At 38.9% G+C, this 60,948-nt stretch overlaps 1 protein-coding gene across 2 annotated transcripts; it reads right to left on the bottom strand.

The window, feature by feature from the left end:
* Positions 1-7,674: 7,674 nt before the first annotated feature.
* On the bottom strand, positions 7,675-24,663 carry EMB2001 (P-loop containing nucleoside triphosphate hydrolases superfamily protein). 2 transcript variants are annotated; one of them, XM_088971727.1, is made up of 4 exons: positions 24,008-24,663; positions 23,809-23,878; positions 8,246-8,408; positions 7,675-8,130 (listed from the first exon to the last, which is right to left on the bottom strand). In XM_088971727.1, exons 1-4 carry the CDS (start codon positions 24,480-24,482, stop codon positions 8,050-8,052), a joined length of 789 nt encoding a protein of 262 aa, XP_088827853.1. In that variant the 5' UTR covers positions 24,483-24,663; the 3' UTR covers positions 7,675-8,049. The 2 variants fall into 2 exon arrangements, with proteins under 2 accessions (XP_088827853.1, XP_088827852.1); XM_088971726.1 differs by having other exon boundaries at positions 7,675-8,041; positions 24,008-24,639.
* Positions 24,664-60,948: the final 36,285 nt, after the last annotated feature.

Genomic DNA, 60,948 nt, shown 5'->3' with positions numbered 1-60,948 from the left:
TTCTGAAATCTTATGCCACTTTTCCTTTTCCTTCTGGAATACAAACAATTTGTCTCCTTCCAATTCCAATCTTTTGATGAGCATAATATACGAGCCTTTATCATTTTCCTTAATTCCTGCTATGAAAACTTCTTCATCTCTCCTTCTCACCCCTGTTCAGTTAAGGCTAGAATCATACCATCCATGAACCCTTTGAACCAGTCAATAACCTCTTTGATCAATATAACAATCAATTTTTTGCCTTCTCGAATCTTCAATGTTGAACTTCCACCATATTCCTCGAACAACAATATTTTCTTCTCTATTGTAACCTCCTTCCTCCATTTTGCTGCTGATGTGAAAATTCTTTTGTGAAGAGCCATTCTTACCACCTCTTCCTCCTTAACTCCTCTATCCTATTACAACCTTGGTAAAGTAAAAGATACAAAGGATATACCCTATACAATAAAAGATAAGAAAAAATGCCATTGGTTTATCACCAATAAGGCTAATGACTTTTGAGCCAATGTTAGACCCTAAAGCTTGAAAACATAACCAGATCATCCTAAGACTTGTCAAACCCAAATTTCCTTCTTCTGGCATAGATCACACATCAATCATCCACCAATAAACTCAACATCTGATTTACAAGAGCACTACATAGGATTTAGTACCTTGATCAAACACAACCCCTAGGCTTAGGAGACTAAAACTTAGTTACACATTGAATTTTGTGACTAAAATCCAAAGATTCATCATTCATCACACCAACCTCCTTTTTAAGAGTCCAAATCTATGCAATGTTAGAACCTTGACTCCATGAAATCAAACCCGATACATCCACTGCCTTAAGGATATTAAGGTACAATCAACTTTCAAATCTTACCTCAAATTTGCGGCAATCAATGGTTATCCTAAAAAATGCCATGATTATATTTTAATAACCTTAAATGAATAGAAGTAGACAACCAAGATCAACAAATTATTTCTCTAGTTTGAACCTTACATCCAACTCCTCATCTTAATCCACACACATTCACACGCCAAATATCAACTCAGAATTTCCTTATTTAACAATCTGGTCAACAAATATTCGAATTTGATCATTATGATTAAAACATACAAGAAGTCATAGCCCAAGAAACCAAGCACTTCTCATTGAGTCCAAAATCCTCAAAATAATCTACCCATCTAGTTTCAACTTACATTCCTCCATTTCCATCCAAAGCAAATAAATTCCCATTTTGAGCCTTCTCATTGATTAACGAATCATAAGTTAAAACATTAATCTAAACCAAATCTTTTAATCCACATCTATGATCATAGATACATCTCTTCCATCATATTTAGGACATCCAAAAATGCCTACCATCCAAATTTCATCACAAAATTCCCTTGTTTGACCAACCATCATGTCAAGATTCTATTTTAGTAAATATTATTAATCAGAGCTTATTACCTATAAATATCCATAATCCAAGCTTTATTTGACAATTAGGCCTCACCACCATCTTTAGAGACCCCAAAAAAAAACCCCCAATACATCAAATTTCATGACTTAATTCCTTTATATGATTGTTAAACAAACAAGATTCTATTTTGAGTCTTCTTATTGATTGATGAATCATAAGCTAAAACCTTAACTAGAACCAAATCTTTCAATCTAAATCTCTTATCACATATTAATCTCTTTCATCAGATTCAAGACGTCTAAAAATGCTTACCCACCAAATTTTATTCCAAGGTTCCCTTATTTGACCCATTATTTAAGCCAAGATTATTTTTTAGCAAATTCCATTGATTAAATCATACCAGCCATAGATCTCCACCATCTAAACCTTAATTGACCAATTATGCCTCACCACCATGCTCAGAGACCCAAAATCCATTATAAGTCAAATTTTATGATTTAATTCACTTGTTTGACTGTTAAATTAAAAAGATTTTATTTCTATGCAATAGATGAAATCATCTATTCATCTGTCCCAACCTGAGACTTCAAGTGGGTAGGGGCTGATGGCAGTCCTATACTTGGTTTATTAAAACACTTGGACCAACAAAATTAAACCTAGTAGACAAAAGACCTAAAGATACCCACACTTATAAATAAGAAAAGATAAAATAATATTTATTAGTGAGTCGAATTTACATTTTATGCCATTAAGAGTCCCAAACACGAGACTATAATGAGAAACATGTCTAAGACTCTCATTGGATGCACAAAAATCATTGAAATCCATCCCAAATTAAGGAGAAATGTTGCACCAAGAAGGAAAGGTTGGTAGAAAACCTTTATCCTTTGAAAACCCTTGGCCTTTTCATGAAAAAACTCATAAAGCCCAAGCTTTGTGATTGAGAAAGTTGCAAACTTGGTTTCTCTTCATTTCTATATAAATAAGACCTAACTCAAGCATATAAAGGGGAGAAAGCCTAGAAGTATTCCCAACCCTTATAGAGGGCCCATTTGCAAGAAATCTCCAAGCCTTTGAGCCTTAAAATTCAAATCTGTTCTATTGTGTTTTAGGTTTCAAATTTTCAAGAAATCTCCAAATCTATGATAGTCCTGGATTTCCCTTGACATTAGAAGGTTGACTAGAAGCACTCCACTAGTTCAAGAGTTCGTTTAAACACCATTTCAACTTGGTTCAACTACTAGAAAATCCTTGCCAAGGTTACATATGAGAGGTAAACCTCCCACTTATTCTTTTTATTAGTTAAGTTTGCAATTCCCAAGTTTATTTTGGTTGTGGGTTGCTTGAAGTGCCAAAAACTTAGTGAATTTGCATTTTTAGCTTTTTCTAGACTAGGATAAAGAGGTAGAGAGGTGATGGTCTTAGGGAAATTAGTAACTGAGGCCCGATAACATCTCCTCAAACTAGTTTTAGGAGAAATTAGAAGAATTTTCATAAGATTTTAGGAAATCTTAGCAATCTTTTTATGGGTTTTTGCTCAGATTTAAGCCCAAAGAGCTCTTGTATTGGGATACTACAACAGCTTAGAGAGAAGAATTCCTAACACCTTCCCTCTCCTAATCCATTTGAATCTCAAAATCTCTTAATAGAATGCCTTTCCCATGGAAAATGGAGTCATTATTTTGAAGACAAATCAAATTTTCAAAGCTGAAATGAAGGTCCATTTCCTGTAAAAATGGGTGATGGCTTTTATCTTTGAGCCAACCATGAGCTTCTCAAAGCTCACAAGTAAGAAGATTTATATCTATGGGAGTAGTATTGGACCATACTAGGTTTCTTTGGTGATGATTTCACCCATTTTTCTTGCCTACTTCTTTGAAAGTACCTTTAGGATGCTTTAAAAATCTCTCTATTTTGGTAGTTTGAATTAGACACTTCCTTAGTTTCTGGATTACATGTCATCTTGTCCTCTTCTGATTTTAGAGATAATGATTGGTCTTCTCTTGAGAATTTCACCTTTTGGACATAATCCTTTTTCATCAATAAGGAATTGTTGTTAGCCAAAGAAGCTTCATCATAGCATTTTTTTGAGTTGATACACCTTAGTTTTGAAATGAATTTCAAGACAAGTGGAGTCTAAGTCCCTACTTTGGGTTTCTAAGGTTGAGCCCTTACAATCATCATGTGATTATGTAATAGGCTCTTCCTCACATCCTTTGTCGTTGCCCATGTGTATAAGGTTTTCTCTATTTTGATAATTTTCATTCCATATAGACTTAGCAACATCAATGAGTTTAGCTCCTTCATGCATAGAGTATAGTACTTGCCAAATTTCATGAGTGGATGTGCATAAAGAGACTTCACCAACTTCTTCTTGGCTCACCTCTCTTTAAGAGATTTTTGGCTTTCTCATTTTCCTTGTCTCTAATAAATAGACCTTTCTCTATTACTTCTCAATGGTTGTAGTCCATGGAAATGAGGTAGATTCTCATCCTAGCCTTCAAATAGGTAAAATTAGTACGATAAAAAATAGGTGGCAGGTATATTGAATATTCCTCGGCAATGGAACACTATCTTGAGTAGACATTTGTTCACTAAGTTGTTAAGCTTATAAATAGGTGAACTTGCTTTAATAACACTTGTCTCGACTAATGCCCTAACTTAAGAGGGAGTGACTTGGGTAGAACTTTTAAAAAGTTCTTTGAATTCAAATTTGATTCTTTGATAGTTAATCAGTCAAGCTCAAAACCCTTCCTCTAAAATTGAAGCCAAGCCTTCTTGAAAATGAAAATCAAGATGCAGCAAAATGAAGGCTTTGTTTAGTTTAATATTTAATCAAAAAGTTACTCCCTGATTAGCACAACTACCGAACAACAAATCTATAACTACAAAAATAATCAAGCAATATAATAGTTGGAGTTATAGGGGTTAGCAATCAACAAGTATAAACAATAATAACAAAGATCAATACTAACAGAATGATAGCAATTGAAAATAAATTAAGTAATAAGAATCTGCAACCTACTATCTAGTTAGTGGTTCTATAGTTAAACAAGTAAATATAAACTCAGAATACAACATAATAAATCTTTCCAAAGCTTGGATTGTTTGGGAGGCCCATAATCTTGTGCTCAATTTTAGGAACCATCCAATTGTCATTAAAGGAGATTCCAAGCTGGTTATTGACTACTTAAGGAAGAAGGTGGACCTCCCATGGACGAGTGATTGTGCATTGGTGCACTTCTGGACAAAGGTGTTTTAACGCACTTCTGGATTGGTGCATTGGCACACTTCTAGATACTGTTTGACTCGAATAAGGATTAGCTGAACACTTTAGCTGTTCAGCGGGCTGTGGAACCAGTGATGAGGTTCCACGCCATAATAAATTCATGGGCCCCACTGTAAAAGATGAGGACCCTATGTATTTAATACTGGTGTGGAACCTTATCATTGGTTCCACAGCTCGCTGTACAGATAAAGCATTCAGCTAAACCTTGTTCGGTTGACTCATGCGACTCTATTGGGTTCATTGTTTTCAGTGATGGGGTTGCCTTGCGATGCTTGCTACCCGTCGCCTTGTGTAGCACAATTCTTGTTCTACCAAAAAAATACATCAGTAGGAGCATTTGCCTTCACCATCATATTATTGCTGTGACCACAAAATTTTGCAAACCCAGCAATGAACCAATTACCATGGTAGCTGATCAAGCCCCCTCCACCAGTAAGGCCCAGATTTTCTCTATAGGCACCGTCAAAATTGAAAGACTGCAACATCTAGTTACGGAAGTTCTCTTCTGTTTCATCAACCATTTCAATGTGTATACCAATTCATTACCAACATGCATGGAAATTTGTTCATAAGGTATTGACTATCAATGAATGTGTATCAGTCCATATCAGTCTATCAAAATATACGAATCGTATTGATGGATATTGATCGAATATGCATTGATAGAGTTCACATCTGTGCCCCATAATGTCCCACAGCGCATCCCCAGCTCCCCACTGTGTATTGGGAACATCTCCCAATGATAATACCAGACCCAATGCGTTGTAGGATGTTGTGGGGCGCAGATCTGAATTCGCATTGATAATGAGAACGGTGGAATCCCTTTATATCGTATGCAACCAACACAGCCCAAAACACAATACTTGTTGATCCTTTCCACCTCAGGCAAGTCCGGGAAGTATCCTGCGACGAGCTTGAATTTTCTACCCACATGACATCACATCCCCACATAGGGAACATCTCCTGTGCTTGTATGTTATTATGCATGGAGAGATGTTCTTAATTCAAGAGTGTAGTGTTTTGTGGGTAGAGTAGAGTTATGAGATCCGTTAGTGGACTTCGCATAAAATGTCACTTGTGCTGACTCTCTAGTTCTTTACCCAAAATAAAGTCTTGATTCTCTAGTTTAACGGGATTCCTGCCAAGGTTCAAATTATCGAAATAATAGAGGGTGTATCCGGCATATGTATCAGTTTTCAGGGCCATCAAAATGCAACCCTATGAAGTGCAATAGCCTTTCTACTGATATCCTAAATTAATTTCAAAACTGTATTTTCTTTTGCAAGTGTGGCACCCCTCTGAAACATAGGCAAGAACCTGGCATATCGAATGAACCTTCATTCCTACTATGTTGGTAGTAGGTTATGCAACCATAAGACAAAAGTGGGTTTGCCATTTCAGGCCATCTTTGGTTTAATTCTCATTATTTCTCTTTCCTATCTGAAATTCTAAGATGACAAAGAATTAGTATTTAGTAAAAATGGACAGAATGAGAAAATATTACTATGAATCAAATATTTTTTTCTTAAAAAATGAATTCTTTTTTGTAGCAAGAATGAGAACAAATTTTGACCCGTTTGATTACATTCGACAATTTTAACCTACCATACTCATTTTGTAGGTAAATACTCTCATTTCTCTGAAGAACTTTAGAGCAAAAATGTAATCCTCTTTCTGAACAAACCCAGAAATTATCGCAGTCCAATAAACTACATGAAAATTCATTCACAACTTCATCAATATCACCACACTTGGCATAAAGATCATAGCAATTCCCACAAAGGCATTTGCACCACATTTGACCACCCACCCATGAACCCGTTGCCAATCCTTAGTTCTCCAAGTGCATTACAAGTTGTCAAAATGCTTGAAAATGTAGCTGTTTGGCATCGAGAACCCACCTAACATTTGGTAAAAAATATTTAAAGCAAGGCATTCCAGCGTTTATGGCATTCCTGCATACACATTCTCACATAAAACATCTTGAAATACAGTCAAGGAATGTTTGAAACTCCTACATTTTGAAGACAAGTCTACCATTCCAGTCCAAGCATATCCATCAGTAAAATACCCATTCTTATCACGTGAGAACAGATCTGGTGACCAGAAAAAATAACCCAGAGGCAGTACAGGCTGAAAGCATAGTCCCATAAGTGAACTGATTGGGAACAGACTAAGAAGAAGGCATTCTATAGAAGATTCTTCAGGAATCCTCATGTTTCAGGCTTTGGCTCCTGAAATGATAGCATTTGGACAAAGGGATTTCATCAAACAATCAGATGGAATCGTCCATTGCTGCACATTTATAATAGTATTCAATATTAACAGAGTTGGCAACTAAGACATCAGACTAAATAAGGGACATTTTGATGAAGTGTGAATGAATTGATTTGACCTATCCCAATGTGGGATTTTGCGTTCTGATTGGGTCACTAAGGTAGTCAACTGGGTTAAAAGATATGCTGATGGGAGTTCAAGGAGGGAGAGGGAAGATATACATCTAATAGAGAAAATTGGAAATTTTTCCGAGAGAGTTTGGCCATTGAGGATACTCATTTGATTCATGTCAGATTGTCAAGAGGATATCGAGAGAGTTCAAAGGTTGAAGGGATCACCAACAGCAGCAGAGAATCACTGGAGAGTGAGAGAGCGCAAAATGAGAATGGACAGCCTGCGACACAATTATGTATGGTGCTGCAGGTTGCAAGGCCCACTTTTCATTCTAAAAAAATGAGGCCCATGGCAAGAATTTTGTTAGCAAACACCATAGTGTAATTTATTCTTGCCCATTCTTATTCAAAATAAGTAAGAATTGAACAAAATGAGGCCCATGGCAGCAAACCAAAAATGGCCTAAACCACTATAACATTAATCTAGAGATTACTGGAACCTCTTAAATATGGGCTAGAAGAAATGTACAAGGTGCTCAAAGAAAGCATTGCACCCTTTTGCCATATGCACAAATATGATACACCATACCAAAAAGGCAAAAACTGCTAAAGACATCGAAGTATGAGCATATTATAAGCTTTTATGCACATGAGATGTCCTCTGCAATATCAAAAACTGTGAAGATATATACTGCAATGTCAATCCCCAGCTTATGGAATAAATTTACATGATACGTTACATCTCAGAAATGAATCTATCACTAATTATCCCAGTAATTTCTTAGCTGGGACATATGAAGCAGCAGTTCGTTCCTGCCCAAGCCAGTCACGCTGCTCGTCATGATCCATGGAGGAGGTTCCTGATAGTTTTTTCTGATAAGTTCTTGAAAATCCTTAATGTTCTCATCAGGCCGCTTTCTTTTACTTTTCTTCACTTTGTCACACTTGGTGAAGACAAATGTCAATGGGATCTAAAATATTACACGAAAGGCAAACCATAAGAGAGGGAGAAGAGGAATACAACTTGTGCCCCAACGTTTGAGTTATAAGAATTCCCACACTGCAAATTAAAAGGGAAACATAAAAGAGAGAGAGAGAGAGAGAGAGAGAGAGAGAGAGACGGAAAAGGCAGAAAAAAAGAGAAGTTTTAATTTAAGTTACAAGGGAGGACATACATTGTTGCGGCCAAGCCAATTAGCACAATCCAGGTCAATCTTCTGAGGAGGAATACTAGCATCAATCAGTAGTAAGACAGAAACCAAAGTATCTCTGTTAAGAAAATAACCCTTGGTGAATGATGACCAATCCATTCGAGCAGATTCTGGAGCATTAGCAAACCTGCAAGCAATGTCTCATCAATGAAATTATAAACGGACACCCTTCAATCTAACCAGAAATTATGCACAGATTCCTAGAGTGATACAATATGTTTAGATTCCAAGTGATCTATCGGCAGAACTTTGTCATCATGACTCACTTATACACAGGCAAACAAAACCCAATAGAGGTCAGGTACCTCTGAAACAGGAAGATTTCATTATTTTTAGCAACATCTCCAAGTTTATAAGGGAAGAAAATGAACCAAGGAGAAAGCTGTTATACTGGACTGCCATCCCAGAGTTGTGTATCTTGTTGGCTGAGATCTTTGTTTCTTCCTGCTTAACCCCTATATGGAGCATAGGTGGCTTCAAGGATTGAAGTATCGGTATTGTTTACACTAAATTTAAGGCTAAAATATCCATAAATAAAGCATAAGTACATATGAAATATCTATTTTAATGATATATATATAAAAATATATATTACAATTAATATACGGGATGCATTGATATTATATAATTTTATTGATCCATCAATTTGTAAATTATATAGATATTTACAAATTAGTACATGTAGAAAGCCATTTTTATGTTATTTTCTATTAAATCCAAGACATAAGACATAAGCAACTATAATAGTTTAATTATTATATCAACTATTTTTATTTACTATTTATTTTTAGCATTAACAAAAAAAATCAACTAAATATTAACTTCTCAAATGCGTGATAAACAATATTTTTATTTTTGTAAATAATAAATGTTGTTATTCAGTGTGAATTAAAATATTAATAACAATTTATAAAAATATGTAAAAGTTATAAGATGCATATCATGTGTAAATTCATAAATTTTCATTAAAAAAATAATTATTCTATTATTAGATTTTTATTTCTATAACTTTTTGAGATTAAAAATCATTCTTTTAAAAATTGTGGATTTGATAAATCATTTATTCTAATAATGTCTATAATGGGTTTGACCATGATATCAAAAAAAAAAAAAAAAAAAAAAAAACTTACAACTAATCAACCAATATCATACAAGAGGTGACTAATTAGGTGGTATTCATAAAAATTCATGGGGCTGCTTTGATTGATTATTGGTCAAAGCTCTTCCATTACCATGTTTTTCCAGTAGCATAGATTTTTCCCTTTTATAAAAGGCTGATTTTGAACATTGTATGTATTAAAAATAAATTTTATTATATTTCACTTTTTAACAAACCAATGGAAGATAGTTAATGGCTTGAGATTGAGGCTTGAAAGGTGTATTCAATGTTCGAGCGACGGGTGACTTGCGTTTGAGTCACACTGCCTACAATTTTTTGGTAGAGGAATTAAAGACATGTCGGTGCCCTATACATATCATGCTGTATTGTTGCGTATCAGTGGACACAGCGTGATACAGTACGATACAACCAATACTACACCACCAGCACAATACAAATGGCTGCTAATGTATCCATTCGTAGCACGCCCTATGCCATTCCCATTGGACACCAATACGATACGCTCAATATGGGTCGTATTGTATCGATATTTTGAACGCTGCTGGGTAGCCTGGCTCCATGCTTTCCATTGTAGGGAACTAATAATCATGGCTATTGATTGGAAAAAAGGTGGTTAGGTGGAGTTGGGAAGTATTTAACCTGAATAAATAAAATTATCAATTGGCTCTAGGCACACCAGTTGTATTTAGGAGTTAATGACCATATCAGTTCTGAATAGCCAGAAAAGAAAAACAGGGGCTCCGACCTCTTATTGTTTGTCTTCTTTCTGATACAAAACAAGGGCCACTCTCATTCTTTTCCAATTTTTATTTGCCACTAAATAGGGGTTCCACCTTATCTTTATCACCTACTTTTGTAATGTGAAACAAGAGCTTTGCTCCATTGTGTTTTCAGCTGTTTTAACATAAAAACAGAAGCTCCGCCCTGCTTTTTTTTCACTCCTTTTCTTATGCTAAACAGGGTCTGCTCCTCATTTTCTCCCATTTTTTTAACACAAACAGGGGCTCTGCCCTATTGTTTTTTCATCCTCTTTTTTATGCAAAATACTCCATGGTTTTTAAGTCTTTTTTGACATGAAAACAGGGGCTCTGCCCCACGTTGTTTTGGTAAGGTATTTGTGTTTGAATTCTGAAAGACTGAAACTCTGAAGATTTCTTTGTTAGCTCCAGTGTGGTAGTGTGCGTCTTCTTTATGCTAGTTTGATGGACATGGTTTGGCTTATAATTTGTTAACTCCTCACGTATGTCTTTATAATGGTGTTATTTTGTTGAATTATCATGTTCTTGGATGTGTATTAGGCCGAGCAAGCATCTCTCTCTCTCTTATTTTAGTATTTCTCATGAATTGCATGCTTGACTTAAATTATTGAAACTTGAAGTTGAAACTATAGGGGATTAGGGATTAGATAACATTATAATTCTTTTCCCTTAAAAACTTGGAGATAAGATCACAGGATAACTAAACATTCAATAGTAGATTAGTAGTATTGTAGATTTGTAAGATCATAGGGTCATTATTACCAACTACTTATATCATATCTATAGTTAGAAAATTAGTACCATATCATTTTTTCTATTCTTTTGAGAGGCTTAGGTATTTTTTATAGTTTTTTGACAACTTTTAGAATAATCAGAAAAAACCTTCTGGTTTACCATACAAAATTGATTCAAACCTCTTTACAATTTATGATATGATTACGGTTTTCAGAGCATTGGTCAAAATCACAGCTTTGTAACTCTAAAACCTCCCACAACCCATCCCTGAAGTCCTCTTTCTCGACTTGAGCGAATTCTGGATGCACTAACACCCAATCTATAGAGACTTTGCCAATGAAGGCCACTAACTTCCTCAAGCTCCAACTTTTGTTTTCAAAACACCTATTCCTTTTTCCTTCTAGATGCACCAACAAACAACAAACAGGATGCAACACCAGAGCAATCTAGCCTTCTTGATCCCTCTGATTCTTAGCCAGGCAGAAAATATTCGTAAGGAGAACTAGATTGACTGTATCTCACCACAAATAAGGCTGAAAATAATTTCCAGATGAAACCAGCCACATTCCACCAAATAAATAAATGGCTGACACACTCCTCTTGCTCCTTGCACAAGTAACAAATGCTAGCCATGCTGAAACCTCTGCCCTTGAGATGATCAATTGTTGTTGAGACACAAATAAAGGGAATACAAGTGTACAAGAAAAAGCCACATCAGCCTTTAAAGAATGTAACTAACAGCCAACCACTAGAACAAACTAACTAACAAACTGGACAAGTGGAGAGGCGGGTATAACAGAATTGTAACAGCAGTATATAAATAAGGAAAGGAAGCTAGGAGGAGATTATCGATTTGGGAATACAATCTCTCTCTCTCTCTCTCTCTCTCTCTCTCTCTCTTTCTCTCTCTCTCTCTCTCATTTAGGAGGCAGGCTCCCTCGAAAGAGTCCCCGAGTTGGGCAGTCCCTAACAAGTTGGTATCAGAGCCAAGATGCCAAGCACAAGGTCATCCGCAATGGAGAACAGAGTCGACAACATGGAAGGAGAAATGCAAAGAATATCGGCTGATGTCAAAAAAATCAAAGAAAGCTTCGCATCCTTGCTTGAACGACTGGCACAGGCACCACCTGCGCCGAATCAGGAAGAACACGGTGACACAAGTCATGAAGCGGATCAAGAACAACAAGAATCGAGTTTCCCATCTTCGCAGGGGGAAATCCCACATCCTAGCTTCTACGAACAGAAAGATACTTCGATTACCACGACACACAGGGACCTGATCGTGTCCCATTAGCTTCTACACACTTGGAAGAAGAGGCGATCGTTTGGTACCAGTGGTACCGGCGACGGCACCCAAGAGCCACATGGGCAGACTTCACCAACGCCTTAACCATGCGATTTGGAGTCTCGGCCTTTGAGACCTATGATGAAAGACTCGCTAAGCTACGACAGACCAGCTCCGTCCAAGATTATCAAATGGCGTTCAAAAGATTAGCTGTGCGCGTGCAAGGCTGGCTAGAAAACGTGCTTGTTGGCAGTTTTGTTGGTGGACTCAGGGAAGAATTGTGGCTGGAGGTAAAAGCCATGCAGCCCACCACCGTTCTTGAAGCAGCAACATTAGCTCGACTACATGAAGACAAACTAAACCAGGCAAGAAGGATTAATCAACCTCTGGGAGCTGCGACCATACCAGGTATACCGAACCCAGAACCAAGTATCTTGGGTAAACCGGAGCCCAGATCAGGAGTAGGAATCACAGGCAAGGACGCCAACTCTAGTTCAGGCCCCAGCTCAGCCAAGAGGTTAACCTAGGCTAAGATGCAAGCCCGACGGGAAAAGGGCCTTTGTTATGCATGTGGAGACAAATTCGGGCCGGGCCATCACTGTATGATCCCTCAAGTTTTCTTCCTTCAACCTGAAACCGAATATGTTGAGCAATCAACAGACATTGAAGAGCAATGGACAACCAAGAATGGGGGCAATGGACAAAGGAATACCCGAAAGTATCCTTGCAAGCCTTGACTGGTCTTGCTTCTTCTCAAACTATGAGAGTAACCGGATTGGTACAAGGGCGCCACGTGTCGGTTCTGATAGACAGTGGCAGCACCCTCAATTTCATTACCCAAACATTGGTTAGACAACTAGGGATTCCGGTCCAACCATGTACAGCCTTCCGGGTGCACATAGCTAATGGGAGCAACCTGGTGTGCGACAGTACGTGCACAAAATTAAAGATGAAGATACAAGGACATGAGTTCGAGGTAGATCTGCACCCCCTGGAAATCAGTGGAGCAGATGTAGCTCTCGGAGTCCAATGGTTAAGGCAACTAGGGCCAGTGATATTTGATTGGGCCCGCCTCACCATGGATTTTCAAGTGGGCAGCTCACAGGTGCATATTCAAGGGCAGCTATCCAAGGGTCCAGGACCCATTAGTCTCGCCTCCCTAGGGAAACAGGCAATAGACCTAGCCCACATCATATTAATGCAGATAGACTCCCACGAGAACGGCCCCATTCTAGCCCAAGGAAGCAGATCCGAAGAAGGCCGCACACAACTACATCAGCTACTTCAGAAGTTTTCAATGATCTTCCAAGAACCTAAGGAACAGATTTCAGGTGGATACGCAAAGGGAATCACATCAAACCAGAGGCATTGGTGGTATGGTCAAGTCTCCCAATTGAGGATGCAACTTGGGAACCTTACTTGGATTTACATAATAGATTTCCACATATTGACCTTGAGGGCAAGGTCACTATCAAGGGAGGAGGGACTGTTGAGACACAAATAAAGGGAATACAAGTGTACAAGAAAATGCCACGTCAGCCTTTAAAGAATGTAACTAACAGCCAACCACTAGAACAAACTAACTAACTGGACAAGTGGAGAGGCGGGTATAACAGAATTGTAACAGCAGTATATAAATAAGGAAAGGAAGCTAGGAGGGGATTATCAATTTGGGAATACAATCTCTCTCTCTCTCTCTCTCTCTCTCTCTCTCTCTCTCTCTCATTCAGGAGGCGGGCTCCCTCGAAAGAGTCCCTGAGTTAGGCAGTCCCTAACAATTGTCAAAACACTTTCCATAACAATAAGACAGGCCAATGCCGCTACTCTCGGGGGGACAGGATTGCCCCAAGCTCTACCAATCTGATAAAATTCCATTTGAATTCCAATATATAGCTGCATAAAATGACTTAACAGAAAATTTACCATTAGAGCATTCTTTCCACTACAGCTCATCTCTTGACTGATCTGAAATCCAACTTTTTCCAACTTCTCCAGCTTCATCAAACTCCACCTCAAGCAACCGTCTCCTAAATTTTGAGCACCAAATCAGCTGCTCCCCAAGTCTCTCATACCACCGGCTTATGGATATTTCATGATCAGACAATCTCTACAGTCTTGGACATAACTCATTCAACTTCCCAACCCCAGACCACCCATCTTCCTAAAACCTTATCCTAACACCATCCCCCATAAGGAACCTGATGCAATAGAACTGGAACAAACTATCACAAGACAGAGAGATGAAAAGAGAGAGAAAAGAGAGAGAAATCCCAAGGAATCACTCCAAAGGTCCTAGAATCACTTGAGGGTTTGTAGGAATCACTCCATACAGCAAACTTGCAAGAAGAAAGAGGAAGAAAGAAGGAAGAAAGAGAGAGAGAAAGGAGGAGAAAAGGAGAAAAGAAAAGTCAGGTTCGAATTAGGTAAAAGTTACTCTCCCTCGGCCAGACATGTTTTTATATTATTAATATAATGAAAAAGACACATGTGCCCTTATTTAAGTGAGGGACACTAGTTCTAATATAATATTACAGATCAGCAACCTCAACATAAGTATAAAGACAGAAATATCCCTACACTAACACACCATAATAACAAAAAAGCTACTCCTTGTTTTGTGCATCAAGAAAGATAATAACTTCCTACCTACTAATGCAAATAAACTGAAAATTGAAAGAGAAGCACTACTAAGCTAGAGGAACAAAATGCTATAGCCCAAGTTTTCTGAAGCAGTACCACATCTGGCCTGAATTTTCTCATATTGCACACCACTGCCCTCCTCTCCTCCATTAAACCCCTGGCATTCCAACTCAGCAGCTTCATCCTTGTTTCACCCCCTTCCCCTAAAGCTCTCTTCTTTTCACTTTCCTCACTTCTTACCCTTTCAAAATGTTCAAATGCTCTCCAACCACCCCTTCCCCTCCCAGAAAAAAGAGACCAAGGGATTTTCCAACCTCCACATGCCTTCCAACTATGTTCTCAATATCCACTTTTCTGTTCACCACATTCAACACCCTGCTGCTTCTTCTCCCTCCTTATCCACTTGCACTTCGATATCTCCCCTAACTCCCTAACCAATCTCCCCTACTTCAACCACTTTTATTGATGAACGAACAAAAATTTATTAACCAAAAGGATAAAGAGCTACAAGAAACCCAAGGAGCGAGATGCGACCTCTCCTTTAAGAGACTGATCACAGTTTCTCAAGCTCAACTATAGCATGAATTACAAAGTATCCCAGAATAAAGAATCCTGAGAAGCCCCTTGTTTAACAAGTGAATCAGCCATCACATTTTCTAATCTACCCACCCATTGAACTCGCTATCATGTTCCTTGTTAACCATTTAACTTTTTTCAGGAGGTCTCTATAGCCTCAAATTACATAATCCAGGTTCAGCTGAGAGTCACCTTCAATTAGCAAATGCTCTACCCCTATCTGATTTGCAAACTGGATTCCCTGTACAGCAGTTAGTATCCCAGCCCTTGTAGAGTCTCCTATTCCCACCAGGCCTGAAATAAGGATATGATTCTGTTGTCCTTATTTCTCAGAAACCCTCCTATGCCCAAAGGTCCTGATTTACCCCAACTACTCCCATCAAAGTTCAGCTTCATAACATCCTCCTAAGGCAGCATCCGCTCTACAATAATTCTGTTCTTCCTGGTGGAAGTATCAGCCACTGCTAACCAACTCCACCAAAGATCATCAAACAAATAATTGTCAAAAAAGTTTTAAGGTTCTCAACCACTGAATTGCCCCTGTCAAAATACAATCCTTAACTTTAGAAACGCTTCTGTCCTTTGCTAAGAAGATTTTGGCATTCCTCTCTTCCCAAACAATCCACAAGAGAGATGCTCTGATGTACTTCCACATAAATCTCCTTCTCTTGGTGTGCCACCCAAAAAAAGATGGATTAAACAACATGATAATATCAGATTTCGAGTTCCACCTACATCCAAACAATACAAAGATCCAATTCCATAAATCTGAAGCTAGGGGTGAGCATTGTTGGGTTAAAACCAAAAAACCGAACTGAAAATTTCAGTTTTGATTTTTTTGGTTTGATTATTTCAGTTCGGTTAATTCGGATTTACAGAAGTTCAGTTACAGTTTCGGTTTTCAGGTTTGGAAATCCAGCTAACTGAAAAAACTGAATAAACTTTATTATTTATACATAATATATAATATGTATGTACTAATATATAATACATAAGTAATCTCTATCATAAAATACATTATATTATGTATTAAAATATATACATATCATAAAATACATTAGGGGATAAACACCAAAAAGGTCTCTTCTTTTGCAAGTTTTCCAAAGAATTAATCTTACCATAGTAAACTTCCTGGAAAAAAACAACTTTGGGGGGGAATAGGTCTAGTCCAAGCTTCTTTAAATGGGAAAACCCATGGAGCAGAGATAGAGCAGAGGGATTTGAAGAAAGAGGAACAACTAAGGTACCTTTAGGAACAATTAAGGTCTACTTGACATCCCTCAACTCTTCTCTCCACCATTCCTCAACCTTATGCACAAAATCCAGGTGTGTTAACTGCATATTTTTAAATCTAAAGGGCTTGAATCCAAATCCAAGAGTTTCCTAGCCCAACTCTATAGGATAGAGGTCAGAGGTAACTCTAGTCTAGGCAAAGCTTTAGCAACCAATCCCCTCCAATAGGCCTCCTATTCTTCATTAAAGAGAAGCTATGAGCAAGTTAGGTTTTCTTAGAAATTAGACCATGTAAAGTTGGCTTATGCAAAGGGATATCCTCAAGTTAACAAGTGTTGATGAGGTCATTGAACTTCCTCATACTGGTTGTAATGGTCTGTTGGGGATAATTTGACTCATTTGTAAATCGTATTACATTAAAATCTCCACCCAAACACCAAGAGCCTTCCCATAACCCTTGGATTCCATAAAGTTCCTCACACAACTCATTCCTCTCTCTATAATTATCCGGCCCATACACATTGATTAACACCCAAGTAAAACCATCCTCCGCCATCCTTAACTTTAGGGATGCAACAAAGCTACATACTAGTCCCTCTAATGGTTCTACCACTGTTAGACAGTGTATGCCCTTAGCTCCAATCAGAATGATGTACATTATGACATTTAATGTAAATGAATAAAGTACATATTTGATTCATGTAATTATGGTGTTTCTATTTAATACCCTTAAACTGGACACATATGAGACTCGTGTTAGTTTAGAATCTTCATAGCTATTGGATAAATCTGGGGAGATTTATCCTGCCAAGGCTGACACTGATGTGCCACCAGGATGAGACCTGAGGTACATGTAGTGTAGGTTTTCTTGAAACCCTGAACCAAACCAGAATTCCAGTATTGCCCTGGACCTTGGAGATAGATGGGCAAAACTGAAATGTTACACCTAACCCCTAGACTCGATTATGATACTGCACTAGGTATCGGATTGGACTGTCTTTGATATGCCAATCAGTGAGATCCTTAGAGGGGGTCAAATCCTGGGTATGTTGGGACAATCTGAGAATTCATCTGAGTGGGTGATCATAGTGACAGGATCAACCCCTTTGTCGGACAAAGTGAATGATCGGGGATGCACTCTCTCTAATGGAAACCAAAATTGTCGGCAATTGATTTCAACTGTTGAAATTTCTTTTGCAAAATATATTTATATAGAGATATACATATATATTATGGTTTCGAAATGTTTGCAAAAGGTTTTAATTCCCGGGATCCATGTGAGTAGAGAATGCAGCACTGTACCTTGCAGCCGGGAGAGAGGTCCTCTCTTGTCGGGCAGTGTTTGATCATTATGGGTTGAGAGGTTAAGTGTAAGACCATTGAGGGTAATACCTGATGGGCTAATCTTGCATTTGCCCACAATCCTTGGGTTTTTATAGGGTGGTTTGACCCAAGGACCATTTAGTGTAAATGTTGGGCCCATTAAGAGCCAATGGTGATGGACTCAGTGGTTCACTATCTCCTATAGTAAATTCAGCCAGGCCTTGTAACAAAGGCTGGGCTGAACCCATGTGGCTGATGTATAGATCAATGTTTGGGTCCCACACCATACAAGGATAACCAACTAGGCAACAGTTTGGAGGGTAAGTGAGCAGATGGACTTAAAGAGCCTAAAGCCCAATCCGAACTGGCTTAATGAGATTAATTAAAAAGGGGCGGTTCTAGGATTTAGATTAGCAAATAGGATAAGGGATTACCCCTATCCACTCAGAGAGAGTCCAGATCCAAATAAAGATTTGGATCAAGAAACTCCTAATTAGATTAGGAGGGTTTATCTTTATCTGCAGATAAGATAAGGGATTATCCTTATCTCTTAAAGAGAGTCTAGATCCAAATACAAGATTTGGATTAGGAAACTCCTAATGAGATTAGGAAACTCCTAATGAGATTAGGAAAACCTCTCTTTAAGGCTATAAATAGGAGAGCAGGGCGAACCCTCAAAATACAACAAAAATCATCTAAGTGACTGCTGATTTCCGGAGAAAGACAACACAGTTTGACTGCACTGTCTCTTTCTCTCCTGCTCTTGCCGCCATACCAGTTCGATCTCCACCTGTGGGGGCGATCAGTATTGATCTTGAACTGTTACTGATTTAAGTTGGGTGGTTAATCTCTGTTTCTTCCTTCCTTTAGCTTCATTTCGAGCTCTATTAACCTGTTTTGGACTGTGGTTGTGATTCGGAATGTCTGAGAAGGCTGATATCATTCCTGTAAAGTTTGATGGAACTAACTACAACATATGGAAGTTCCATTTTGACTTCTTTGTTTCAGGGAAAGACCTAGAGGGATATTTGAATGGGAAGGTTACTAAGCCAGATGAAACAGATGAAGGGTTGAGAGAGCCATCACATGGACGCCCAAAGATTGCGGAATAAGGGGCGAATTTAAAAAAAATTTCTCTCCCTTCAACTGGGAATCACATTCCCTATTTAGAAAATCATATTTTCAAGGATAAATCTTGAACCTTAAACTGAACCAGATCTGAACCAAAAGGAATGGGAGAGAATGATACCTAATACGGAGAAGCAATATCTCCCAATGAAGGTGTTCACGCCCAAGGAAGGATCCAAAGACTGCTCCCACTGAAAATGGTGCAGTGCAGGATGGAGCAGAATCAGTAGTGTTCTTCCCCAAGAACTCTGTCCTTCGCAAGAAACAGCAGGATGGAACGTGAGCACAGCTTCCTTTTCAATCATTTCTCAAAGAATTGATGTCAAGATCCAATCTTGACTTCTCCCACAGCTGGAGATCGAACTGGCAAACAGGGCGGCAAGAGCAGGGAGGCGGCAAGAGAGTATTCGCAGGGTGCAGAATTCTCTCTTCTTGATTTCAGCACTAAAGAGGATCTGATGTGTTTCTTGGTCTCCCTCAAGGCTGCCGCCCCCTCCTTCCTTTTGTTAACTTGAAAAGATCAGCTCCTAATCCCATTAGGAGGTGCTTATCCAAATCATATTTGGATCAGCTTTCTCTTCTAATGATAAGGATAAACCCTTATCTTATCTGCAGATTAGATTAGCTTTATCCTAATCTTATTAGGAGGTTTCTAGATCTGAATCACATTCAGATCTGGACTCTCTGAGTGGATAGGATTAAGACCCTATCCTAACTGCTAATCCATCTCAGAATTCGCCCCTTTAATTAACTAAATTAATAGCCCAGTTCGAAATGGACTTTAGGCCCATTAAGCTTATGTGCTCACTTAACCTTCCTAACTGCTGCCCAGTTGGGCTTCCTTGTATGGCGTGGGACCCAAGCATTGATCTACACATCAGCCACATGGGTTTGGCCCAGCCTTTGTTACAAGGCCTGGTCGAATACACTGTTAAAGACAGTGCACCCCCTGAAACCCATCAAATGGGCTCTATGGGCCCAACACTTACCCTAAGTGGTCCCTGGGCCAAGCACCTTGTAACACCTAGGGACTGTGGGCAGATGCAAGATTAGCCCATCAGGTATTATCCTCAATGGTCTTACACTTAACCTCTCAGCCCATAATGATCTTACACTGCCCGACAAGAGAGGACCTCTCCCTCGGCTGCAAGGAACAGTGTTGCACTCTCCACTTATATGCATCCCGGGAATTATAACCTTTTGCAAACATTTTAGAAACCATAATATATATACTTTTATATCTCATATAAAATATATTTTGCAAAACAAATTTCAACGGTTGAAATCGGTTGCCGGCAGTCTTGGTTTCCAACAGTGAGAGTGCATCCCCGATCATTACCTTTGTCCGACAAAGGGGCTGATCCTGTCACTATGATCACCCACTCAGATGAATTCTCGGATTGTCCCAACATACCCAGGTTTTGACCCCCGCTAAGGATCTCACTGATTGGTACATCAAAGACAGTCCGATTCGACACCTAGTGCAGTATCATAATCGAGTCTAGGGGTCGGGTGTAACTTTCCAGTTTTTGCCCATCAATCTCCAAGGTCCAGGGCAATACTGGAAATCTGGTCCAGTTCAAAGATTCAATTAATCCCACACTGTATGTGCCTAGGGTCTCACCCCGGTAGCTGAGACAAGCCACCCCAACCGACTTGGTGGCACCACAGTGTCAGCCTTGTCAGGATAGGTCTCCCCAGACCGACCCACTGGCTGTGAACATTCAAAACTAACACAAGTCTCAATAAGTGTCCAATTTAAAGGTAATACACAGAAACATACCAAGGGAACATGAATCAAATATGTACTTTTATTCATTTACAATAAACTCATAAAGTACATCAATTTTGATTGAAGCTAAGGGCATACAAAACTGTCTAACAACAGATACCAAGGCTTATTCACAATGGAAGTTGGATAATAGGAAAATAGTTTCTTGGATACTCTAACTCAACTATTTCTCATATTGCAGTACCCATGAGAAGAGTGCATACTATTTACGAGATGTATGCATACTTGAAGAAGGTGTACCATTTTTTTTTATCAGTTTGAAGAAGGTGTACCATCAATCCAACATGTCTAGACAGTATCAGATTGAATCTGAGATTTTTGTTTATTGCCAGTGAGATAAGATTCAGGAATATTATGCCAGTTTCATTGACTTGTGGGCAGAATATGAGCTTGTCCATACAGATCCTGCAGAATGTGTCAAGTATCTCCAGTAGCACTTTGAGAAGAGAAAAGTGAATCAATTCCTTATGAGACTTAGACCTAAATATAAGATAATCAGGTCTAACATTCTGAATAGAAGAACTTTTCCAGATTTGGATTCAGTGATGGATGAACTATTGAGGGAGGAGACTAGACTCTTAACTGCTGCAAATATTGATGGGAAATCAATTGACTCTGGGGCTGACATAGCTTTTGTTGTTCAAGGAAACAAGAAACCTGGTGCTAAGGACTTCTCCAAAATAATCCATAAAAAAAAAAGGACTTCTCCAAAATACAATGTTATGAATGCAAGGGGTTTGGTCACATTGATCTTCATTGCAAGAAAAAGAATGTCTGCACTTATTGTAAGCAGAATGTTCGGTTAGGCCATCTTAAGGTGCCCAGAAGAAGCACCAGCCACGTAAATATCAAGTGATTGAGAGACAAACCACTGATATCTCCTCTATCAAGGTCAATTCCATTGCCTTTAGTTCCTTCAACTTCCAGTGGACTTTCATCCCTTCCCAATTCGCCCTTGGGTTACTCCCCTCCCACCATTCCTTAACCTTCTCAATAAATCCATTAGAACTTAAACCACATATTCTCAAATTGGAAAAGCTCTCTTGACACTAGGCTTTCCCATGGTGAATAAAAATCTATCCAATTTAGAACAAATTGGGTTAGCTGCATATTGGACCAAGTGAAAATGCTATGAGAGAGAGTCAACTCCTTAAGCTCAAAAGTATCATTAAGGGGTTATATGGCTGAAAACACTCGGGCAAAGATGGGGATTCTTGGAACATATTTATATGACCATGGCTGAGAATCAGATGCCCTCGGTTTTCTCTTTTAGTTTGGTCAAATTGGAAACAATTAAATGAAGCTCTCTGTTTCCTCTTCCAGTTCAATATATTTGAAGAGCTACAAACCGAATATAGATGAGAGGCTTAACGGTGGCTTTGAGGCTCTCTATTTTATCACACAGAAGAGACCACTGAACATGTGCTTATAGCTGCTATCCTCTTATTGGGCCTAGTATTGGCTACTGTGGTAAAACTACAGCAGATCCAGACTCCAAACATTATATCTTCAAATTAACTCTTCTTTAATTGCAATAACAGTAGCTCTATTTATAGACTCAGCATATGAAATCAAATGCCCTTTACAGTCTCCAATTGGACTAGGAAATTGACCCAAATCAACTTCTAATTGCTTTAAAACTAAGACAATTCCATAAGTAACCCATATGGACAATGGGAACTCTAACTCTGATAATACTTTCCTAATTCCACTAAAACTAACTTAATTTAAAGACACCAGAAATTACTAAAAATAGTAAACTATAAGTTTACTAAAATAATAATTACAAAAAAATACTATAATGGTAAGACTGAAAGTTACATAAATAGTAATTTTGAAACAACAGTAAATTTCTGGATACTTAAAATCCTATTCCTAAGACTCCCATAACTTCAATAAAAAGTTGCAGCTTAAGTAGGCTCAAACTGATCTAACCAAGTACATACTATTGCGTCATACTTGCTCTGCTTATACTTGCTTTTATTAAACTCTCTTAACATCTGTCTAGAGTCTCTAGACTACTTTGTTGGGTAAATCTATGCCTAATCTCAAACTAACAAATTGAAGGCTTTCTGACCAAAATCCAGCTTGTTTAGGCTCACTTCATCCACCTAATTAGTGCTGTTTGGGTCGGTTGTGCATCACACCTCTCTTTTTATTGATCAGCGGCATCAGCCATGTATCATAGTTTTAGCAAAAGGGGCATCATATTTCAATCAAATTTGACAGTCAGTGGAAGAGGGGGGAGAAATTTGAATAAGATAGTATATAGAGAAAGGAAAGAAAGGGAAAAAACCCTACTTTCTCCAACAGAAACGTAGGAGAAAATTGTACCCCCCCCCCCAACGATGACAATACTCATTTCAATATTGCCTTTTAAAATGATGTTTTTTTTGTAACAAATAGTGAAATTAAAGCAGCAAGCTACATTAGCTCAGAGAATCGCCACATGAAAATATAAAAATAAAGAAAGAAGAAAAGACCACTGGAGGGAGGAATTAGAAAACAAGCGACAGAAGATTTAAACGAACCAGTAAACTGCACAACTCAACTGCAGCTTCAAGACTAAGTGCAAAGGAGAAGGATAGTAAACCCAACAAAATACTGGGATGCATTTCCTCTACTCTCCAAGAAGATATAATATGCATTGGATTGGGAGGTTCAGTAATCTCAAAATTAGAATTTATTTGTTGTCGTCACTATGAACTTGTAGTTTCCAAAAATATATATACCCTGGTTATCCATGTAGCAAAATATTATTCAAACTAAAAATAATTGGATTTCAGAACAATGTACGAGATTGGCTCATTACCTCAAAATTTTACATGACCAGACACCACTATCCAATCAGATTGAAAAGAAAGATACGCAGCATGCCAGTTAGGTTAATGCTAGTCAATATGAACAGATGGTCTCTTGGAAGGTGTCAAGACTTACCCGTAACCAGGTAAATCCACAATATACCAGCTTCTGTTTACTAAGAAATGGTTTATAAGTTGGGTCTTCCCTGAAAAGTTATCACAAGTTTCTCAGAAAAAAAAAAAAACAAACAAAAATGAAAATGAAAAGAAAAAAGAAACCAAAAATTCAGTTAAGATAAAAGTTCCCAAAAAAAAGACAAGGAATATAACAAAACCTGGTTTCTTTGAGGTAAGTGCAACTTCTTTCATCCGAACAAGGGCATTAATGAGCGACGATTTTCCAACATTAGATCGACCCAGCATCGCAAACTCGGGACGATCATCTTTGGGGCAATCCTTGGCTTTTCCGCTGCTCTTCACGAACTGAACCTCCTTAATTTGGGCATGACCGGCATAAGGACCCAACACAATGTTCGAACCAGAAAGAATCATGTCTTCTCTCACTTCTTCTTGTTCCACTCCCGGAGGGACGAAAAGGGCCTTCTTGATAAACTTGACGGTGTCTGAAACAGCCGGTTTCGAAGTCTTTGCGGCAGAGATGACATGGTTGGGGTTCTGCTGCACTTGATCTGGCGACTGCGAAAAGAATTTTTGCAAGGAGAATATGATAGGAAGCTTTATAGAAAATGTGGGAGAGGACGAGAAAAATAACGGCTGTTGGAGACTGATCAGTCGGTTTTGCAGTAGCATTTCTTCGCTTTGAAGGTTGTAATGTAAGCTCAATTCAATTCAGAGGTTCGGAGGCACTTCTTTCAGTCACAGTTTGTGAAGGCTTCACCCTTCAGCTATAGTTTGTGTCCTTCGGGAAGGTTTCGTTCGGATTTGGTCTAAAATTGCAAAGAAGCCCATGGAATCTATAGAGGTCAGAAATGTGATTGGATTGGCAAGTAGGGTTATTCATGGACCGGACCTGGTTGGGTTCGGGCCGAGCTTAGCACCTATAGTTCGGGTTATAAGCCCCGAATTTCAGGTCTATTACTTTTTAGGGCAAAGTTTAGTTAATTGACTAACTCTATCTTTACTATTTGAAAATTGACCAACACCACCCCTATTATTTTTGGCAATTGACTAATCATTTTTTGTCAATAACATATATCAACGGAAATATGAAAAATACTATTCTACCCTCCAATTTTCTTTGAATTTTGAAAAAAGTGTATCTCTCCCTCTCCCGCCCGTTCTCTTCTTCGGAACTGCCAAAACCGCCAGAACTTAGATCTCTCCCTCTCCCTTTCATTATCTTCTCTAGAACCGCTAGAACCACCCAAAATGTTATATTTTTCAATTCTTTCCATATGCTGATCATCTATGCTAGAGCCCATTCTGATTGGAAGTTTTGGTGTCGATACTTCTAAAAGATTCAATTTTGGTATCGTTGGCTTTGTTACAGGTGGCAGTTGTAATTGAATCATTGATCCTTTATCCAAACCAAAGAGGAAGTCAGGATGGGTTCTCTCCTTATGGCTTAATGAACTTAATTGGGATGCTCTGTATCTACGCAATCATATGTAACCACGAGGGTATGTTGTTGAGGTTATCAGGGGCAATGGTTGCTTGGGAGGGTTATTTCGATGCATTGGATACAGATTATGATCATAGAGCATCGAATATGGGCGTTAGTAGATCCTTACGTGAAGAATGACTTCAAGATGTGTTCAAGTGGAAGCATCTATAAAGGGTGTTAGGGAAGTAGTTTGGGGTTCAAGAGCGGGCTCCGACATAAAACCAAGACAAAATAGACAAAAAAATGGAGCTCAATTCTGTTTCAGAGTTGGAAGTTCATTAGATCAAGACAAAAAAGACACATCGCAGGCAGATCTTCTCTAAAACCAACCGGCACAAATTAGTTATGTTTCAGAAATCAGTTATGTAGAGGGTGTTCAAGCAAAGAGTGGACTTCTGTTCTGTTTCAAAGTTGGAAGTTGATAAAATCAAGACAAAAAAGACACATCCTAGGCAGATCTTCTCTACAACCAAAAGATACAAACTAGTATCAATCACTCACAAAATGCAACATTAACATGCTCTGGGTGAAACCAAATACCACTAGGCGAGAGTAGTGAGTAGAAAATATAGGTTTTTGAGGGAGAATTTTCTTGCTTACCTTGTTGTAAGTGGTACTGTCTTCTTCAATGGTCGGACTGATTTTGTGCCGATAGCTTTTACTAGTAATTTCTAGCCCTTGGAAGATAATCCTTGTACCACCATTATTGGTTGCACCCAAACTTATAATTTTTGTCAGGTTTTATTTTGAAATAGGAACTTAGTTCCTGGGTTTTCATCGGAACTGAGGATGTTGGAACTAAGACCTCTTAGTTTCAAAACTAAGATCGACATCTCTGCTCCTAGGTTTTTGTTTGAAACAGATAAAGAAGTAATGAAGAAGAAAGGTTTTATGGATGGTATTTTAGGAACAAAAGTCAAAGGGTATTTTTAGGAATGAGTGGAAAGGGTATTTTAGGAATGAGTGGAAAGGGTATTTTAGGAAATTTTAATAAAAATATCAGTCACGTGATGTCACATGTAATGGAAAGTTAACGGATGATAAAAGTAAGGGTAGAGCTAGTCAATTGCCAAAAACAATAGGGGTAGTGTTAGTCAATTTTCAAATAGTAAGGGTACATTTAGTCAATTAGCTAAACCATAAGGGTAGTTTAAGAAACTTACCCTTACTTTTATTATTCAAAAAATTTTAAAAATAAAAAATAAAAAAAAGTATAAAACAAATAAAGTCAAATGGGGTTCCACGATGAAATAAAAATAGAAAAAGAAAAATAAGAAAAACCAAAAATATAATTATGGGGGATTCTTGTGATGGTTTCTTCTTGATTTGTTTTGCTTATTAATATGTTTGTAGTTAATTGAAGAATACTTTTTTGTGCTTATGTTCATTTGGAACCACATGTGGGCCCCTACCTATTGGGCCATGAGAGGGGTGCCTAACCCCTTCCCTCTCCCATCCACATGTTACTTAGATTGACTCAACTAGTGCCTTGGGCCTTGGAATCACAATGAAAAATGATTTTTTATGCAAATTCCTAGAGATCCCATCACCTCCATTTCACTTAGCTGATGGGTGGCAACTACAAATCAGTGCAAGAAAGTCATTTTCCAAAGCTCACACATTTTGCTCATTGCCTCCCTGTTTAATTTCTGTTGTTAATTTAAGTATTGTTCTAACACCACAATCACATCTTAAATTTTTTTATGATATCAGTGTTCCATACTTATGTCTTGTCAAATTTAATGCTATTGATTTTTATAATTTGTTTAAATATACCATTAGTATAACTTAGAAGTTGTCATACTCTACAAGTATCTACTTAATATTTAGTGTTGTTCTAGATATGCATCATTTTGAAACAAGTAGGCTAAGCATGTATAAATATATGGGTATTATAATTGCTAAAAAATGATGTATGATGTTGTATGATTTGATGTGTACTAAAACCAAATATGCAGTAGATAATTCTACCAACTAGATGAGCACAAAGCGAAAGGACGAACTCATGCACCGAGGAGATCTACAAGTAGAAAGTAATTAGAGGCCTAATGAAGAGGTCTCCAAGAAGGCACTCCAACGCTTATGTCAGTAACAGGGTGATGAAATCAGTCGAGCCGAGTTGTAGAGGGCGAACTGGTCCAAACTGAGGAGAATAGTAAGAGAGATAGAGAATTCAAAGAGTTGAAGGTCCTTTACATTGAGGGGGAGAAGCCTTTAAATAGATGACTGTTCGTGTTGTAGCTGGACAGGCTCCTTGCAGAGTTATCAAGATGAGGCCACCCGTTGAGGTCTTCAATAGGCTTTGCCTTCCTTTGCGAGGGCACTTCTCCTTGTCCATGTGGGACTTTGCTTCTCTACAAGGTCTTAGGTGACGTTACTGTCCACTTAGGTGGGCAATGTGCTGATGTGATCCAAAGACGTCGACCATGAAGGCATCCATGTGATATTACTGTCTGCCCAAACATTGCCCCCACCATGAAGACTCAACTCTACATTTTAGGCCCCAAAATACATAGAAGGAACAGGTTGCATGAGATTGGCAATCCATGGAAATTTTACTTCACTCCATGAATCCTAGTTAGTGTTTTAATTACATGCTAAGGCATCATTCCGTTGGGAAGACTTGGCCTTGTACAGACAGTGGTACAAGTGGTCCTAACCCCAAATGATATTATTATGATAATGATGATGATGACATCGATACGCATCACCTAAAATTATCTGATTCATTATTGTTCACTAAGAGAAAATAGTTGGAAGGAAAACATGTTGTTCTATAATAGTCAATCTCATTTTGGTAGAATTTTGAGGGCATAACTAATTCGAGCCTATGCTGAAAAATATTGGCACAGAATATTCTTAATTAAATTGCTTTTTCTTTAGGTTTACTTTTAAGTGAAAGACCCTATTCTAGACATGTTTACGCTCAACCTCCCTACATCCAGTAAAACAATGGGAGCTAGCATCTTTTAGACCTCTGAAGTACAACACAACAAAAGCTTCTAATATTTACTAGATCTAAAGAAGGAGATCTATTCAGCACCTCTCACACCCATCCCCATCCCCTCAAATCCATACACCCAAAACACCCACATGTTAAAACCTGAAATTCTACCAAAACTTCTCATTTCCAGAGCAAACTGAAAAATGGGACAATATAGAAACCATGGTTCCCAATAATATCAGATCTAGAGATGCTTCATATAGTAGACCGACTTTGTTGTAGAAATGTAAACAAAATATTAAATATTAATTCACTGTCAAATAGGTACTGAAATAATGAAGAATGTAAAACAGGGTATGTGGATATTTGAAATTCTGAACATGACCATCTATGGTATCCATCCAATTCCAATACATCAGCATGAAAAAATCAAATAAAAGCATATCAAGAATTGAAATGAGAAAGACTAAATGATATAAACTAGGTAAACCCTTGAAATTGTATTGGTGTTCCTTCAATTCTCATTCTATTTGTTAACTCTTTGTCGAGAGGCCATCTCATATGTAGTGAGAAAATTCATTAATTTTTAAAGAGAAGATCTCGGCCCGTTAGTGAAAATGATTGTATCATCCACATAGAGGCAGTGAGAAACATTGATAAAACCTTGAGGAACCTTGTAGAATAGATCCGGGTTATCATGAAAGACCTTGAATAAACCACAGTTGAAAACTTCTTCCGCTAAGATGAAAGATAGGGAAGAGTGGATCCCCTTGCCATAGACCCCTTGTGGACTTGAAATAGCCAACTAAAAGCCAATTAAAATTCAAAGAAAACCCACAATTATCAACAAACTTCGTAATCAGATCAATTCATTTAGAGTCCAAGCCAAACTTTTCTAGAATTGAGAAGAGGAAATTCCATTCAAGTCTGTCATATGCCTTCATCATATCTAGTTTAATTGCAACCCTACTCCCTTTAGCTTTCTGATTGTGAGTGTCGGAAAATGTCTCCCTTGGGTTGATATGGAATTGTCACTCATCATTTGAGGGAATTGGAGGTAATGAGACTTCCAGAATGATTTTCAAAAACATTTTAACTTTAATAGTGACTCCAAAGCCTGAGGCACCAGCTAACCAATTCGGGTAAGACTTGGATGAGAGAGGAAGGGGTTAGGCACCCCTCTCCCAGTCCAATAGGTGAGACCCACATGGGGTCCCAAAACAAGCCCAAATAACAATTAAATAGATCAACACTAAGGAAAGCAAATCACATAAGACAACATAAAAGTAAATTCTACCCACTTATTTTCATTTTTGGTGATTTTTTATTTTAATTTACTTTGTTGTATTTTTATTAGTTTTTTTTGTTTTTTATATTTTTTTACTTCCCCTTTTAATTTATTTCTATTTATTTTTTGTTTGTTTTTCATTGTTGCATTATTTATCTTTTTTTTTATTTTCATTATTTTTTATAGAACCCTATTTCTATGTTCATTTATTTGTTATTTATTGAATTTACTTTACTCTATCCTATAAAATCTTTTGTTACTATGTCTTTTATCAACCTTCTTTTCTATTTTATTCATTATGTTTTGTTTTTTATTTTTTATTACTTCCCTAATCACTACACCTTTATATTTACCCCCTTTTACTCCCATTTCTATAGTTGTATTCAATCTGCTAAAATGAGTTCGTGCCCCTGTTAAACCACTTAACCTCTCCCATTTCAGATTTGTACAGAATGAGCTCAAATGGAAAGGAGATCACTTTGTCCATCATCTGAGACCATGCTTCATATCTGGCTCTATATTCTTTGCCCTAATCTCAAGCAGATATGCGACTATTTAGTCTCACTATCGAAATAAAACTAAATATTGTTATTAAACATTAACAATATCAAGAACAAAGCATGCACTATACCAACATAGATCCTGAAAATGGAGATGCAACCAACATCGATCAAAAACACATAACAAGAGGCAGAGAAGTAAAGAAGAGGAACATGTAGATTTGAATCTAGGAAACACTATCTAAACAAGATAAAAGTAAATAATAAGCAGTAAACAACCGCATTCATTGTTAGCCAAGGCATTTATGGGTGGCTCTATGGAGGCTCATTGGCGTCTCTAATGGCCAATGGATGAACGTAGTTCAAACGGAGATTAGAGAGGCTACATATATAAGAAAAAATAATAAAAATAAATAAATGAAAAAGGTAATCATAAGGTTGAATAAGACTACTGTTAGAAAGCCTTCAACGAGCTGAATACATATTACCTTACCACTACTACTTAGCAGGCCAAACCCAGGGGAAAAGCTCTACCTGTAGTTAGACCTGTTCATGGGTCGGGATTGAGCTGGGCTTTGACTCTTTATTAATAGAAAAATGTTAGGCCCGAGCCCGAGCCCGGCCCGACCAACGGGCCTACAACTTGGGCCTAAGCCCGGCCCTGATAAAAAGCCCGAAGCCCGACCTAATAAAAGAAATTTGAATTTTCCCTATTCAAATAGATATTATCTATTTTAATTAAGATATTTCCCCTATTTAAACGAACAATGAGCCTACAAGTGAATCAACAACCTTCTCAAATCAAAAAATTTATTCAAATGGACATCACATAGGGTTTTTATTTAGGTTTAACTATAGGTCGGGTCGGGCCGGGCTTGGGTCGAGCTATTTTGGCAAAGCCCAAGCCCGGCTTGAATTTTATGCGGGCCGGGCTTTTTGGCCCATGGTTAAGCCCGCGGGCCAAAAAGCCTGTTCAAGCCCGTCCGGGAGTCAGGTCGGACCAGGTTGGCCCGTCAGGCCACCCGACCCATGAACAGGTCTACCTGTAGTTGTCCCTAGGTGATAGAGCAGTCAATTCAATATTGGTCCTAGAAGATGAGAGAATATAGAAACCAATGTATTTTGTCATCAAAGTCCTTCATGATGCGGAAACCAAATATCCTGATGTAGAGAAAATGGTCTTTGCACTATTGACCTCGGCTAGAAAGGTGAGACCCTACTTCCAAGCTCACTCCATAGTGGTCTCGACCAACTAACCTTTGAAGCAAATATAGCAGAAGCTAGAGACCTTGGGCCGACTATGAAGTGGGCAATAGAGCTATTGGAATTTAACATCAGCTACCAAATGAGGTCTTCAATCAAAGCTTAGGTGGTAACACACTTCCTGCTTAAATGCATCTTTAGCAGCAACAATGCCCTAGCTCACGAAGAACTCTGACCCACTTGGACTTTGCATGTAGATAATCCTCCAATACCAAAGGAAGTGGATTTGGCCTCATCCTACTAATTCTAGACCATAACAAGCTAGAGTTTGCAATATGGTTCAGTTTCCTTGCCTCAAACAATGAAGGCGAGTATGAAGCCTTACTTGCTGTTTTCACTTAGCCAAAAATCTTGGGGTAGAACAAGTTGAGGCCTTCGGGGATTCATAGAACCTACCATGGCCATGACCAAGTACAAGGCTAGAGAACCTACCATGGCCAAGTATCTAAGCGAATTCCAAGAATTGATTGGATAATTCCAACACTTCACACTACATCAAGTGCCACGGTCGGAGAACACATGAGTTGATGCCCTCTCCAAGTTTGCTAGCTCCTCGGGTTCGGACCTTGGCTACATTGTTCATGTAGAACAACTGGCTCACCTAAGCATTGAGGAAAAGTTAGTGCGTCCAATCCAGATGGAGTCATGTTGGATGAATCTAATCCTTTCCTACCTGCAACATAGATAACTACCCGATGACAAGAACGAAGCCAAAAGAGTCAAACACCAATTAGCTCGATATACACTATTAAAGGAAAAACTCTACAAGAGATCCTCCATGTTTCCCTAGCTCAGATGCCTATGTCTAGACAAGGGAAACTATGTCCTCAAGGAGATACATAAAGGCCTCTACAAAAATCATTTAGGGAGTAGGGCCCTTGCATAAAAAGCACTCAAATAGGGATACTTCTAGCCTTTCATGAAGGAAGATAAGAACTAGTTAGTCCAAAAATGTGACTAGTGCCAACAACAATCCAACATATCCCATCAGCCTGTCACGATGCTCTCATCCCTTAGCAGTCCTTGACCCTTTGCTAAATGGGGAATGGACATCTGCGGCCCCTTTTCTCCTATAACGGGTTAAAGAATACACATTATTGTGTCATTTGACTACTTTACCAAATGGGTATAGAAGCTAAGCCCTTGGCAACTATCACAACAAAGAACATACAAAACTTCTTTTGGAAGAACATCATTTATTGCTTTGGCATACCCTATATCCTCATCACAAACAACATCTCACAATTTGATGACTCCAAGTTTAGGGAGTGGTGTGCAAGTTTGTGGATAAGACAACACTTCACCTCGGTTGGCTATCCTTAAACCTATGACATTCCAACATATCCCATCATCTAATAATTAGTCCAAGAATGTGACTGGTGCCAACGACATTCCAAAATGTCCCATTGGCCTATCACAACGCTCTCATCCTTTGGCCCTTTTATAAATGGGGAATGGACATCTTTGGCCCTTTTCTCCTACAACAGGTTAGAGAATACACCTTATTATGGCAATCAACTACTTTACCAAATGGGTTACTTTACCAAATGGGTAGAAGCTAGGCTCCTACCCACTATCATGATAAGGAACATAGAAAACTTCTTTTGGAAGAACATCATTTATTGCTTTTTCATAATCCATATGCTCATCACAGACAACGTCCGACAATTTAATGACTCAATGTTCATGGTGTTAGACAGTTGTATGCCCTTAGCTCCAATTAGATTGATGTACTTATGACATTTATTGTAAATGAATAAAGTACATATTTGATTCGTGTTCTTGTGGTGTGTGTTTTTGTGTAATACCCTTAAACTGGACACTTAATGAGACTCGTGTTAGTTTAGAATGTTCACAGTCGTTGGATAAGTCTGGGGAGATTTATCCTGCTAAGGTTGACACTGATGTGCCGCCAAGTGTTGGGGTGGCCTGTCTCAGCTACCAAGGTGAGACCCGAAGCACATGCAGTGTAGGTTTACTTGAAACCTTGAACCGAACCAAATTTCCAGTATTGCCCTGGACCTTGGAGATTAGTGGGCAAAACTAGAAAGTTACACTTGACCCCTAGACTTGATTATGATATGCACTAGGTGTCAGATTGGGTTATCTTTGATATGCCAATCAGTGAGATCCTTAGAGGGGGTCAAAACCCGGGTATGTTGGGACAGTTTGAGAATTCATCTTAGTAGGTGATCATAGTGACAGGATCAGCCCCTTTGTCGAACAAAGGTAATGATTGGGGATGTACTCTCTCTGATGGAAACTAAGACTACTGGCAACCGATTTCAGTCATTGAAATTTGTTTTGTAAAATATATTTTATATATGGATATAAATATATATACTACGGTTTCAAATTGTTTGCAAAAGGTTTTAATTCATGGGATTCATGTGAGTAGAGAGTGCAACATTGTTCCTTGCAACCGAGAGAGAGGTCCTCTCTTGTCGGGTAGTGTTTGATCATTATGGGCTGAGAGGTTAAGTGTAAGACCATTGAGGGTAATACCTAATGGGCTAATCTTGCATCTGTCCACAGTCCCTGGGTATTACAAGGTGGCTTGGCATAGGGACCACTTAGTGTAAGTGTTGGGCCCATAGAGTCCATGTGATGGGATCAAGGGGTTCATTGAGCTTTTCAGTGAATTCAAATAGGCCTTGTAACAAAGGATGGGCCGAACCCTTGTGGCTGATGTGTAGATCAATGCTTGGGTCCCACACCATACAAGGAAGTCCAACTGGGCAGCAGTTTGGAAGGCTAAGTGAGCACATATACTTATTGGGCCTAAAGCCCATTTCGAACTGGGCTGATTTGATCAGTTAAATAAAGGGGCGAATCTGAGACTAGATTAGTAGATAGGATAGGGTCTTAACCCTATCCATTCAGAGAGTCCAAATATGAATATAGATTCAGATCAGGAAACCTCTTGATAAGATTAGGAGATGGCTGATCTAATCTGCAGATAAGATAAGGGTCTATCCTTATCTCTTAAAGGGAATTCAGATCCAAATATGATTTGGATCAACAACTCCTAATGGGATTTGGATCAACATCTGGCTACATCTTTACAATGGGGTCCTGTATAGTAACAAAAATAGTCCATAACCCAGGCCAAGCACAATGTCATAAGTGAGACTAACTAATGGATGAAGTTTTTCATCCTAAAATTCGAAATCCTACCATATCATCCATTCCACTGTTGTGTGACAACACTAGATCTATGGGAAATTATTGGTAGAGAGGACATACAGATTCAGAAGGTAGCATCAATGGAGAATGTGGCAAACCCATTGGTAAAGCCACTAACACAGAAAGTGTTTGAGAAACACGTACCCGATTAGACCTAAGTGCAAGTGGGAGTTATTAGACAGTGTTTGCCCTTAGTTTCAATCAGATTGAAGTACATTAAACATTTATTGTAAATGAATAAAAGTACATAATTGGTTTATGTTATACTTGGTGTGTTTCTATGTAATTACCTTTAAATGGGACACTTATGAGACTCTTGTTATTTTAGAATGTTCATAGTCGTTGGATAGACTTAGGGAGGTTCATCTTGCTAAGGCTGACACTATTGTGTTGCCAAGTTCGTTTAGGTAACTTGTCTCAGCTGTCAGGGTTAGACTCGAAGCACATGTAGTGTGTGTTTGCTTGAAACACTAAACCCAGACCATTTTTTAGTTATGCCTTGGACCTTGGAAACTAATGGGAAAAAACAGGAAAGTTACACCTAACCCCTAGACTCGATTATGGTACTGCACTGGTTGTCGGATTATGTTGTCTTTGATATGCTAATCAGTGAGATCCTTTGGGGGTCAAAACCTAGGTATGTTGGGGAAATCTGAGAATTCACTCGAGTGGGTGATCATAGTGACAAAATCAGCCCCTTTTTCAAACAAAATGAATGATCGGGGACTGCATTCTCTCTGATGGAAACCATAATTGTCAGCAGTCGATTTCAACTATGTTTGAGATTTAATTTGCAAAATATATTTATATGAATATATATATATATATATATATATATAGTGTTTTATGAAAAGTTTGCAAAAGGTTTTAATTCCCAGGATCCATTAGAGTAGAGAGTGCAACACTGTACCTTGCGACCAAGGGAGAGGTCCTCTCTTGTCGGGCAATGTTTGATCATTAAGGGCTGAGAGGTTAAGTATAAGACCATTTAGGGCTTTTATACCTGATGGGAAATTTTCACTTAAGACCATTGTCCTTGGGCCTTCATAAGATGGCAGGACTCAATGACCATTTAGTGTAAATGTTGGGCCCATTAAGAGCCCATACTGATGGACTCAGGTGTTCACTGTGCTTAGTAGTGAACTTGGCTAGGCTATGTCATAGAAGCTAGGCTGAAACCATATGGCTTTTGTGAGGTCAATGTTAGGGTCTCATGCCATACAAAGAGAGCCAAGTTAGCCAACAATTAATAAGGATGTGAGATATCTCTTTAATTAGCCTTTAACGGACAGAAAGGTTTAACCTAAAATGACAATGAACCTTGTCTGATAAAGGCTAAAGGAAAAGATCATTGGAAGATTGTGGATTAATAATTTTTAGGTTGTGGAACATAGACAAAAGACCTTTCTATTTAAACATGAATCAATTTTAGGTTGTGGACTAATAATTTTTTGCCTTTTATCAGAAATGGCAAATGGACAATTCACCAAGTTGTTAGATGATAATAAACTTAAGTGACCTAATTATGCTAACTGGTTTCTTAACCTTAACCTAGTCCTGGCATCAAAGAAATTGGACAAGGATGCCAAGAACCCTGCTTTGGAATGTCTAGGTGACAAGGCTTCTAAGGCTCATAGAAGAAAGTATCAAGAATGGGAGGAGAAAAATTCTCTTGCTTAGTGTTGCATCATAGCATCTTTAGATAATGCTATCCAGAGGCAATTCGATATGATCGAAGTCTCTAAATACATCCTAGATAGTCTAAATACTATGTATGAGGAGCAGAATCATTTTTCCCATCAGAAGGTCCTCAAATTTTTTATGACCACCCAGATGACTGAGAGCCAACAGGTCCATAACCATTGTTTAAAAATGATGGGTTACATTAATGAACTGGAGGCTCTTGGTTCTTAGCTAGATGAGGACACCAAAACTGATGCAATCTTAAATTCTTTACCTCCCACTTTCAATCATTTTGTCATAAACTACAACATGAACAACCTAAAAGTTATCCTTCAGGAACTTAGCAATATGTTGTAAAGGTTTGATGAACTGATAATGAAAGATAAGCTGATAGCCATGCTTGTTGAAGGTGGCAAGTTAGGTAGGAGAAAGAGGATGGCTAAGAAGAGGGCTTAAAAGAAAGCAGTCAAGCTAAAAAAGCAAAAGAAGGACAAAGCATCAGATGCATGTCACTTTCGCAAATAGACAAGGCACTAGAAGAGGAACATCCTCATTATCTGAAGACCAAGAACAAAGATGGTAGTTTCGAATCTCTTGTCAAAGGGACCAATATGTTGGTCACTTCTACACCCTGGTGTATTGACTCTATGGCTTCTACTCATGCATGTAACACATTATAGGGGTTCAAAGAAAGTAGAAGGCTGAGTAACAATGAGGTGACACTTTACTTAGGAACTTTTGCAACTGTTGCAGCTACAACTATACGAATTGTAGAATTAGTTTTCAGAGAAGGAATTATTAAACTTAAAGATTGTCTTTATGTACCCTCTTTGAGAAGAAAATTGATTTATGTTTCAAAATTGTGCAATGATGATTATTCTATTTTGTTTAGTAATATAATTATTATTAAACTGAATAACAAATTCCTCATTTATGAAAAATTTGAGAATGGTCTCTATGTCCTCCGTCCTTCTCTAGAAACAAATATAATTAAAATTATGTCAGAAATTATCCCCAAGAAAAGATCACGTGATACAGTAAATTCTATGTGCCTATGGAATTATCAATTTGGTCACATCAATATAGATCGTATTACAATCACAAGGTTAGTAAAGGATGGTCCTTTGGATTTTTTAATTGTAGAAGATTTTCCAACTTGTGAACCTTGCCTTTAGGGTAAGAAGACGAAATGGCATTTAAGGGAAAGCCTAAAAGATCTACGAGCGCACTTGACCTTATACATACTAATGTATGTGGTCCCATGAATGTTAGGACATGCAACCGGCATGTTTATTTTATAACTTTCACCAATGATTACTCTCGGTATGGTTACATGTACCTAATGAGACATAAGTCAGAATCCTTTGAAAAATTCAAAGAGTTCAGATAAGAGGTCAAGAAACAGTTGGGGAGATAGATCAAAGCCCTTTGATCAGATCGAGTAAGCGAAAATCTCTTCAACAAATTCAGGGACTACTTAAAGGACAATGGGATTGTATAACAGTTGTCTCCTTCTGCTACACCATAATTAAATGGTGTCTTAAAGAGGAGAAGCTAGACTCTATTAGATATGGTCCATTCACTTCTCATCCACTTAGAACTAACTATATCCTTTTGGGGATACGCATTGGAGACTATGATATACGTGTTGAACCAAGTTCCAACCAAATCTGTTCCTAAGACTTTGTATGAGCTCTAGACCGGTAAGAAACCAAGTGCAAGACACTTGAAGATATGGGGTTGTCTGTCACATGTTAAGAGAATAAGTGCTAACAAATTGGAATATAAGACCAGTTGTTGCATATTTGTAGACTACCCCAAAAGCTTTGTTGGATACCTATTCTATGACCCTAGAGAGAAAAATGTGTTTTTTAGTCAAAATGCCTATTTTTGGGAAGAAGACTACATCCTAGACAATCATCATTAGGAAATTGTTCTCGATGAGAAGTGCTCAGGAGTTGAGGGAGATGTCACACATGTTCCATATGACACCCAACTTAGAAAGTCTACTCGGGTTTCTAGACCTCCACTTCGTTATGATTATGATCAAGAAAGTTACTTGATGGAAGCAATGATTAGTGAGGAAGATCCCTTGACTTATACGGAAGCTATGTTGGACATAGCTTCCATGAAGTGGGTAGATGCCATGAAAGCTAAGATGGACTCAATGGAAACCAACAAGGTATGGACTCTCGTAAACCCACCCCCTAGGGTGAAAGCAATTGGTTGCAAATGGATTTACAAGAGGAAGAAGGGCCCTAGTGAAAAGGTTGAAACCTATAAAGATCATCTTGTAGTGAAGGGATATACTCAGAAAGAGGGAATCGATTATGAGAAAACATTTTCACTAGTGGCCATGCTTAAATCTATACGGGTCTTGCTAGTTGTGGCATTATAGTATGGGTATGAGATTTGGCAAATGGATGCCAAAACCGCATTCCTGAATGGAGATCTTACTAAAGATATCTATGTGTAGCAACTGGAAGGTTTTATTTCTACAAGTTAGGAGCACATAGTGTGTGAACTTAACCGATCCATCTATAGACTTAAGCAAGGTTCAAGAAGTTGGAATATCCAATTTGACTCTACCATCAAACAGTTTAACTTTGTGCAGAATCCGGATGAGCCCTGTGTTTATAGGAAAGCAATGAGAGACAAGATTATGTTCTTTGTTTTGTATGTAGACGACATTCTACTCATTGGTAATGATGTAGGAATGTTGACTACAGTGAAGGCATGGCTTTCACAACAATTCTCCATGAAAGATTTTGGAGAGACCTCTTACATCTTGAGACTTTGACTCTATAGAGATAGATCCAAAAGGATAATAAGATTATCCCAATCTGATTACATTGATGAGATTGTCAACAGATACAACATGGAGAACTCCAAGAAGGGATTTGTCCCTTTCAGGCACGAAGTCACTCTCTCTAAGGGTATGTCTCCTAGGACTCCTGAGGAGATTGAGGGCATGAAGGAAATTCCCAATGCCTCTGTCATAAGTGAAGGAATGGAAGATCCATCATATGGATTGCTGAACCATGCAGAGTGGTTAGGCAAAATTTCAAAAATTTCTTGCTCCCATTCAGGAATCCTATTCTCTGATTTAGAAAAACTACATTTTTCAAGGTTCATTCTTGAAATTTTGCCTACCCACCCTTCATGATTCGGCCATCCATGATGGATTTCCCCTTCCCTTCGCATTGTCCTTGGGCCTTCATAAGATCGCTGGACTCAAGGACCATTTAGTGTAGATATAGGGCCCATTAAAAATCTATACTAATGGACTCAGGGGTTCACTATACTTAGCAGTAAATTCGGCTAGACTTTGTCACAGAAGCTAGGCTGAACCCATGTGGCTTTTGTGAGGTCAATGTTAGGGTCCCATGGCGTGCCTGGAAGCATGTCGTTAACCACTTTGAAATACTAGTTAATATTTAAAAATTTTCTAATTCTCAAAATAACTACAGTATGTAGTTAATGGTGAGAAAAGGGTTGTATCCACAGGGAAGCGAGGGAAAAATTGTTACGTACTTCAATTCGGACAAAATAACAATATTTGAGATTGCAGAAACACAAAATTTAATTAACTAAACTAGAATACATTAAAATAATATTCTAACAATGCTAAAAGTAAAAATTACAGAAAAATAAATGAATAACAGAAATAAAAAAAACTAAATAAAAAATTTGTAACTCGTTTAGAGGTAGCAGTCTCCGGATCTATTCTTTGACCCTCGAACTCCTCAAGTTGGGCCTTCATTCTCACTAGGGTGAATTTCAAATCTGCTGAAAGGAAGAGAAAAATTAAATTTGATAAAAATAAATTGGAGAAATAAAATAAAAACTAAAAATTAAAGAATAGAAAATAAAAGCACACATAAAAAGTAAAGCTAAAACTATGGGAAACTGGTTAGGATCCGGATCCAGAGGTGGTAGTAGTGGCTAGGCGAACTGCAAGCAGGAACCCCTCCTCTTGCCTGGGCGTTCTCCTCTTCTTCTACCCTTGAACTTCTCAAGAACAGCCTTCCATCTTACTTGGGGGCAGAATCCAACCCCTTCTCAGGACCCCTTGGGTCCTTTTTATAGAAAATGAAGGATAGGTTTGGGTTTAAAGAGAAAGAGAGGGGTGGCAACTAGGTTTTTGCTGAAATATGGGTGCCCTAGGGTTAAGAATGGAGGGTTAGGATTGTTCTAAGATGATTATAAGGTTGAGAAGAGAAGGAGAGGGCACCCAATATTATGTAGCGCTGATATTAGGGTGCCCAAAATGGAGGGAGCAGATTTGGGCACCTAGAGCTGGAGAAATGTGATTGGTTGGTGTGATGTGGTGCCCTAAGGTGATTGGTTGAGGTTTAAGGAGTGAGGTGTAAGGCTAGGATGCTGTCTAGGGAGAGATATAAGGGTACGAGGGGCTGCTAAGGCTTGGATGGTTGAGATTAGAGAGAGGTTGAAGTGAAAGGTGGGGATTTGCAGAGCGGGGGAGAGCTAGGAGATAAAGAGATGAGGAAGAGGCGCCTAGAGCTTCAAAGAGAGAGTTATTTCATAGGAAAGGCACCTATCTAGGTTTTCTAAGGAGAGGGGAGTATACTAATATAGTAGGAGGGGTGCCTTTCTAGGTTTATCAGATAGGAGGTGCCCTCCTGTGCTCAGTTTTTCACCGAAACACCCCCTCTCTCAGCTGGAATTCTCACTAGCTTCCCAAAATCTGAAAAAACTCTGTAAATTTCCTAGTTTTTACCTAGAATTTGCATAGGAACCCTTAGAGGTTACAACATTGAATTTAGCTAGAAAAATGATACAGATTAGTCAGTCTAAGGTCTAAAATACCCCTAAAATGATGCCCTTAAGGCATCAAAATACAGAGTTATCACACCCCCGCAACTTAAGCATTGCTATTCCCTTAGCAATGCAACCTTAAAATTGCACCGAGTAAAGAGGTCATTCCCATTGTAAGATCATCCCTGACAAAATTAGCCAAGTATCCTGAATCTAGAATTCTCAAACTTTGTATAGATCAATATTGGGTTTAAGGGGTAAAACTCTCTTGCTTTGAATATTTCATAAACTTAGCTTAAAAATCTTGTATACTCTTCTATTTGCAGTTTGTCAAGAAAATCTGAGATTGATTTTAAAATCAGACAGGTATTCTTCTTACCATTTCTAACAATAGATTTGTACCCTTGAACTTTGTGATGCACACCTATTTTTATTGCTACCTTCCACCGTTTGACGCGAATCTCGACACTTGCCTTAGGTGAAGAGACTGGGTTAATAAGTGTTAGGTGATTGTCTTTGGCATTTCCTTTTCCGTTTGGCTTTTTAAATGCATGAGCTTTTGTAGGCCTCATTACACAATTCCTTTAGTTCACTTAATTGTAGGGCTCGGTGGGATCCAACTTAGCCTAAATCTAGATTGAACTTTCTGATGGTCCAATAAGCTTGATGTTCTAGTTCGACGGGAAGGTGACATCCTTTACTAAAAACCAGCCTATAAGGAGACATTCCAATGGGAGTTTTGTAGGCAGTCCGATAAGCACAAAGTGTGTCATTGAGAATGAGTCGTATCCATAGGGAAGCAAGGGAAAAATAACAAGTGCATAAAAATAAATAACAGGAATAAATAAAAAAAAGGAAAAATAAAAATGTCTGAGAATCCGACTGGACGTAGTAGTCTCCGAATCTCTCCTTCAACCCTCGAAATTCTCAAGCTAGGCATTCCATCACTTGACCGAATTTCAGATCTGTAGAAAAGAAATAGAACACAAATTAAAACTAATAAAAATAAACTTACGGGAAGGAAAAATTAAACTAGAAAATAAAGAACAAAGAGTAATTATAAAACTGAAGAAAAAAATGGTTGGTATTCAAATCCAGAGGTGGCAATAGTGGTGTTGGCGAACTGCAAGTAGGAACCCCTCCTCTTGCCTGGGCATCTTCCTCTTCCTCTACCCTTGAACTTCTCAAGATCATCCTTCCTTCTTACCTAGGTCAATTAACCAACCCCTTCTATAGGGCCCCTGGGAACCTTTTTGTAAAGAAGGGTGGACACAACTAGAAATAGGGAGAAAGATGGGAGGTGGCAACTGGGATTTAGCAAATTTAGGGATGCCCTAGGGTTACTAATGGATGGGTAAGATGATTTTCGGGTGATCCTATGGCTGAAAATGGAAGGAGAGGGCACCAAATATTATGCATGGTTGAGATTTGGGCGCCCAGAAATGGAGGGTGTAGATTAGAACATCTAGGGTTGAACGGTTAAGATTAAAAGAATATGTGGTTGAAGGGATAGGAAATCCATCACATGGACGCCCAAGATTACGGAATAAAGGGGGCGAATTTCAAAATTTTTTCTCTCCCTTCAACTGGGAATCGAATTCCCTATTTAGAAAATCATATTTTCAAGGATCATTCTTGAATCACAAACTGAACCAGATCTGAACCAAAAGTAGGAGAGAAAGATAATACCTGATACAGAGAAATAGTATCTCTCAATGGAGGTGTTCACGCCCAAGGTAGAAACCAAAATCTACTCCCACTAAAGATGGCACAGTGCAAGGTGGAGCAGAATCAACAGTGTCCTTCCTAAGAACTTGATTCTTCCCAAGAATCACCTGGACGACTAGTGAATACAACTCCTACCAATCTTTTCTGCAAAAGATTGGAATCAAGATCCAATCTTGATTTCTCCCAAGCAATGGAGATCGAACTGCTATAGGCGGCGGCTGCAAGAAGGAGGCGGCTAGAGAGAATTTGCAGGGTGTAGAATTCTCTCATCTGTTGGATGTTGTGTCTAAAGGCTGCCGCCCCCTCTTCCTTTTATAGACTTAAAGGGATCAGCTCCTAATCCCATTAGGAGTTGCTAACCCAAATAATATCTGGATTAGAAGTCCATTTAAGATAAGGGATAATCCTTATCTTATCTGCAAATTAGATCAGCCAGTTCCTAATCTAATTAGGAAGTTTCCAAATCTAAACCTCATTTAGATCTTGGACTCTTTGAGTGGATAGGGTGTGGGCCCAATCTTATCAACTGATCTTATCTCAGAATTCGCCCCTTAAAGACTAATCAAATTAGCCCAGTTCGAAATGGGCTTAAGGCCCATTTAGGGTTATGTATTCATCAAGCCTTCCAAACTACTGCCCAGTTGGTCTTCCTTGTATGGCATGGGACCCAAACATTGATCTACACATCAGCCACATGGGTTCAACCCAGCCTTTGTTACAAGGCCTGGCCGAATACACTGTTATGGACAGTGCACCCCATGAAAACCCATCAGATGGGCTCTATGGGCCCAACACTTACCCTAAGTGGTCCCTAGGCCAAGCCACCTTGTAACACCCAGGGACTGTGGGCAGATGCAAAATTAGCCCATCAGGTATTATTCTCAATGGCCTTACATTTAACCTCTCAGCCCATAATGATCATACACTGCCTGACAAGAGGGGAACTCTCCCTCGACTGCAAGGAACAGTGTTGCACTCTCTCAAGTATAGATCCCGGGAATTAAAACCTTTTTGCAAACATTTTGAAACCATAATATATGCACTTTTATATCTCATATAAAATATATTTTGCAAAACAAATCTCAACGATTGAAATCGGTTGCCGACAGTCTTGGTTTCCATCAGTGAAAGTGCATCCCCGATCATTACCTTTGTCCGACAAAGGGGCTGATCCTGTCACTATGATCACCCACTCAGATGAATTCTCAGACTATCCCAACATACCCAGGTTTTGACCCCCACTAAGGATCTCAGTGATTGATACATCAAAGACAACCTAATCCGACACCTAGTGCAGTATCATAATCTAGTCTAGGGGTCGGGTGTAACTTTTCAGTTTTACCCATCAATCTCCATAGTCCAGGGCAATACTGGAAATCTGGTCCAGTTCAAAGATTCAATTAATCCCACACTGTGTGTGCCTAGGGTCTCACCCTGGTAGCTGAGACAAGCCACCCCAACCGACTTGGTGGCACCACTGTGTCAGCCTTGTCAGGATAGGTCTCCCTAGACCGACCCACTAGTTGTGAACATTCTAAACTAACACGAGTCTCATTAATTGTCCATTTTAAGGGTATTACACAAAAACATACCAAGGGAACATGAATCAAATATGCACTTTTATTCATTTACAATAAACTCATAAAGTACATCATTTTGATTGAAGTTAAAGGCATACAAAAAACTGTCTAACAGCTCCCACTTGCACTTAGGTCCAATCAAATATTAGCCGGAGACCCATGCTTTCCACGTGTTTCTCAAACACTTTCTGTGATAGTGGCTTTGTCAATGGGTTTGCTACATTTTCCGCTGACGCTACCTTCTAAATCAAGATGTCCCCTCTACCAACAATCTCCCTCAGTACATGGTACTTCCTCTCGATGTGCTTCGACTTCGAGTGGGCTCGTGGCTCCTTAGCCTGAGCAATAGCTCCATTGTTGTCACACAACAATTGGATGGGTGATGTGCTGGATGGAACTACTTCCAACTTGTGAACGAACTTCTTCATCCACACGGCTTCCTTGGTAGCCTCACTTGCGGCAATGTACTTGGCCTCGGTCGTGGAGTCTGCTGTGGACCCCTGTTTGCTGCTTTTCCAGCAAACAGCATACGATCCTATTGTGGAAACATATCCAGATGTAGACTTTCTATCATCTGGGTCCGACTGGAAATTGGCATCTGTATACCCTTGGATCTGTAGTGAGCTACCATCGAATACTAGACAAAACTCTTTTGTCCTTCGAAGGTACTTAAGTATGTTTTTCACAGCAGTCCAATGCTCTTGTCCTGGGTTGGCCTGAAATCTACTTACTACACTCACTACCTGTGCAATGTCAGGGCGAGTGCACAGCATGGCATACATGATGCTCCCTACGACAGAGGCATAGGGAACGTCTTTCTTGCCATCAATCTCCTTAGAAGTCTTGGGAGACATCTTCTTGGAGAGAGTGACTTCGTGCCTGAAAGGAACATTTCCTTTCTTGGAGTTTTCCATACTGTATCTTTTGACTATTTTGTTAATGTAGGTAGATTGGGATAATCCTATTATCCGCTTCGATCTATCTCTATAGAGTCGAAGACCCAGTATATAGGAGGCCTCTCCAAGATCTTTCATGGAGAATTGCTATGAAAGCCATACTTTCACCATAGTCAACATTCCTACATCATTCCCAATGAGTAGAATGTCATCTACATACAAAACCAAGAAGGTAACCTTATCTCCACTGTACTTCCTGTAAACACAGGGTTCATCCGGATTCTGCTCGAAGTCAAATGATTTGACGGAACAGTCAAAACGGATGTTCCAACTTCTAGAAGCTTGCTTAAGTCCATAAATGGATCTATTAAGTTTACATACCAAGTTTTCCTGACCCGCAGCTATGAAGCCTTGCGGCTGCTGCATATAGATATCTTCAGTAAGATCTTCATTCAGGAATGCAGTTTTGGCATCCATTTGCCAAATCTCATAATCATGGTATGCTGCTACAGCTAGCAAGATCCTAATGGATTTAAGCATGGCCACAGGCGAAAAGGTTTCCTCATAATCGATGCCCTCTTTCTGAGTGTACCCTTTCACCACCAGACGAGCTTTGAAGGTCTCAACTCTACCATCGGGGCCCTTTTTCCTCTTCTAAATCCACTTGCAACCGATTGCTTTTACCCTAGAGGGTGGATCTACTAGAGTCCAGACTCCATTGGTCTCCATTGAGTCCATCTTTGCTCTCATGGCCTCCACCCACTTCTGGGAATCTATGTCCAACATAGCTTCCACATAAGTCACGGGATCCTCCTCACTAGTCAAGGTTTCCACCAGGTAACTATCCTGGTCATAACCATAACGGATTGGTGGCCTGGATACCCGAGTGGATATCTAGGATATCCTCATCAAAAACAATTTCCTAACGATGGGTGTCTAGGATATAATCGGTCTCCAAGAACTGGGCATTTCGGCTACAGAACACTTTCTGCTCACTTGGGTCATAGAAAAGGTAACTTATAGATCCTTTTGGGTAGCCTATAAACAGGCAACGACTGGTCTTGGATTCCAACTTGTCTGCACTCATTCTTTTAACGTGTGCTGGACACTCCGCATCTTCAAGGGTCTGACACTTGGTTTCTTTCCGGTCCAAAGTTCATATGGAGTGTTCGGAACCGATTTGGTTGGAACCCGATTCAGCACGTAAATCACAGTCTCTAATGCGTAACCCCAAAAGGATGTGGGTAACTCTGAGTGTATGAGAAGTGACCGGACCATATCCAATAAGGTCCTATTCCTCCTCTCTGAAACACCGTTAAGTTGTGGTGTAGTAGGAGGAGCTAATTGTGATATTACCCCGTTGTCCTTTAAGTAGTCCCTGAACTCGTCAGAGAGATACTCGCCACCTCGATCTAATCGAAGGGCTTTAATTTCTCTCCCCAACTGTTTCTTGACCTCTTGTCTAAACTCTTTAAACTTTTCAAAGGATTCAGACTTGTGTCTCATTAGGTACATGTAACCATATCGTGAGAAATCATCTGTGAAGGTGATGAAATACACGTGCTGATTCCGTGTCCTAACACTCAGGGGACCACATACATCAGTATGTATTAGGTCAAGTGTGCCTGTACATCTTTCAGGCTTACCGTTAAATGGCCGTTTCGTCATCTTGCCTTGTAGGCAAGGCTCACGGGTGGGAAGATCTTCTATAGTTAGAAAATCCAAAGGACCATCCTTTACCAACATTGTGATTCGGTCAACACCGATGTGGCCAAGTCGGTAATGCCACAGACACGTGGGATTAACTGTATCACGGGCTCTCTTCTTGGGGATTTCAGCCGACGTAGTTTCGGTTATGTTAGTTTCTAGAGAAGGATGTAGAACATAGAGACCATTCTCCAGTTCCCCGTATGCGATGAATATGTTATTTCTTTTAATAGTAATCGTATTACTAAAGAAGACAGAATAACCATCTGCACACAGTTTTGAAACAGAAATCAAATTTCTTCTTAAGTTTTGTACATAAAGACAATCTTTGAGTACAATCTTTCCTTCTCTAAAAATTAACTCCACGGTTCCTATTGTCGTGGCTGCAACAGTTGTAGTAGTCCCCAAGTAGAGAGTGACTTCTCCTTCACTCAGCCTTCTGCTTACCTTGAACACCTGTAGTGAGTTTCATGCATGAGTTGAAGCCTCAGAGTCAATACACCAGGATGCAAAAGCTACCAATAAATTGGTTTCTATAACACAAGTTTCGAAATTACCTTTCTTGGATTCCAGGTAGGCAGGACAATTCCGTTTCCAGTGGCCGGTCTTCTTGCAGAAGTGATAGGCATATGATGCTTTGTCTTTCTTTTGTCTTTTGCCCTTGGTGACTTTCTTCTGAGGCTTTTTTGCCTTCCTCTTTCTCTTGCCCATTTTGCTAGTTTCAACAAGCATAGCTACAGGCTCATCTTTTTCAATAAGTTTTTCAGCTCTTTGCAACATATTGTTGAGCTTTTGCAAGCTAACATTCAGCTTGTTCATGTTATAGTTCATGATGAACGGATTAAAGGAAGGAGGCAAAGAATTAAGGATAGCATCTATCTGGGTTGCGAGGTCCAGCCCAGATCCAAGAGCCTCCAGTTTGTTGTTGTAACCCATCATCCGAAGACAATGGTCGTAAAATTGTTGGCCCTTAGACATTTGAGTGGTCATGAACTGCTTCAAGACCTTTTGCCGAGTAGAACGATTCTGCTCTTCATACATCATCCTTAGGCTGTCCAATATGTCCTTATCAAGTTTGATATAATCGAACTGCCTCTGTACTGGGTTGTCCAAGGAGGAAATGATGTAACACCGGGCTAGGGAGTTTTTCTCCTCCCATTCCTGATAGTCTCTCCTTCGGGCCTCAGAAGCCCTGTCACCCGGATGCTCCGGGGGAGGATTCTTTGCCAATTTGTCCAGCTTTTCTGAAGCTAGGAACAACATAAGGTTCTTGTACCAGTCGGCGTAGTTTGGGCCCTTAAGCTTGTTGTCATCAAGAAGCTTTGCAAAAGATCTGTTTGCCATTTTCTGATAAAAGAGCAAACATCAGTCCACAACCTAATTTGATTCATGTTCATTTCATAGATATGGCTTTTAATCTACGATCCATTTCCATTTATTCATCACTGAGATTTCCCTCCTTTCTCAGTGACGGAGACTACGGGTTATCTCTGGAAATGTGGGAAATCACATAGGGTGCATGGAACCAACTGTTTCAGCTGCATAACCCCACCACCTTTCTGTGAAGGATCATTTCCACTCATCATATGAGTTTTCCCTTTGTCCTCTGTCAGACAAGGTTCAGAGCCGTTTTTAGGTAAACCTTTCTGTCCATTGAGTGCTTACCCATCATATTCGTGAACGCCATGGTACCGTGAGAGAGTTCCCATTTTCTGGTGAAGCCCCTCCCACATCGGTCTATGACGCCCCTATCATCTTCTGAAACACTTAGACAAGCCCAACAGCAAATGGATAGCCCATTTTCTGGTGCGTTTCCTCATTACTGAAGAACCTATCCTCATGCTAATGATGGAAGGCCTTTAGAGAGTTCATCATATGAATCTCCCTATCACTTGCACTCATATTAGCTGGAGGGAACAAAAAATTATGCCCTAATTTGATTTAGGTCAAACCAAAGTGGCTCCCACTGACTTTCATAAAGCCAGGTTCTGGTGGGCCTTAAATCAGCTAGGGTTCCGCATGTGACCTCTTGATGAGGTGTGTGGCCCACCATTGAGGGAAGTCATCCAATGACCAAAAGGGACACCATGGCAATGATGTGATTCAACCATGGTGTGCGCAAGAGCCACTATCGAATGAGCATGGGCCAAGCACTTATGGCCCATGTACGCAGCACATCACACATCCATACATCACATGCAAGGATAAATTGATCCAATCAATTAATTATCTGTAAGGCCCGTTGGAAGCCCGTTAAAATTCCATAGTATTAACCATTAATATTATCTAGGTATATGGGCAGAATTAGGGTTACCCAGTTCAGCCCATATAGCTTTGTCCTTTAAATTGGACTTTTGCAGTTTTAACTATTTAAAACTGGGCCTTTACAGGCTGGGCCAAATTAACCATTTAATTAAATATCAATCCTTAGGCCCATTAGTTGGAAAATTAGGGCTGACTTTTAGCCTTGATTAAACCCTGAATTGGTCCAAATAGTTTGAACCAATCTTGGTTCGAATGGGTCTAGGGTTTGGTTTTTAATTAAATCCTTAATTCAAGAAAATAATCTAAAATTAGATAACTGATAAAAGAAAAACAATAATCAGTTAATCAGGGCTGTTCGCACACTCAATCCTGCAAAACAGAGGTTAGATCGAATGCCTATACATTGAGTCTAAAATAAAAAAAAAAAATATTTACAGACCAAATATAATAAATAAATTCAATAAACTGCAAATCTTGAAGTTCTCTCTGCGCAATCCAAGATTTCGATCTCCTCTTGTACGAACAGCCCATAAATCAAGAAAATTATAAAGAACTATTCTAAATAATAATCAGATTTATTTAAAATTAATTTCATATTATTTGCCCATCAGTTTTGGTAACAAATTTCCCAAAACCCATATCTGCGCAAATTGGGTAGAATGCCTTCTCCCTATTTGCGCAGGTTTAGATCTGAAACAGAATGGTTCAAGATTTGAACCATGGCTCTAGTAGTACTGAAGGGATAGGAAATCCATCACATGGATGCCCAAGATTGCGGAATAAAGGGGGCGAATTTCAAAAATTTTCTCTCCCTTCAACTGGGAATCGAATTCCCTTTTTAGAAAATCATATTTTCAAGGATCATTCTTGAATCACAAACTGAACCAGATCTGAACCAAAAGGAGGAGAGAGAAATAATACCTGATACAAAAAAATAGTATCTCTCAATGGAGGTGTTCATGCCCAAGGTAGAAACCAAAATCTGTTCCCACTGAAGATGGCGCAGTGCAAGGTGGAGCAGAATCTGCAGTGTCCTTCCTAAGAACTTGACTCTTCCCAAGAATCACCTAGACGGCTAGTGAATACAACTCCTACCAATCTTTTCTGCAAAAGATTGGAATCAAGATCCAATCTTGATTTCTCCCAAGCAATGGAGATCGAATTGCTATAGGCGGCGGCTACAGGAAGGAGGCGGCTAGAGAGAATTTGCAGGGTGCATAATTCTCTCCTCTGTGATCTCAGCTCTGAAGACAAGACTTGAGTCTGTTGGATGTTGTGTCTAAAGGCTGCCGCCCCCTCTTCCTTTTATAGACTTAAAGGGATCAGCTCCTAATCCCATTAAGAGTTGCTAACCCAAATCATATCTGGATTAGAAGTCCATTTAAGATAAGGGATAACCCTTATCTTATCTACAGATTAGATCAGCCAGTTCTGAATCTAATTAGGAAGTTTCCAAATCTAAATCTCATTTAGATCTTGGACTCTTTGAGTGGATAAGGTGTGGGCCCAATCTTATCAACTGATCTTATCTCAGAATTTGCCCCTTAAAGAGTAATCAAATTAGCATAGTTCGAATTGGGCTTAAGGCCCATTTAGGGTTATGTATTCATCAAGCCTTCCAAACTGCTGACCAGTTGGGCTTCCTTGTATGGCGTGGGACCCAAACACTGATCTACACATCAGCCACATGGGTTCAGCCTAGCCTTTGTTACAAGGCCTGGCCAAATACACTGTTATGGACAGTGCACCCCCTGAAAACCCATCAGATGGGCTCTATGGGCCCAACACTTACCCTAAGTGGTCCCTGGGCCAAGCCACCTTGTAACACCTAAGGACTGTGGGCAGATGCAAGATTAGCCCATCAGGTATTATTCTCAATGGCCTTACACTTAACCTCTCAGCCCATAATGATCATACACTGCCCGACAAGAGAGGACCTCTCCCTCGGCTGCAAGGAATAGTGTTGCACTCTCTCAAGTATGGATCTCGGGAATTAAAACCGTTTTGCAAACATTTCGAAACCATAATATATATACTTTTATAACTCATATAAAATATATTTTGCAAAACAAATCTCAACGATTGAAATCGGTTGCCGGCAGTTTTGGTTTCCATCAGTGAGAGTGCATCCCCAATCATTACCTTTGTCCGACAAAGGGGCTGATCCTGTCACTATGATCACCCACTCAGATGAATTCTCAAACTGTCCCAACATTCCCAAGTTTTGACCCCCGCTAAGGATCTCACTGATTGGTATATCAAAGACAGCCCAATCCGACACCTAGTGTAGTATCATAATCGAGTCTAGGGGTCGGGTGTAACTTTCCAGTTTTGCCCATCAATCTCCAAGGTCCAGGGCAATACTGGAAATCTGGTCCAGTTCAAAGATTCAATTAATCCCACACTGTGTGTGCCTAGGGTCTCACCCTGGTAGCTGAGACAAGCCACCCCATCCGACTTGGTGGCACCACAGTGTCAGCCTTGTCAGGATAGATCTCCCTAGACCGACCCACTGGCTGTGAACATTCTAAACTAACACGAGTCTCATTAAGTGTCCGGTTTAAGGGTATTACACAGAAACATACTAAGGGAACATGAATCAATTATGCACTTTTATTCATTTACAATAAACTCATAAAGTACATCATCTTGATTGAAGCTAAGGGCATACAAAAAACTGTCTAACAGTGGTGCCCTAGATTGAATGGTTGGGATATAGGATGGAGGGAGTGGCTGAGATTTAATGGTGAGGAGCTGAATGGTGAGGATTAGCAAAATAGGTGGCACCCTAGGGTTTAGAAGCTAGAAAGGAGAGCCCTAAAATGGATGGTGGAGATTAGAAGGAGTGGATGATGGAGATTTCATATCTGGGGTGGCTAGGGTTAGATAAGGAGGAAAAGATTTGGTTAAAAAGGCTCCCTAGGGTATGCTAATGTGAGGGGAGAAGGGTAATATAGTAGGATGGGCGCCTACTGGGTTTGGCAGATAGGAGGCACTCTCCTGTCCTCAATTCTTTATAAAAGCACCCCCTCTCTTAGCTGGACTTTACACCAGCTTCCCAAAAACTACATTTCAGCCATGGAAACTTCCTAGTTTTCTACATAATTTGCACAGAGACCCTCAAAGGTCACATAATTGATTTTAACTGGGAAAATGGTGCACTTTGACTACTCTAAGGCCAAAAATACCCCTAAATTGATGCCCTTAAGGCATCAAAATTCAAAGTTACCACACCCCCCCAACTTAACCATTTCTATTCCCTTAGCAACATAGCCTTAAAATTACACTGATCATAGAGATCCTTCCCATCTAAAGATCCCTAACAAAATTAGCCAAGTATCCTGATTCCAGATTTCTCAAACTTTGTATTGATTGGTATTAGGCTTAAGGTGTAAAATTGTCTTACTTTGAATATTACTGAAACTTGCCTTAAAAATCTTGTTTACACTTCCATTTGTAGACAGTCTTGATAAGCTGAGGTTGATTTTATAACCAAACATGCATTCTTCTTATCATTTTTTATAGTGGATTTCTACCCCTGAATTTGATTTGCACACTTATTTCTATTGTTACCTTCCATCGTTTGACGCAAATCTCGACACTTGCCTTAGGTGAAGAGAACATGTTACTAAGTGTTAGGTGATTGTCTTTGGCATTCCCTTTCCTGTTTGATGCGAATCTCGACACTTGACTTAGGTGAAGAGACCCGGTTACTAAGTCTATGGTGTCCATTGACTTTTTATTCCCTTTTTTTTTCTTTGCAAAACTATTCAGGGTAGTCCACTGTTTCTAACAACTCGAAGAATTCTTGTCTACTTTCTCCATTTTTCTCTTCTTATCTTAGCAGGGGCAAACTTGGGAATATTTTCCAATTTCTAAACTTGGGAATATCTTCTTATCTTGGCAGGGTCAAGTTAAAGGCTTAATTCTGCATATTTAATTCTTATCTTAATGGAAAAGTTTAAAAATTTTCAGTGAAATTTTAATTCTACATATATAAAGGCTTAGCTATTTTTTTTCAATTTTTCTCTCTTTCCTTACCCCCCAATTTAAGTGTCATTGTCCCTAATGGTATAACTAGACTGATGCACAAAGGATTTGGGCCAAAGGGAACAATGAATAGGGTTTTCTTGAGGGGTTCAAGGTCTGCACCTAGTCTCGAGTCAAGACAAGAAAAGAAACTCAAATACTAAAAGCAGAAAAACTAAAAACTACATTAGGTTGCCTCCCAACCAGCACTAAGTTTAACGTCTTCAGTCGGACACATTCATGCACCGTTCGCACCTAAACTCCCTAACTCACATTCATCTTCCGACGGATAGGGTTTAGATTGGGCTAACAAAAGGGCAGGCAAGGCATCTAAAAGATCATCCACTATATCCTCCTTGCACTTATCTTCCCCTAGGTTTGAATACTTGGAGGCACTAAAAATGTTTAACTAAACTTTCTGCTCCCCAAATGAAATGTCCATTTCTCCCGATCTATAGTTGATTTTTGTATTGGCCATTGCTAGAAATGAACATCTTAAGATCGTTGGGATATGGTTTAGTTCCTCGGTTGGGGTCATGTCCAGGATGATAAAATCCACTAGGAAATAACAACCCTCTGCCCTAACAATGACATCCTCAATAACACTTCGATGAGTCTTGACTGACCAATCAACGAGTTGCAGAATTACTAGGGTAGGTTTTAACTCGTTGGTCCTGAACCTGTCATAAATGGATAGAAGCAGATTTATATTGGCCCCAAGATCCAATAGGGCCTGATCGAAGGTGATTCCAGAGATGACACAACTTATGAGATGAGCACCAACGAGTTGGTTCAGGGAAGTTGGTTTAGGAGAGCTGCACTAACATCTACTAAGAGCATCATTTTTTGTGGGGTCAATCGTGGCTCCATCAATTGAGTACACAACTCTTTTAAAAACTTGGCATAGGCCATTGCATGTTGGATTGTGTCAAGGAGAGGGAAGTTAATATGGACTTCCCCGCTCTCCTCGTTGCGAGTCTCTTTCTTTTTTCGCATCGTCCCCGACTGTGAGTGCAGTTGGAAAGGAAACTATGGGTTGGTTCACTAAAGGTTTTTCTTCTGAAGTTTCCTTTCCTTCTTCTTCTCCCCCCAACTTAGGGTCTTCCTACTCATTTTCTTCTTCATTAACTCTCTTTTTCTCACACGGGTCCTCTAACATCTTCCCACTCCTTAAGGTTGTAACAGCTTTGGCATTTTCAGGCTAAGGTTCTTAGGAGGTGGTTGAATTTGTTGTGGAGGAAAACCTAGTGGATGATTTCTAGTAGTCACACTCGATTGACTCGGTATTTTCCTTACTTCTCTCCTCGCCTTGGTTTCGGCTAGTTGTCCTATTTGGATCTCTAATCTATTAATGGACTACTATTGATTTAGTATTAGCTACTGAAGTTGCATGAATTGGTCATCTACTATACATGCTTGAGGAGGTTGTGGGTAAGCTTGATATAGTTAGACTGGTTGGTCCCTAGGGTACACTTGTTGGAATGAACTCTGTACTTTTGGCCTCAGAAATTGGTGGGCCATGGAGTTAGATAGAAGGTATTGCTGTTGGGACAGTGTATAGGTTTGACATGATTGAACAGGTTGAGTCATATGGTAATCATTGTACTCCCAGTGAGCCTGGGCTTCAGACCACTAAGAGTGCATATCTAGTAGGGGGTTTTCTTGGACTTGGGCCCTATAATTGAAATTGTGTTGATTTTCCCACCTAGGGTTATATGGACTAAAGAATGGGTTAACCTTAGGTTGGAAAATTTTGTTGGCCACATGTATTTGGTTTGGATAGACTGGTTGTCATGGGCCTGCCATGGGGCACTGAATGACATGATGGGTCAGGCTTGCACAGATGGAACATGATGGATAGGATGACAAGGTTGGGTATGGGCCACTTTGTTGACGACGTGTAAGGACTTCGTTAAGTCTTTGGGCTATACCATTAATCTTGTCCAATTGTCGAGACATGTGGTTCCAATCAATTTGTGGTTCAGGTTGGAAATAATTTTTCATTCCACAAACTCTGGCCATTGAATTCATTTTAATTTAACCCTCCTTTTCTACTTTTTTTTTTGAAATTTAAAATTTAAAATTTAAATTTTGAATTTTAATTTCAAATTTAAATCTTGAAATTTAAATTCTAAAATTTAAACTCAAATTTGGTTTTTTATTTTTTTTATATTTCAAAATTTAAGTTTTTGAAATTTAAATTCAAATTTGAATTTTTAATTTTTTTAATTTTATTATTTATTATTTATTATTTTTGTTTTTGAAATTTAAAATTTTGAAAGTTAAACTAGTGATTCAACCAATGTGAATCCTCTTATGTTCACATGGAATTACACCACTTCCTTTGGTTAGCCAAGTAAGAGGTGGGGATGCGGGAGGCTCCCCATGCTCTCGCAAGGACCTAATTAAGTAACCACAAAACCCACTTAGGCTTAACCATTTAACCACTTTCCTTAGACACCAACTGTCGGTTATGGAAGATAAATTCAAGCCCTCCTAAAATTCAACACACCTTTGAACCAAATGTTAGGCTTCAGTAAGAGATCTTTCTATCCAAATTTTAAAGTAGGGTTAGGGTGAACCGAACGTGAATGGTGGTGATTTTTGGGCTAAGGAAGGGTGATGAAATCCCCACCTTATCTTATTTAGGTTGGATGCCCTTAAATGAATTAACGGAAAGAAAAACAATCAAACAAAATGAATGCAACTGATCACAATGCATGAACAATTATTTCTATAGTGCAGTTCAGCAAGATAACATAAATGATTAAAATAAACTAAGCACAAGAAACAATTAAAATAAAAAGAAAACCTAACACATTCACAACTAGCAAAATAATTTCAGCAATTAAATCAACCTGTATGATGCATGCTCTAGAATATGAAACCTTAAATGTTGGAATGCAAATACAAGAATTTAAAAATATTAAATAAAAACTTTTTTCTATTTATTTTATTTTTTATTTTTTTTATTTTTTTTTAAATTCGAAATTTTGAATTTAAATTTCGAAATTTAAAATTCAAATTCAAATTCAAATTCAGATTCAAACTAAAATTCAAATTCAAATTCGAAACATTGGACAATTTCCTAGTTAACAATTAATTATTCAATTAAATAAATAAAAATTAAATAAGGCAACAAATAATTATAACAAACAAAAATAAATAAATAATTATGCTAAAAATTAAATTGAACATAAAATAAACAAAAGAAAATTATGTGGCACTAAATAAAATAAAATAAAATAAACAAAAAAAAATTGTTTTTCTTACCTGAAATAAAAGAAAAATATAAACCTAATAAAGCAAAAATTCAAACAAGAATTAAAATAAAGAAAAAAAAAAAGATCTAGAAACAAAAGGGAACCAAAATAATACTAAAAAATAAATCAAATCTAGAAAAAAAGAAATTAATTAAAAATTCAAAAAAGAAAGAGTAATAAAATAAAAATAAGAAAATTAAAAAAAAAATGGAATGACCACGCCAGGAGCGCAATCCAATTTCTCTTCTCTTCTCTTCCGTCCCATAGTCCTGTAACACTCTAGTACCCCACCTTTCGCTATTCTGTCCTATAGAATCAAAGAGAATCAATAATTAAATTGAGATAACGGATCAAGAAATAAAACAAAAAAGAAAAATAATGAAACAAATCCGAAAAAGTAAATAAAAATTTATCTTCGTGCATCCCCAGCAATGGCACCAAAAACTTGGTGTGTTCGGAAGCGCGTCGTTAAACACTTCTTAACACTAGTTTAAACATTTATAATTTTATTATGATTCTTAAAAAACTACTAACATTGTAAAATGATGGGAACGAGTCGTATCCACAGGGAAGCAAGGGAAAAATAATTACGTACTTAGATCCGAGAGAGAGAACACAAAGGGGATATGCAAAAATATAAAATTAATTAATTAAATAAATGGAATTCATTAAAACCAAATTCGAACAGTACTGAGAATGACAAGTGCAAAAAAATAAATAACAAGAACAAATAAATAAAAGGAATGAAATAAAAATGTCTGAGAATCCGATCAGAGGTAGCAATCTCTGGATCTCTCCTTCGACCCTCGAACTTCTTGAGCTAGGCCTTCTGTCTTGAAGGAATAGGATATCCATCACATGGATGCCCAAATATTGCGGAATAAGGGGCAAATTTCAAAAATTTTTCTCTCCCTTCAACTAGGAATCGCATTCCCAATTTAGAAAATCATATTTTCAAGGATCATTCTTGAACCATAAACTGAAGCAGATCTGAACCAAAAGGAGTAGGGAGGGATTATACCTGATACGGGGAAACAGTATCTCCCAATGGAGGTGTTCACGCCAAAGGAAGGATCCAAAATCTTCTCCCACTAAAGATGGCGCAATGCAGGATGGAGCAGAATCAACAGTGTTCTTCCAAAAGAACTTGACCCTTCGCAAGAATCAACAAGATGGCTTGTGAATATAGAAGATTGGTATCAAGATCGAATCTTGATTACTTCTGTAGAAAGTAGGAGATCGAACTGCTGGAGGCGGCGGCTGTAGGAAGGAGGAGGCAAGAGAGTATTCGTACGGTGTAGATTTTTTCTTCTTGTGATTTCAACTCTAAAGACAAGAATGTGTTGATTGCATGTCTAAAGGTTGCCGCTCCCTCCTCCTTTTATAATCTTAAAGGGATCATCTCCTAATCCCATTAGGAGTTGCTAACCCAAATCATATTTGAATTATAGTCCCTTTAAGTGATAAGGGATAACCCTTATCATATCTGCAGATCAAATCAGCCATCTCCTAATCTAATTAGGAGGCTTCCAGAATTCGTCCCTTTAAGTGACTAATCAAATTAGCCCAGTTCGAAATGGGCTTAGGGCCCATTTAAGGTTATGTATTCACTTATCCTTCCAAACTGCTGCTCAATTCGGCTTCCTTGTATGGCATGGGACCCAAACATTGATCTACACATCAGCCACATGGGCTTGGCCCAGCCTTTGTTACAAGGTATGGCCGAATACACTGTTATGGATAGTGCACTCCCTGAAAACCATCTCATGGTCTCTATGGGCCGAACACTTACCCTAAGTGGTCCCTGGGCTAAGCCACCTTGTAACACCAGGGACTATGGGTAGATGCAAGATTAGCACATCAGGTATTATCCTCAATGGTCTTACACTTAACCTCTTAGCCCATAATGATCATACACTGCCCGAAAAGAGAGGACCTCTCCCTCGGCTGCAAGGAACAGTGTTGCACTCTCTGCATATATGGATCCTGGGAATTAAAACCTTTTGAAAATCATTTCAAAACCATAATATATATACTTTTATATCTCATATAAAATATATTTTGCAAAATAAATCTAATGATTGAAATCGGTTTCCGGCAGTCTTGGTTTCCATTATTGAGAGTGCATCCCCGATCATTACCTTTGTCTGACAAAGGGGCTGATCCTGTCACTATGATCACCCACTCAGATGAATTCTCAAACTGTCCCAACATACCCAGGTTTTGACCCCCGCTAAGGATCTCACTGATTGGTACATCAAAGACAATGATATAGCAGCGGGCAAGGGAGTTTTTCTCCTCCCATTCTTGGTATTCTCGTCTACAGGCCTCAGAAGCCCTATCTCCCGGACGATCCAAGCCAGGATTCTTGGCTACCTTATCCAACTTTTCAGAGGTTAAGACCAACATAAGGTTCCTATACCAATCGGCATAGTTTGGGCCCTTAAGGTTGTTGTCGTCAAGAAGCTTTGCAAATGATCCGTTTGCCATTTTCTGATAAAAGAGCAAACATTAGTCCACAACCTAATTTGATTCATGTTCATTTCATAGATATGGATTTTAATCTACGATCCATTTCCATTTATTCATCTCTGATATTTCCCTCATTTCTCAATGACAGAGACTACGAGTTGTCTCTGGTGGGAAATCACATAGGGTGCATGGAACCAACTATTTCAGTTGCATAACCCCACCACCTTTCTGTGAAGGATTATATCAACTCATCATATGAGTTTTCCCTTTGGCCTCTGTCAGACAAGGTTCAGAGCCATTTTCAGGTAAACCTTTCTGTCCACTGAGTGCTTACCCATCATATTCATGAACGCCAAGGTACTGTGAGAGAGTTCCCATTTTCTGGTGAAGCCCCTCCCACATTGGTCTATGACGCCCCTATCATCTTATGAAACACTCAGACAAGCCCAACAGCAAATGGATAGCCCATTTTCTAGTGCATTTCCTCATTACTTAAGGACCCATCCTCATGCTAATGATGGAAGGCCTTTAGAGAGTTCATCATATGAATCTCCCTATCACTTGCACTCAAATTAGCTGGAGGGAACAGTTAATTACGCCCTAGTTTGATTTAGGTCAAACCAAAGTGGCTCCCACTAACTTTCATAAAGTCAGATTTCGGTGGGCCTTAAATCGGCTAGGGTTTCGCACGTAACCTCTTGATGAGGTGTGGGGCCCACCACTGAGGGAGGTCATCCAATGAACAGAAGGGACACCATGGCAATGATGTGTATTCAGCCATGGTGTACGTAAGAGCCACTGTCGAATGAGCATGGGTCAAGTACTTATGAACCATGTACGCAGCACATCACACATCCAAACATCTCATGTAGGGATAAATTGATCCAATCAATTAATTATTTGTAAGTCCCATTGGAAGCCCATTAAAAATACATAATATTAACCATTAATAATATCTAGGTATATGGGCTGAATTAGGGTTACCCAGCTCGGCCCATATAGTTTTATCCTTTGAAGTGGGCTTTTAGCAATTTTAACTATTTAAAACTGGGCCTTTACAGGTTGGGCCGAATTAATCATTTAATTAAATATCAATCCTCAAGCCCATTAGTGGGAAAATTGAGGCTGACTTTCAGCTTTGATTAAACCATAGATTTGGTCCAAACAGTTTGAACCAATCTTGGTTCGAATGGGTCTAGGGTTTGATCTTTAATTAAATCTTTAATTCAAGAAAATAATCTGAAATTAAATAACTGATAAAAGAAAATCAAGAATCAGTTAAACAGGGCTGTTCACACATTCCATCCTGCAAAACAGAGGTTAGATCACAGATTGAAATTTCACAAACTACAAATCGCAGATTCTATGTCTCCCATCTGCGAAATCTCCCTTTCTGCGCTACCATCTTCGATCCAAAAATAAAAATAAACAGAAATCCTATTTCTATTAATAATTCATCAGATCAAATGCCTATACATTGAGTCTAAAAATAAAAAAAAAATTATTTACAGACCAAATGTAATAAATAAATTCAAGAAACTGCAAATCTTGCAGTTCTCCCTACGCAAACCAAGAATTCGATCTCCTCTTGTACGAACAGCCCATAGATCAAGAAAATCATATAGAACTATTCTAAATAATAATCAGATTTATATAAAATTAATTTTAGATTATTTGCCCATCAGTTTTGGGAACAAATTTCCCAAAACCCATATCTGCGCAAATTGGGTAGAATGCCTTCTCCCTATTTGCGCAGGTTCAGATCTGAAACAGAATGGTTCAAGATTTGAACCATGGCTCTGATACCACTGAAATGATAGGAAATCCATCACATGGATGCCCAAAGATTGTGGAATAAGGGGGCGAATTTCAAAAATTTTCTCTCGTTTCAACTGGGAATCGAATTCCCTATTTAGAAAATCATATTGTCAATGATCATTCTTGAACCATAAACTGAACCAGATCTGAACCAAAAGGAGTAGGGAGAGATAATACCTGATATAGAGAAGTAGTATCTCCCAATGGAGGTGTTCACGCCCAAGGAAGGATCCAAAATCTGCTCCCACTGA

This window comes from Nelumbo lutea, chromosome 2 (genome assembly GCF_056320005.1).
Source record: "Nelumbo lutea isolate HS-2025 chromosome 2, American lotus-T2T, whole genome shotgun sequence".
In the NCBI taxonomy this organism is placed as follows: Eukaryota; Viridiplantae; Streptophyta; class Magnoliopsida; order Proteales; family Nelumbonaceae; genus Nelumbo; species Nelumbo lutea.
This window is presented reverse-complemented; position numbering and strand designations above follow the sequence as displayed.

Excerpts from the sequence above, each read along its gene's own strand:
- EMB2001 (XM_088971726.1), bottom strand. The coding sequence starts at position 24,482 with ATGCTACTGCAAAACCGACTGATCAGTCTCCAACAGCCGTTATTTTTC. Across the intron at positions 23,879-24,007 it reads ACTTACCTCAAAGAAACCAG|GGAAGACCCAACTTATAAAC; the intron begins GTTTTGTTATAT and ends ATAACTTTTCAG. Across the intron at positions 8,409-23,808 it reads GTGGATTTACCTGGTTACGG|GTTTGCTAATGCTCCAGAAT; the intron begins GTAAGTCTTGAC and ends CATTGCTTGCAG.